This window comes from Triturus cristatus, chromosome 6 (genome assembly GCF_964204655.1).
Source record: "Triturus cristatus chromosome 6, aTriCri1.1, whole genome shotgun sequence".
NCBI lineage: Eukaryota > Metazoa > Chordata > Amphibia > Caudata > Salamandridae > Triturus > Triturus cristatus.
This window is the reverse complement of record NC_140589.1, coordinates 1,178,802,171-1,178,874,259: the sequence shown is the minus strand read 5'-3', so window position 1 is coordinate 1,178,874,259 and position 72,089 is coordinate 1,178,802,171. Positions and strand designations below refer to the sequence as shown.

Sequence of the window (72,089 nt, the reverse complement as noted above, 5' to 3'; positions counted from 1 at the left end):
CACTAGCACACTCCTACCCACACACCCACACTCACAAATGCGGCAACTCCTAAAAGAACTCCACCAGAGAGCCCCTAACCAAGGGCCCGTGAGGGACTGCAGCGCCACCCCTACGAGGAGCAACTGTGCCCAATGATGATGCTAAACATCCGCAAGGGTGTGTGAGGGCACCAAGTACCACAACAAGGAGTATCCTCTCCTCACTCTGCACACTCACTCTGTCCTTGGAGACATCCCCTACTCGTTACAGCTTATCCTTTGGCTAATACTATTTTTTCTTTATGTAGGAACTGTAACCATCCGTTGGAATAAAGGCAAAGTCACTTCACCTGCTCTGGTGGGACGGTCACTTCACCCGCTCTTTTCTGTAGGACTTCTTGGTAGGAGTCCACTCCTCAGTACTTCCACCTTTGGGAAGTACTGCTAAGGTATCTGTTCAAAAAGTGAAGAAATGATAGTTAGAAGTAACCATCAGAAGAACAAGTTACATGCCTTCAGTAATGCCCTTTTGTAGTGAATATTCTATTTAACTACAGATTCCTCCCACCTATATAAAGGTCCCAAGTTGGAAATTCACCATTGTCTGAAACAAGGCGAAAGATACAAGAAATTGGGAGGAGTGTGTAGGGATGGGGTTTCGATGAAATTCCACTTTATCAGTTCCGGAGTGTAACCGAGTCATCGGAGAGCTGTGTGGCGCCACTTAGTGGCATACTGGAGAGTTGCTGGAAGAATTCTCCGGATCCAGTCTGGCACCTGGGAAAATCGTAAAGGTGAGGAATCTGCAGCTAAAAGTATTCATCAGAAGTAAAGATTTTTGATGACCCAGTGCAGCGCTGCACATGATACACTAAGTGTAGTTTGGTAATACATTCATATTTTATCCAGATGACTGGAGATACTGCCTGCCATTGTTTTGTTAGCTCATCGCACCTTTTAAATGCAGTTAGTGAATGGCCACATGCAGAATTGCTTAGCCGAAGTGTAGGTTGTAGTTTAGGGATGTATCCTCCAACATTGTTCAGGTGAGATCCGCATGCATTTGTTGGGTAGCTCCTTGCAGCAGGGTCTAAGGAAAGCAAAGTAAAATTTGTGTATGATCTCTTGCGATAAAGTGTCACTCGAAATGACATACATTTGGCAAAGGAATACCACTCATACGCAGAATGAAACCATGAAATGTCGCACATAAAAGAACTGAACACATGACAGGTATGTGCTGTTCAAAACTAGTAGTTGGGGCTGAAGTAGTGCTGATCTATGGACATAAATGGCTCCCTTTACAACACTTAGCAGTAGCTGTGACTCATGTCTAAGCAGTTGCCTTTTCCACCAGCCCAGTTCACTGATCTATTGTGAGGCCAGCTCTTATAACCTAACCCCACTTCCCTCATAGTCATTGGGCAGCTGGAGTCAGCACTAGTCCTTGGCACATCTCATCCAGACTTCTGGTGTGGACAGAAAAGATGTGCTTTTGGAAACTGGCTGTAAGTATGTAGCTTTGAGTATCTATTGATAACATAAAAACACCATGTAATATGTCAGAGTAACTGTACTTTAAGCTATTTCTTTGCTCCTTCCCAATCGTTTGTCACTTTCATGGTTTCTGAGATCAGCGCATATTTTACAACTTTAGAGCGGTGCTTAGGGTGGTGTGAGGCTGGTAGCATTCGCAGAGCTCCTACCACGAGTGAGCGATTCTCAGGATTTTCTTTTTTCTACAGCCTGGAAGCACCATCAGTGTTTGCTATTTGTGGTTACTATTTTAGTTTGCCATTTGTTCCTGACTGCATTCCCAAGGAATATCATGCTTGTTGCCATTTTATTATTTTGTGAAGCTGTGGTCATATGTACATGGATGATCAATGAGTTCATGCTGCATCCAAGATGCAAAGAAAAGAGCTACTCATATACTGGACCTTGACAAAGGTGCATGATAGAAGGATGTTAACCAGCAAGCTGAGGGGAAAAGAATGACTACTGAAGAGTTACGTTCAGCATAATGAGTGATACAAGTTAAATATAGCATGAAGACCATCTTGCGGTCAATACGGTGACTGAAGAAGGTGTGGCAGTCATAGATTCTGCCCCCTAAGGAGCATTCCCAGGACTTTTGCTTTCTGTGTCCCCCTGTTTACCTGCTTTTCCAATCCATAACCCCATTGCAGTTCACGCATCGCCTGTGAGCACCACGTTCATACTGAGGGGAACATCAGGTAAGGAATGAACATCTAAGCCAGAAACACAGGTTAGATGATCAGAGACTTGCTTTTGAGTCAGAGACGTCAAGGAGCAAAACAATAAAGGAAAGAGAGACAGATTTGGAATTAGTAGAAAATAGGCCGCTGAGGAACCAGAGGAAAAAAACATTGAGCTCCTGCTGCTGGAGTCAGCTAGGTGTCTCGGAGTACTATTCCACGGTGCCCACATATCACAAAGGAATTAACTAGGAGCTATATGGTTGAAGCTGATATGATTTAATGGGCGAATGCATTTGAAATCGTATGTAATGTACAGAAGTGAGGCACAGAAGACTAAGCAGCTCCTTTGCAGGAAATGAAGTTCTAACAAAGAGGAGTCTTAGCGTCAGAAATGTGTCCGTAAGTCAAAGATTTGGACTGATGTACAGGTCCTATTTGTGGAAGCAACATGGGGGAGTCCTTGAAATTCTCCCTAAACCCAGATTCCAAGGCACATATGGAACAAACTGATGAGTTTAAGACACACCTCAGAGGGACGAGTTAGGAAGGTACTGAAGGGAAAAGGACTGCAGAGTTGAGGAAATAGACGGCATATACCTATAATCAACTGTCAGCTGGTCCCACCATATTTACATTACTGTGTAAATAAATAACATCTTTCAAATTGAGAGCTACTGGGATGCCAGGTCTCTGGCATCATCTGTGAGGAGAATCTGCAGACCACCTAATAAGTAAATGATTATAGCAGGCCTAACAACCTAAGCATCACAAACCAGCCATATCATTTTCACAGGACCTAAAGTTGTGGGTCAGGTTTGCAGCTGACATCACTCCACAGTTTCACCATTGCTGTGTACATCCCTAAACCAGGTTTGGAGGCTCATGAGTATCTTTATCTCAATTCATTTATATAGTCATGACGCGTTTCGGCCATATACAACAACCTTGCTCACATACTGAGCCACGATTTTGAGAGCGCTTATGAAGTGCACATGATATTATTGCAATAAACATAAACAGAATACCATGACAGTAATGACCTGGGTAGATCATAACATATATGTAAAATAATTTTTCTAACAAACATTATTACTTATGTACTCCAATTTCCGCTAGCCTGAATATAATTGCATTCAATAATTACGATCTACCATAGTTCACAACATTAATCAAATGAATTACAGTCTTGCCTTAAACAGGCACACACATTTCACAAATACCTAAAAACTCAAAATTCATCGTATGTACTGCAATTCGTCCTTTAGATAGAATTTTAACATTTAATTGAGCATATCGCCCGATTGGGAATAATAGTCACAACACAACGGCGTTCAGATGACTCACCAAGTATCTGCATCATTCTATAGCTGTGTATATCAAATACAGAGGCTCGAGAAAGGAATAATAATAAATAGTGCACCACATTAACGTTTTCAGCACAACACTCCTTGGCTACGAGTGAACTTACTCAGGATCCCATGCAATCAGTCACATAAAAAAAGGTACACAATTATCACATGCAGAAGGACACATAGTCCTCAAAACTGTTGCATTGCTGAATGAAAACAGCGATGCAACAGTTTTCACTGTGCCCTCCTTGCGACAAGATGGATGCACCGTATTTAATGTACGGTGCTCCATGTCGCAAGGAGTTACAGATATGTCAGGAATCCTGATGTATCTGTTGGCGCAAAAGTCACACATTGCTGGAATTGTGTCGCAAGTATGACGCAACTCTAGCAACGCGTGGGAGAGGCCTATCTTCAATGCACTGTGTCACCCTCAAGCCTGCCATGAGGCAGGCATAGAGTTTTGATGCAATGGCGTCCTAGAAGTGGCACACTGAAATCTTTTAGATTTCAGGTGCCACTTTTACGAGGCTTTGATGTGGGGGGAATGCTCACCCTGCATATATTATACCTGATGCAGGTATAATGTGGTGCAGGGCTTTGCAAGGTAACGCATCTTCCTAGATGCGTTATCTTGTAAATATGGCACAACATGGCGCATTGTCTATGCCTCCGCTGCGTCACAAAAAGTGACGAAACAGTGGCGTAAAAGTGCTGCAGGCACCCTGGTTACGAAACTGTACATATATTCAGAACATGTCATCATGCAAATGTGCCAGAAGAAAAGACTTAAGGTATGCCATGGAAAGGTCTCGGCATGACAGTCTCACAACACAACAGGCAAGTTCTCACTACGCCTATAAGAAGATATGGTCAGGATCAAGTGAACACGTCCCCCTTAGCACAAGAAAACCTGTAGTCTCTGGGCAAGATGGCGGCTGAGTGAGGAGTGAGCTGCTTCAGCCGATTGTGCTCTCCCGAAAAAATATGTTAATATTCTTAGCTTGAGGATGTGATACCCCTCTGAGTGCAAAGATAAGAAGACAAAGACAAAAAAAAGAAACTCAAATGTTTAAAGAAGTTAGCGGCGACATAAACAACTTACGCAGCTGGGCTTCAGCGTTGGCCCGATACACGGAGCGGCTGCTTCTTCGGGTGGAGCGCATTGAGAGGCTCTGTGTTTTCCATTTGCCAGCCGCTGCTTCGATTTCTGTTCCTGTCATGGGGCCAAAATCTGTCACGAAGGGTGGAGCTGCGGCGGATCGCCGGGGCCCTCCAGCGTTGCTCTCTGAGGCTGACATCCCAGCGCGCGGACGCAGGCAGAAGCTCAATGCTCTCCCGGAGACCTCTGTGGACCGGAAGGGGAAGGGTGGGAGCACTCAGCCCCAGCCACAGCGGTCCTCAGTGTCCGTAGTCGATTTGCTCAGAGGGCAGGCTGTACAGGCTGCTGGTGCTCCTACCAACAGGAAAGGCAACGGACTGGTCGGCGGAGAAGGCGTCTCCGAGAAGTCGCGCAAGGAGCCGGGTAAGGAGCTGAGTGGGGGGATAGAGGAGCCCATGCTTAATTTGCAGCTGCATACGGAAGCAAGTATGGACTGCCCGGTTAAGGAATTATCTAACCCCCCTGCTGAGGCGCACTCCCGGGAAGAAGAAATGTCACCTATAGACCCTCGGACCTGTGCTGTAATTGATAAACAGAACCTTGGTTTGGATCAGGCGCAGGAAGCCACCCAGGGGTATTCGGTGGAGTCACTGAAGGGGGAAAGCTTACACCTCATTCCTCCTGACCAGAAAGCAGGGACCCGGCCGGGGCAGCTTCAAGCCTCGATGGAGAAAGATCAGAGTACTCCCCCTCAGATGGCAGATCATGGCTCAAAACATAAAGGGAGCTTTAGGGGTCACCGGACCCCAAGGCGGGACTGGGATAAAGATCTAGATTCGGAGGCAAATGATTTTTTTTCCCTTTCTGATGCAACTTGTTCAGACGCTGCCTCTGATTCAGGCGGGGAAACTTTGTCTAGCGATGAGCCGCAATCTCAATACAAGGCTAAGCTACCCTCTGCCTCGGGATCTGGAGCAACGGTACGTTCTGTGAGTCTATGCCCTAAGAGTTCTGAAGGCCAAAATCAGGCGACTTTGAATTGGGATTACGCACTTGGGGATCAATTGATGGGTACTATCAAACCTAATTTAAATACTGGATCGGAAGCAGGGCTTATGCCAGCTCCTCCAACACTAGAGTCAATTATGCAGTGTGTGGTTGCACACCAAGAGGAATCCCGGATGGAAAGCAAGAGGTCGCAGAACGCCTATCGCAAACTTCAAGGGGCAATCAGGAAAGTCGCAAAGACCTGCAAGGATATAAGCGATCGTATGACTGATATTGAGACTCGGACAGAAGTTCTGGAATTAGAAGTAGCCGGCTCTAAAGGTCAAGTAGATGCTCATGAGGCTCGACTTATGGATATTCAGTGGAAGCTTGAGGAGGGGGAAAATTACCAGCGTAGGAATAACCTGAGATTTTTGGGTATTCCGGAGGGAAAGGAAGGGTCAGACCCTCGTATGTATATTGCTCAACTATTGCAGACCTCTCTGCCAGATCTGGTTGGTTGGGACTGGCTCAGGGAGGTGCAAAGGGCACATCGGGTTCCTTTCTCTATTCGTCAACCGGCTCGACCTAATGCTAAACCCAGGGCATTACTGGTTTACTTTGGGAATTTTTTACTAAGGCAGAGCGTTTTTGAGAGAGCTAGGCCAGATGCCCAATTAAAAGCTGAGGGGTTTTCTTTTTTCGTCAGACCCGACTTCTGTCACGTTACCGTGGAGCGCCGGTGGCGCTTACGCCAGATGATCAAGCCCTTTCAAGAGAAGGGAGCTCAGGCCTTTCTCTTAAACCCTGCCCGTTTGAAAATAATCTGGAGGGATACTACAAGCTTCTTTACGTCTGAGATAAAGGCAAAGGAGTTTTTGGATTCTGGTGGGAAGGCTAAATCTTAGGGGTAATTAACCTAATAGTGTATTCTGTTTTTCCCTCCTACTTTCTGTTCCCTCTTTCGGTTGGACGGTTGGGACACAGATATATAGGACTATCTGGTCATGGGAGGTGCTATTGGGATAACTAGGGGGTATTAGTTGGCTAAGTTATGTTACTTTCGGGAGAGCACAATGTTCATCCACTACAGACCTGGTTGGTCTGTTGCCTTCATTTACAGGGTGGGTGGGATGGGTGGGGTGGGTGGGGAGCCGCGGGTTAGGGTGGGGGGTGGGAAGGGAAGGGGCTGGAGCTAAAAGGCCAGGAAATCAGGGAAATCAGGAAAAAGGTATAGCTTGACTGATATTGAGTTATCAAAATGTTTAAAATCACTGCATTGGAATAAAAATTACTATGATGGGTAAGTTGAGAATCTGTTCCTTGAATATAGGGGGGTTGAATGATGCTGGCAAGCGGCATAGATCCGCAGAAGTTATTCGTTCATGGGGGGTGGACGTTATCTGTCAACAGGAAACCCATATTCCTTTTCAGAAGAAAAGCTTAAATAATATCCCCGGATATAAGCAGACGATCTGCTCCTCACAGACTACCACTACAAGAGGGGTGGCTATCCACACCTCCACTCGGATGCCTGAAGTGGAGCGAACCTTATCAGATAAATGGGGGCGATGGGCTATAGCCTATTTACCTTGTAAAGTTACCATATGTCCCATCTATGGCTCCAATTTTGATGATTCTGACTTATGGGCCAAGTTGGAGCTCGAGTTAACAGCCTGGCCCTCTCCACTTATAATCTGCGGGGATTTCAATATTCATCTAGGCTTATCGGATATATCTTTGATAAGCTATGATGGGAGGAAGCCACAGGTATTTAAGGCCCTCAAAGCCTTAGCAGCGAGCCATGGATTAGCTGATGTGTGGACTCGTAAAGTAGTAGGTGATGCTGGTTATACCTACTTTTCCTGTCCCCATCAGAAATATGTTAGGCTAGACTATTTTTTTATATCTACCTCCCTTATAGATCACGCTAATATACGGAAGCTCCCAAAGATCCTATCAGACCATAATCCTTTGATACTTGAGCTAGACCTTCCCGAACATCTGAGCCGCCCTAGCAAATGGTCCTTTGATAGGAAACTCTTGGTAACAGAAGGGTTTCTTGACCATCTTAGGAGATGGACCAAGCAATTTTTTGATGTAAATCGGTATAGCGCATCGAGGGAAATTGTTTGGGATACTTTTAAAGCATGCCTGAGGGGGGAAATTATTAGCTTCGCTGGGCATCTTAGGTCAGAGCATAGGGTGGCTGTGCAAAAACTCATGATTGATCTCTCTATGAATGAGGAATTACATCTTCAAACTATTGAAAGCAAACAGAAGGATGCAGCGAAGCTAATTGAATTAGAAGTAATAAGGGTTAAAGCCAAACTAAATGGAATGTATAACAATAGGAACGCTAAAATATATCAAACCCGTGTTAGGGATAATTATGAATATGGGGAAATGACCGGAAGACACCTGGCATTAAAGCTGAAACAGAGGTCGGCTGCTAATAACATCCCGGAGATTAAACAGCGGAATGGGAATATAGCAACTGATCCTCAGGATATTCTTCAAGTTTTTGCTGAATTCTATGGTGATGTCTATAAATCTCAGATTGATCCTCAATTAGTAGCAGTAGCAGGGCAGCGCTTAACTACCCCCCCCCCCTATAGTTATACAGGAACTAGAAATAGATTTCACACAAGCTGAAGTTAATGAGGCATTACAGTCCATGGCATCGGGCAAGGCTGCAGGTCCAGATGCAATTCCGGTAGAAATTTATAAAGCTTTACAGCCGGAATTAGCACATATGTTACTGGACTTGTTCTTAGCAGTACAATATCATGGCACTACACCTCATTCTTGGAAGGATACTAATTTAATTGTCTTTTTGAAAAAAGGGAAACCACCTTGGGATCCAGCTTCGTACAGACCAATCTCTTTGATAAACACTGACCAGAAAATATATTCTAAAATCATAGCCAATAGACTGTCAAAAATAATAGCTTCCCTGGTTAGTCCATGGCAGCATGGATTTATTCCTGCCCGAGGAACAACCGATCATGTGCGTCGGGTGATCTCTTTATTTGATATCACCGAACAGATGGGGGGTCAAATGTCTCTGATTTTGTTAGATGCTCAGAAGATGTCACTTCACCTGCTCTGGTGGGACGGTCACTTCACCCGCTCTTTTCTGTAGGACTTCTTGGTAGGAGTCCACTCCTCAGTACTTCCACCTTTGGGAAGTACTGCTAAGGTATCTGTTCAAAAAGTGAAGAAATGATAGTTAGAAGTAACCATCAGAAGAACAAGTTACATGCCTTCAGTAATGCCCTTTTGTAGTGAATATTCTATTTAACTACAGATTCCTCCCACCTATATAAAGGTCCCAAGTTGGAAATTCACCATTGTCTGAAACAAGGCGAAAGATACAAGAAATTGGGAGGAGTGTGTAGGGATGGGGTTTCGATGAAATTCCACTTTATCAGTTCCGGAGTGTAACCGAGTCATCGCAGAGCTGTGTGGCGCCACTTAGTGGCATACTGGAGAGTTGCTGGAAGAATTCTCCGGATCCAGTCTGGCACCTGGGAAAATCGTAAAGGTGAGGAATCTGCAGCTAAAAGTATTCATCAGAAGTAAAGATTTTTGATGACCCAGTGCAGCGCTGCACATGATACACTAAGTGCAGTTTGGTAATACATTCATATTTTATCCAGATGACTGGAGATACTGCCTGCCATTGTTTTGTTAGCTCATCGCACCTTTTAAATGCAGTTAGTGAATGGCCACATGCAGAATTGCTTAGCCGAAGTGTAGGTTGTAGTTTAGGGATGTATCCTCCAACATTGTTCAGGTGAGATCCGCATGCATTTGTTGGGTAGCTCCTTGCAGCAGGGTCTAAGGAAAGCAAAGTAAAATTTGTGTATTATCTCTTGCGATAAAGTGTCACTCGAAATGACATACATTTGGCAAAGGAATACCACTCATACGCAGAACGAAACCATGAAATGTCGCACATAAAAGAACTGAACACATGACAGGTATGTGCTGTTCAAAACTAGTAGTTGGGGCTGAAGTAGTGCTGATCTATGGACATAAATGGCTCCCTTTACAACACTTAGCAGTAGCTGTGACTCATGTCTAAGCAGTTGCCTTTTCCACCAGCCCAGTTCACTGATCTATTGTGAGGCCAGCTCTTATAACCTAACCCCACTTCCCTCATAGTCATTGGGCAGCTGGAGTCAGCACTAGTCCTAGGCACATCTCATCCAGACTTCTGGTGTGGACAGAAAAGATGTGCTTTTGGAAACTGGCTGTAAGTATGTAGCTTTGAGTATCTATTGATAACATAAAAACACCATGTAATATGTCAGAGTAACTGTACTTTAAGCTATTTCTTTGCTCCTTCCCAATCGTTTGTCACTTTCATGGTTTCTGAGATCAGCGCATATTTTACAACTTTAGAGCGGTGCTTAGGGTGGTGTGAGGCTGGTAGCATTCGCAGAGCTCCTACCACGAGTGAGCGATTCTCAGGATTTTCTTTTTTCTACAGCCTGGAAGCACCATCAGTGTTTGCTATTTGTGGGTACTATTGTAGTTTGCCATTTGTTCCTGACTGCAATACCAAGGAATATCATGCTTGTTGCCATTTCACTTTTTTTCTGAAGCTGTGGTCATATACACACGGGTGATCAATGAGTTCATGCTGCGTCCACGATGCAATGAAAAGAGCTACTCATATACTGGACCTTGACGAATGTGCATGACAGAAGGATGTTAACCAGCATTTTGAGCAAGAATGACTACTGAAGAGTTAAGGTCAGCATAATGAGTGATACAAGTTAAATATAGCATGGAGACCATCCTGCGGCCAATACGGTGACTGAGGAAGGTGTGGCCGTCATAGATTCTGCCCCCTAAGGAGCATTCCCAGGGCTTTTGCTTTCTCTGTCCCCCTGACACCTGCTTTTCCAATCCATAGTGAGCGCCACGTTCATGCTGAGGGGAACATCAGGTAAGGAATGAACATCTAAGCCAGAAACACAGGTTAGATGATCAGAGACTTGCTTTTGAGTCAGAGACGTCAAGGAGCAAAACAATAAAGGAAAGAGAGGCAGATTTGGAATTAGTAGAAAATAGGCCGCTGAGGAACCAGAGGAAAAAAACATTGAGCTCCTGCTGCTGGAGTCAGCTAGGTGTCTCGGAGTACTATTCCACGGTGCCCGCATATCCCAAAGGAATTAACTAGGAGCTATACGTTGAAGCTGATATGATTTAATGGGCGAATGCATTTGAAATCGTATGTAATGTACAGAAGTGAGGCACAGAAGACTAAGCAGCTCCTTTGCAGGAAATGAGGTTCTAACAAAGAGGAGTCTTAGCGTCAGAAATGTGTCCGTAAGTCAAAGATTTGGACTGATGTACAGGTCCTATTTGTGGAAGCAACATGGGGGAGTCCTTGAAATTCTCCCTAAACCCAGATTCCAAGGCACATATGGAACAAACTGATGAGTTTAAGACACACCTCAGAGGGACGAGTTAGGAAGGTACTGAAGGGAAAAGGACTGCAGAGTTGAGGAAATAGACGGCATATACCTATAATCAACTGTCAGCTGGTCCCACCGTATTTACCTTACTGTGTAAATAAATAACATCTTTCAAATTGAGAGCTACTGGGATGCCAGGTCTCTGGCATCATCTGTGAGGAGAATCTGCAGACCACCTAATAAGTAAATGATTATAGCAGGCCTAACAACCTAAGCATCACAAACCACCCATATCATTTCACAGGACCTAAAGTTGTGGGTCAGGTTTGCAGCTGACATCACTCCACAGTTTCACCATTGCTGTGTACATCCCTAAACCAGGTTTGGAGGCTCATGAGTATCTTTATCTCAATTCATTTATATAGGCATGACGCGTTTCGGCCATATACAACAACCTTGCTCACATACTGAGCCACGATTTTGAGAGCGCTTATGAAGTGCACATGATATTATTGCAATAAACATAAACAGAATACCATGACAGTAATGACCTGGGTAAATCATAACATATATGTAAAATAATTTTTCTAACAAACATTATTACTTATGTACTCCAATTTCCGCTAGCCTGAATATAATTGCATTCAATAATTACGATCTACCATAGTTCACAACATTAATCAAATGAATTACAGTCTTGCCTTAAACAGGCACACACATTTCACAAATACCTAAAAACTCAAAATTCATCGTATGTACTGCAATTCGTCCTTTAGATAGAATTTTAACATTTAATTGAGCATATCGCCCGATTGGGAATAATAGTCACAACACAACGGCGTTCAGATGACTCACCAAGTATCTGCATCATTCTATAGCTGTGTATATCAAATACAGAGGCTCGAGAAAGGAATAATAATAAATAGTGCACCACATTAACATTTTCAGCACAACACTCCTTGGCTACGAGTGAACTTACTCAGGATCCCATGCAATCAGTCACATAAAAAAAGGTACACAATTATCACATGCAGAAGGACACATAGTACTCACTTATCAAAACTGTTGCATTGCTGAATGAAAACAGCGATGCAACAGTTTTCACTGTGCCCTCCTTGTGACAAGATGGATGCACCGTATTTAATGTACGGTGCTACATGTCGCAAGGAGTTACAGATATGTCAGGAATCCTGATGTATCTGTTGGCGCAAAAGTCACACATTGCTGGAATTGTGTCGCAAGTATGACGCAACTCTAGCAACGTGTGGGAGAGGCCTATCTTCAATGCACTGTGTCACCCTCAAGCCTGCCATGAGGCAGGCATAGAGTTTTGATGCAATGGCGTCCTAGAAGTGGCACACTCAAATCTTTTAGATTTCAGGTGCCACTTTTACGAGGCTTTGATGTGGGGGGAATGCTCACCCTGCATATATTATACCTGATGCAGGTATAATGTGGTGCAGGGCTTTGCAAGGTAACGCATCTTCCTAGATGCGTTATCTTGTAAATATGGCACAACATGGCGCATTGTCTATGCCTCCGCTGCGTCACAAAAAGTGACGAAACAGTGGCGTAAAAGTGCTGCAGGCACCCTGGTTACGAAACTGTACATATATTCAGATCATGTCATCATGCAAATGTGCCAGAAGAAAAGACTTAAGGTATGCCATGGAAAGGTCTCGGCATGACAGTCTCACAACACAACAGGCAAGTTCTCACTACGCCTATAAGAAGATATGGTCAGGATCAAGTGAACACGTCCCCCTTAGCACTAGAAAACCTGTAGTCTTCCAGCACTTGGAATGGCCATTGGGGTGGTGTGTCGTTACCAACTACATCATCTCACAGTTTGGTGAAAGCATTCGCAAGAACACAGGGGCTTAGCTTCAGGGTATTTTTGGGGGTGTTACACCCCCTTATAAATGTATTTTCGAATGAATAGTTGGGTACAGGTGCCTTCAGTCGGGTATGGTGAGGTGTCTGTCGGAGTTCACCTGGGATTTTTGCATACAACACTGACAAAAACACACACTCTCTCACTCATCTCTATTTTGAAAGCCCTAAAAAACTGAAAAAAAAATATTTTACAAAATATTGTGTTTCTTTCATTTAGTACTCCTATTAAGCTGTATTCCTATCCCTTTCCACTGCCTCTTAAGCCCCTCTCATGCACTCTGCTTGTCATATTATGTATTTTGACATTATATGCCACCGTGATGGTCTGTAAATCTGTTGCTCACACCCCCTCAATCTTACTGACCAAGCTACACCCCTGCAAGCACCGTATAGGAGAAAAGGGGGCTTTTTGAAGTAAGATGTCCACTGTGCTCAATTGAAATCACCAGGTTGCATTTAAGAAGGTAAGGTCAAAGGGGCACGCCACAGTTTGACAAAACTCCACCATGTGTTTTGCGTAGACCTTGTCTCTAATGGCCCTCAGCCCATCCCTGTATCCCTCAGTGTCTGCTCATACATGAGGTCTATAGTGGCATGAAACCAACAAGCATTGGTGTGCAGATGCAGAATGGACAGCCAGGAAATTCCTGACACCTAGTGCAAAAAAATAAAAAATCAGGGTACAGTGATGATGCACAATGCGAGCAGAGAAGCACTTATGTATCTCATTCATACATGTTTAAGGGGGGATACGAATGGAAAGAATGTGACAACCTTTGAGATGCTAATCTTTTCCTAAAAGAGTAACGTTTGCATGTTTGACCAGATCTGCATAAATATTTGGCTGACATTCTGGATCTAAGGAACTTGAACAAAGATTGATAACTTAGTAGGAAAACGGATAGGCCAGAAGGACTATGCAGTCAACAGGTAAAAGATCATGGGACAATAGTACCAGGCAATAGTCACATTATTCAAACAAGGAGACTGCCTGGCTTAGGTCCCCAGCACTCTGTCTCTGTGACAGTGCAGGGAGCGCCCCCTAGCTCAGAAGTGGCATCACCAGGGTCAGTCTTGGGGGTGCTCTGTTCTCGGATATTGCAACCCCTGATTGACTGTCCTCCAACTGTGGACCGGTTTTCACCATCTGGGCCTCTGTGCCTACGACTTTTGAGCTGTACCCCCAGAAACCAGCACTTTCAAGGAACCCATAGCGGCTGCCCCACCCAGCGCTCCTGACACCGAGGAGCTCTCTCCAGGGGATGGTCTCATGGCACAGACCAGGTTCCCTTGCTTGTCCCTCAACTGGGAAAAATCCAAGCACTAGGGTTAGAAATTGGGCACTCTGGACCTAAGCCCACAATAACCTACCGTCCTATCTTTAGATGAGACATAGGAACCCCTACCTCCACACACTATACTGGGACCTGTCTGGGTCACTGTGTACTTCCTCCTCACTCTGTCAGAGGGAACCTGGACCCCTCCTTAAGATCACTCCCCAGTGCCTTCCCAAACACTCTGGTAATAAGCCAGAATTCTGCCTCCTTTACAAGTTCCCTGGGGTCAGTAAGCTTGCAGTCAACCAGGTGTTGGTGTAGCTCTATAAAACATGGACTGAATATTTTCTCCCTGGCAATCAAATTGTAAAGCCCCTCATAGGTGTTTACCTCACTACCATTCACCCAACCATCAGTTTCTTACACAAGAAATCCACAAAATCTCCCCAGGATGGGCAAGATCATATTTCTTGACAAGGGTTTCCATTATGGGGGATACCCATGTCCATCCCCCTTCTCTAGAGCAAGTAGGGAATCCCTCACATCCTTAGGTATATGCCTCCAGAGGCTAGCTCCTCAAATCTCCTCAGGGATCCTATGCATCTCTAGAGCAATATAATATGCCTCAAACCACTTGTCATCCCCCACACAAAGTCAGGTACCATGTCCATGTGTAGGTGGATCCTTCCTTCACCACTGGACAGTATATTTTCGTTGCCACCATTCCTGCTGGACTCTGACAGCTGTGTCGCCTTCAAGTCAGGCTCCTTAAGACTCAGTTCATGAGCCAACATTTTTCTCTCCTCCAAGGCTCTCTCTGCCTCAGCCTTTCTGTCCTCCACTAAGGCGTTTTCAGCCTCAGCTCTTCTCACCTCTGAAGTCAGTCTGACTAGCTGCAGCTTTAGGTCCCTCTCAGCTTGTCTGTCCTTCAATTCTTCAGGAGAGAGGATGTGGGAGGATACCCTGCTTCCTCTATTGGATCCAGCAGGGAATGATATCTCTGTGGATCCTCCTCTCTCCTCTGGAGCCAATGCCAAGTCACTTCCCGTCTCTTACTCATCGTCTCAGGGTCATCACCCTCTTGGTCCTCTGTGTGTGTCCCATATCAGCGTTTCACCTAAAAAATATACAGGGCTTCCTGCAGGTCCTACTTAGTGGGCTCTTTCTTCACAGCCACGGTTCTTGCATAACTTCTTCAGCTCCCTCATATTGCAGTCTAATAGGCATCCCGGACTAATTTCCATTCTGGCACGGTATCACAGGTGCAACAGCAAAAGAGTTCCAAATTTATGAAGGTGAGGTAGGAATCAGATTTGGAAAAATGACCAATTGAGTGAAAAAGAATACAATTTTAAAAAAAATTAAAAATGATCTCAAACTATTTATATAGAATGGTAGCGCAACACAAAATCACTGCACAGCACAAGTCCTAATCCCTCTGCTGATCACTAATGTAAGATAGGGGGTTGTTGGTTAACTGGGGTGGGAACCCTGGGGAAGCAGCAACCACAATCCTTATCAGGGTGAGGCACAAGCCAACCCCAAATTAACCTGTGCTCAACCCTTTCATGGCTTGGCAGAAAGCAGTTAGGCTCAACTTAGAGGCAATGTATAAAGTATTTGTGCAAAAAACTGTATATAATAAAGTGAAAAACCACACAAAAAGGATGCCATCCCAGATTAGAAAAATAGAGTAATTTTTAATAAATAAAACAAGACCAAAACAACAAAAATCCAATCAGTAGAACCTGAGATATGCAATATAAAATATTTCAGTGGAAAATAGTACCAAAAAGCACAAAGTGTCAATTGTGGATATTTGGTTGCGCCGGACCGGGAAAATTAGTATGTTCGGGCCAATCGTGATGAAGCGCGGGCTTGCTACAGGGACTCATTTAGTCCCGCTGAACAAAAGTACCTTAAATGATATTTTGAGGAGTGATGAAAGGAGGCGCTGCACAGTTGAGGCGATGCGTCAGTTCCAAGGAGTGAGATGCTTTGCCATTGAGGATCCTGGCGACGAGGGCTTGCGATGCGAAGTGGCATTGAGGAAGCGTCAGATAGTCGAGAAGATGAATCAGTTGAGAGGAACTCCAAGGCTATGATGCAAAAACCTGCAGCTTCTTCGAGTCTGCTGCTGACAAGATGTGCAAAGGCCTGCGTCGGTAAAGCTTCGCATAGGTGGCAGTTCCGAAGCGGTTGCGGGGGTCAATACAGAGGCCTTTGCATCAGGAGAACCCTTGCAGCAGAGGCAATGTGTCAGTTCTGCTCTGGTTTGTGCCGTGGAGCAGGGGAGATGCGCCGGTTCTGCTGGATCCACAGATGGACTGTCAGAATACCTTCCGGCCCACTTCCATGGGTCAAATACTAGTGTGGCAGGGTTGGACTCACAGATGGCACAGTTCAGGAATTGGGGTCAAGGTTGTTGAAGCCTTCTGTCCCCGAGGCTCTAGTCAGGAGGCCAGCTAACTAGCACTTGGAGTCACTTTGGAGTCCTTGGTTAAACAGATGCAGGTGCAGTCATTCTCACCGAGGCAAGAGGTCAGCACAGCAAACCAACAATCCAGCAAGGCGGTAGTCCAGCATGGCACCAGTCCAGCAGAGTGGCAGTCCTTTTTCCTGGCTGAGTATCCACAGGTCCAGAGGTGTACTGAATAGGTGGTGTTTGAGGTCCAATATTTATACCTGGTGCCCTCCCTCTGGAAGGTGGGAGAAGTTTCTAGAAATTCCCTTTGAAGTCCCCAGGCATCCTGCCTTACCTATCCTGGCTACAGACTTACTGCAGGGGGTATGCAGCCCTTTTATTGGAGCCAGGACTCAGCCTATTCAAGTGTGAGTAGGGCTTCGCCCTCCGATCCTCCCAGTGATGGTCCATTTAGGCACACCTAACAACTCTATTGTGTGTGGCTGTCTAGGAGGAATACACAAAACCCAGATACACTCAGTATTGTGAACCAGGGACAGGCTGCAGGCACCAAATGGCTAAGGCAGGAAAAGTTACATTTTCAAAATTGCAATTTAAAAATAGACTTCATCATATGAGAGAAATTTTCATTAAAATTCCAAAGACACCAAACATGAACTGGGGACCTGTTTCCATTTGGAAATTACAGCCAGATGTACGTCCAAATTTAGCACACGCAATGGGTTAGTGACCCGTTTGCAAATGCTAAGATTGGAATGGCCATGTACCAACACAATTTTGTGAGTCGCAAATGAATTGCGACTTGCAAAATAATGTGTTTAGAGATTCGCTATTTGCAAGGGGTGTTTCCTTCTAACTAGTGACTCTCTAACCCATGTACAAATGTTTTGCAACCGCAATTGCGGTTGCAAAACACTCGCGAATTACCACCCTCTTCAACAGTCAAATAGGAAGGGAATCCCCTTTTCTTTTTTTTAAATGCCTCCCATTTTCCTTTAAAGAAAAAAAAAACTGCTTCATTTGAAAGCAGTTCCAGACATGGTGGTCTGCTAAGCCCAGCAGGCCACCATCCCTGGGAGGGCCTGTCATTCCCAATGGGCTCGCGAATTTCGTGAGACTCATTAATATTCATGAGCCTCGCAATTTGCGACCCCATTGGGAATCGCAAACAGTGTTAAACACACTGTTGTACATTGGATTTAGCGCCTTGCAATTTGCGAGGCTCTAAATCCAATGGTCGTACATCTGGCCCTAAATGTAATAATGGAACTCCAATGTTATCCTATGGGGGAGGCATGCTTTGCAGAAGTGAAAAACGAATTTGAGTTGTTCATTATCTGGACATGTAAAACATAAAAGTACATTTCCAACATTTTAAATTCACTGCACCCTGCCCTCATGAGCTTTCCAAAGCCTAAAGGGTGACGTATTTGTATTAAACAGGAAGGTCTGGGCCTGGCAAAAGGTTTATTTTGCCAGGTGGAAATGTCAGGGAGATGTAGGCCTTGTAATAGTGAAAAACAAAATTGAGAGTTTTTCACTATCATGACATGTAAAACTTAAAATTATATATCCAGCTTTTTAATTACTACACAACCTGCCCAATGGGCTATTTAGGGCGCACCCAACATATTTATTAAAAAGGAAGGTTTGGGCCTGGCAAAAGGTATATTTTGATAGGTCGAAATGAATGCTTGAACTTGCACACAGAGGCTGCAAAGGCAGGCCTGAGACATGTTTACAGGACTACCTAAGTGGGTGGCACAATCTGTGCTTCAGGCCCAGCAGTAGCATTTAATTTACATAACCCAGGGACACATAGCACCACTTTACTAGGGACTTGCATGTAACTTAAACATGCTAATTGGGTATAAGCCAATTTTACCATGTTTTAAAAAAAAAAGAGCACAAGTACTTTAGGACTGGTGAACAGTGCTAAAGTGCACAGAGTCCCAAAAGCCAACAAACACAGTTTCAGAAAACCAGAGGGTGAAAGCAAAAGGTTGGGATGACCCTGCAGAAAAAAAGCCAAGTCCAAAACATATTCAACAAATGTAGTTCCTAAGATTTGATATTTCTGCATGGTTTGTAACACAGAAGTGTATAGCACTAATGTGAAACTTATTTTTGTTCTTACCTTTCCATTCGGGCAGTGCGTGCTTGCCCTTACTATGTGAAATGATAGTGAAAAAAGCTGATGAACATTTACCCCACTATTCCTGTGTGCAGAGTGCTCCACCAGTGAGCACAGTTTGAAGTGACAGTAAGTAAGAGTTGTAACCGACATCTTTTGATGTATCTTTTCAGATACAATACTGAGGGAAGTCCCCTTGGTATAGTTTGTATTGGCATGCATTAAATAGACATGTGGAATTGCCATGGCCAAAAAGGTTCACAAATAGTGTTGGGTAGATAGAAGTATTTAGGGATCTTTTTCATCTCGGTCCTGAAGAAAGCCATACCACCTTATCAGGCAATTGTTATTGGCTGAAACATGTCTACCTTGGATGTTGGAATAAATTGAATACTCTGAGGACATCTTTTTATGCTTTTAATCAGGCCAAAAGTACCCTGAATAAAGTAAATCATCAAATAAATAGGGGAACCTGTAGGCTATTTTAAACATAGATGCCAGTGCATCCCATAAAAATAGTTCTGCTAAACCAACGGCGCCGAGCCCACGCATACACACTGGGGGTATTGGGTGAGGACATGAGAATGAATCATGACACCAGTGCTACTGGTGAGTGAGGGACTTTTTATAAAACCAATTAGCCCACCCCTTTCCATTTTTTCAAAAGGAGGTACTAGAGAGGTTCAGTCACTTGAGTTATTTCTCCTACAATATAGGTTGTGAAAACATTGGAAGTGGAGGGTACTAAGCACTGTTGCTTCTGACTCCCCATTTCATTTAATTTGAGATTCAAATGCAGTGCAGCACCTAAGGGGGTATCTTATTATATTATGGTAAAGTTTTCTTCAGAACAGGGAGGTGGCAGGATCGGTGAGAAAGATAAGAGTATGTACCATAAAGATCATTACCAAAGGTAAGTACATTTTTCTTCGGGTATATACTTCTATTTGCTTAGTCCTCTTCTTCAAATAGAATCTCAAGCAATGCTCTCTTAGTAGAAGGGTCTGAAGAAAACTCGTATAAGGAAATCCTGCAGGATGGAAAGGCCAAAATTTCCATCCCTCCTCCACTCCGAATTCAAACAGTTATGTTTGGCAAAGATGTGGAGGGAAGACCATGTTGCTGCTTTACAATGTCTGCAACTGGCATTCCCCTGGATAACACAGCTGTAGATAACTTCACTATAGTGGAGTGTGCTCCAATATCCTCAGGCTGCTCTGTCTTTGCCAGTGCATAACAGATGTAGGTACACAGGATAATCCATTAAGTAAGAGTTTATGAACCACATTTCCCTTTTTATTGCCTACATAGTCAATGAATAGCTAGTCATTAGATCTAATCCAATGAAGTGTAGCCAGGCATGACTATGGAGGAGCTCATTAGTGTGTAGCCATGGAACCAGCCTTCATAATATGACACAAAGCATCTTGCCCATCTTGGACAACCTTTGCAAAATGAGCTCGAAAATGATCGGGAAGGTTCAGAAATACTGGGGCTGCCATGTCAAAGTTTGTGGGTATGATGTCCTAGTAAACAAGCAGCATTTAAAGATAGCAAGACTAAGCTTCCCACTGAGACTGCTTTCTTTCTTACCACTTCAACTTTTTTTAAATTTCCTGCCCGGTGGGTGAGTAGGAAAAGCACGAGGATTAAGTTGTGACGTGGATGACGACTTGACCACCAGATGTTCCAACGAGGGTGTACAGATTGAAAAGAATGATCTCTCAGATCTGGTTTCTAGCGACATGCTATTGTCCTACAAATAGCTGGACAAGAAGCCAGTTTGGACCATGGGTCCTTTACAGCCTCAATGAGGACTTCATAAAGTCATAAGAGAGGCTCAATTGAGGCTGGTGTTGGCTGCAATATGTTCATAAGAATATTATATGTATACTGCACTGTTGGAAGTGGGAGCTGAAATAAGTCAGCAGCTTTCTTTGGCAATGAATGAAAGGAAGTAATCTGAAGTGGGTCCAGTCCAGAGACCGGGTCAATATCTATTCCAGGGGAGGTGGCCAGTCCACGTGCTTCTTGTAGCAACATCAGGTCTAAATCACAGTCAGTGCCATTACCATCCCCTTGATACTCTGGAGACTGCTGATCTGATTCTAATCCGAAAAAAATAAGAATAGCCTCCTGGTATTGTCTATCCTCTAGAAGATGTTGAAATTCACTTCGAGGTATGGATTTTTTTTAACAGCCAGCATTAGGTCAATAGTAGATATCGGGGGTTCTGCCAATGGCGACGGAGCTAGAGATGCCACCAAAGGAGTTGATAGTAGTGCCAGGATCCACTTCGATAGCGGTACTAAGATTGGCATTGGAGGCGCGACAGGGTCAGCGGCAACAAGGGAGCCAGACTTGGTAGCTGGGTCGACGTTTTTGGCAGTCTCAAGCCAGGAAGACGCCGAATGGCACCAGAGGGACATGTGGATTCAGCGGAAAGTACCAAATTGAGTCCTATGGAGGCTGGGGTGCTCCAGAGGTGACTGCTGCCCTGCTAAAAACATCTGTCATGGCTTCCAAGGAGAGGATGGATCTGTACCCTTGATCGTGAACTCTGTGTATGTTGGAGTCAGAGCTAGAACGAATGGTGGAGGTAGAGCTGGAGATGGCATCAGAGGCTGGAGCAGCCTGCAACTGAAATAAAACCTCCACTAGTTCAGGTACTGGAGGCGATGAAACTGGGGATGGCTTACCTTTTGATTTTGATCTTCTTGAAGAAGCAGAGTGTTTCTTTATCTTATGCCCCCTCTTCTACATAGAAGACTTTGAAGATGGTGAGGAGAGAGAAAGTGACCTCGACCTCACCCGTGACCAGAACCTTGACTTTCTACTCCAACAACTACTACTGTCTTCCTCAGCACAAGCCGTGAACAGTTTCGCTTTGCGCTCCTGGATTGCCTTAGGGTGCATTTGGAGGCAAAAGGCACACGACAAGATGTTGCGCCTAGAACCTACGACCAGTTGTCGTGTAGGTTATAGATGAACATATGACCATAACACCAACAACATGGCATCAAACATAATCTTTTAATTGGAGACATATCACATATCATCATCAATGCAACACCTTTTTGAAGTACCCCATCAAAAGGTGTTGGGAAATTGGAACGGACATCAGGGAGCAGGGCAAAGCACTTTAAAGCTCTGATGACGCAACTACAGCTCCAAGCGCATCGCTGACCTGGTGTCCGTGCTTCCTAATGGCATCGGAGAGCTATCCCAGTTTCCATTACTCCTAAATCCCCATGAAACATGGAGGGCAATGTATTCTCTTTTCCACAGACCGTGTTAAACAGTTGTGAAAATCTATAAACCTACCAGTTTGTTAAATTGCAATGTACTTTTCTTGCTTTCTGCATTACTTTCCATCTTGTAACATTTTTGTTCCCCCATCACAGGAGGTAAACCAAGAAATTCAGGCAACCTAGCAAACTTCTAGTGCATATGTTCACAACACCCTACTCACACTTAAATAAGATAAACAAAATATTTGAGAAATGGGTATCTTACTTTTAACATTAAACCAGTTGCATATTTTCAGCATGCAGCAGGAGGACTACACCTAGCCGACTTGGAAAAAAGTGCAAACGTTGTCTCCCTAGAGGAACAGCTTGTAGCAGAAGTACATCAGCCAGGTCTTCCCTTGTCATCGTGATGCAAAATCAGTCCTATATTGATCTAAGCAATATACTGAAAGCAATATGTAGGGTGGCAGTGGAATCAGTGTGTTTGGTTGGTGTCTGTGGTAGTTGGATTGCAGAGAGGTGGTGATCTGCATGCTTGCTTCTGTTCATGTTCTTTTAGTGTTGTTCTAAAGACTAACATCAAATTGTAACTCTGCTTTTCAGTTGTACAATACAAAAAAGCACTTAACACTTTGGCATCAATTCATCTGATCAAATATGTACTCAAATCTCATTGCGGTCATCAACATTATTAATTGGTCATTACAAACGATGTTTGATCCACTACTTCACTTAAACAACTTTACGTGCGACATAGATTATATGAAAAAAAGGTGTGAAACCAGTAACGTGGTGATACACCAAAATGAGAATTAACTTCAATTTTGCCAACAATGTGTGCATGTTATTGGAGCTTAATTTTCTTCCCTACTTAAATTAGGATATCAGGGAGGTCAAGCACAGAAGGAATGATGAAGTCCGGTGCAGGGAGGGGGTTATCTTTTCTTCCCATTTGTGCTGCATTATTGATCCAGACAGTTGCTTTTAAGCCAGCATTGAGTCCTCCCTGAATGTCCGTGTCTAGGCTGTCACCAACCATGACACATTCTTCAGGCTTTACTCCAAGTATGTCACAGCAATGCTGGAATATAGAAGGAGATGGCTTCTCCTCTTTATGCTCCCCACCCACAACAATGGCATCAAAGTATGACTTGCAGGCACATGCATCAATCTTTTCCCACTGCACATGTTTTTCCCCATTAGTCAACAGAAGCAATAGGCACATTTTCCGAAGTTCAGTGAGCATGTGCCTTGTATCCTCAGCTAATGTTACATGTTGCAGTCGTGTCGACTTCCAAAGATCATAGCATTCTGCTGCCATATGTTTGGACACTTCTGAAGGCCGAGTTGCTTGAATCACTTCTTCCCAGTACATGGCCCGCTGCTTGTCAATATTCACGGTAGACGGATCGAAAGACTCATAGATGAGTTTGGTTTGGTACTTTTCACAAAGGATGCTTGCTTCGTCCTCACTGTACTGATACTTACTCTTCAACAAATGTATAACCTGTAAGAAAACAACATAGTTATTGAGAGTGAATCATTGCTATGTAGCTCTATTGCCCCACCACCACTGGTATGTGCAGTTGATCACCTGTTACACGCAAACTCAGAGTACCGCAGACTTCCGATAAGTGATTGTGAGTCTATGAAACAAGGCAGTAATATGCGCAGGGCTTGAGAAAGCAGGCTTTTTTAATGTATTCAAAGTACTACACCTTGCCTCAGATATCTAAACTCTTCTTTTTGGAAGAAAACATTGAAAAGAGATCATACACTTCTCAGTGGTAGAACTCTTCACAAGTGCAGTTTGCTACAGTCTTACCAGACAAGTCAGACAGATCTCTGCAATAAATTAAATTAAGTAATTGAAAAAAGGAAGGTCTGCCTCTCAAATCAAATTCAAAACTGTATGTGTTCCAATACAACAAGAAGGTAGGGGCTAGAAATGTCTGAGCTAGTGCTTGTTAAACACTGGTCGTTTCTCTAGGTATCATCCTGTGCTATCAATTGTAGCATTTGTCTTTTACGAGCATTTATAAGATCATTGTATGGCCACAGCATATTGCAGATAGTTATGCTGTGCCATGTCACAACATATATCGCAGGTGATGAAGATGTTTAATGCAGTTAATGGAGTCATTTTCTACTTCACAATTTCACATGCATGGAATAAAGGTTTCACCCCGTGTCTACTGTATCACAGGTATACCTTCCTTTTCAGCTCACATGACATCAAAACAAGGCAAACCTGGCTTGTTGGGTTTGCCAGTGCTTATTTTCCGTATATATGAGAAATCATGGAATGGGAATCATCATTTTCATATTAGTCCTTGATACTGCCACATTGGTGGCGCATAGCACAAATTGTCAGACCATGTAGCTTCTGCATGAACACGTTTAACAAATTTCTGTCTTAACATTGTTTGCAACAAAAGAGGACATTAGTCTTAAGTATACATGGAAGAGTGATCTCTGGACACACATTTGGCACCTCTGCTAAACTTACCAAGTAAGAAAAGCCAACTAGGAGCAAAGGAGATAACAGCAAGGGCCTGGCCGAGCCCACCCGAACATGTATTTTGTGTCTGGGAATAGATGGGAGGGGCTGTACATCTCCAGCATTCTGCCCCTTATATTAAATGTACGTATGTCATATCAGGGGCACCCGGATGCGAGATGGGGTGGAAGCAGCAGTGACTACTCCTCCAAGCTTACCCCCACCAACCATCAAATTGTTACTGTGGCAGGAGATGGAGGGATCAATATTGAGAGAGACATTTCACTTAGGATAGTCAAGAGGTGTCTGGGGGATAGATGAACACAGGTCTTTAAATATATAATAGGTGAACAGACAGTGGTTCTAGTATTACTTCTATCAACGCATCAACTATTGGGAAGTGATCATTTTCTATCGGGTTTTAGACTCTATTGTGGAAAAGTCAAGAATGCAGATAGGAATAGGGGGTAAATTAGCTGTCACAACCTCAAATTTAAATCAAGCTATTTATTTTATGCATAGCTAATAAAAACCATGACATAGGTTCATATACATCAGTTAAAAACAGCGTTAAACACTATTTAAAAAAATTAGCTGAACATCAAACAAATTAATCCATATCCAGCTGAAAGCATTATATAGGGGGCAGGGAATATTACAATCTGCATAGTGACTTTCTAAATTCTTTTCTGCTTGAGACAGGAATTTAATTAATGGTAGATTTAAGTTCATGTTGTCACCATTTAGACATTCGATCAAGGCTTGTCTCCACCAATGTATGCCATTTGAATCAGCAGTAGTCTCATCAGAGCTTTCCTCTCATTTACTAATGCTGGACGCACGCACAAAACATGCACATTAGTCTCAGGGCCTTGATTGAACAGTCTGCAGCTAATAATGGACCACTGATTAGTCCACTGTGGAATCATGTCTGGTGTGAAAAGGCTACCGGGTTGGTAAACCATATGTTTGTGTTTCAAATTGAGTACGTTGTGCCCATATAAGGTTGCCTCTGGGTGGCATGATTGTTCATCAGGATAATAAAGGCATGTGAGCGAACTAAAGGTTATTAGGTCACAGCCTACCAGGTAGCGAGGCTGTCTGGTTTGAAAAAGACATCTTGGGGGCATTCAGATAGTTAACCTAGGAATGCATTGGCTTGGTGGTTTGTAACTCATAACTCCGCTTTCTTCAAGCCAGAGCTGTCAATCTGCTCCGGCTTGGAGACAGCAAAAGTGGAGGTTTCATCTGCATATCTGCGTGCAGGGAAACAGATGAAAACATTGCTTATGCAAGCAAGGGGCTGCTATTTAAAGCATCTCCCTGCCCGCGGCAGAAGTGCTGGCTCCTGCATGAGGTGAACATCTGGCTAGGAACGCAGAGGCCTTGAGGCTCTCCCCTCAATCCCAACTGCACACAGGGGGCACCCAGATGATATGGCTGGGCCGCAGCGTATGTGGTCCCTGGAGCCGAAATCGCCCCGGGGAAAGAGCTCCCCACAGTATAATAGGTAGGCCTTGGGGATGGGGTCCCAGGGGCGAAATCGGCCTCTGAGGAGAGCCATGCAGCCCGCCTCCCCTATACAAATAGAAATATAGGAGCCGAAAGAGGCAAAATAAAGCGAGCAATGAGCAGAAGGAGATAAAATAAAGGTAAGAATCGAGCAGAAAGAGTCAAAATAGAGATCAAAAACCAGCAGAAAGAGGCAAAATAAAGGCCAGCATTGAGCAGAAAGAGGCAAAACAGAGACCAGAAATGAGCAGAAACAGGCAAAATAAAGGTCTGCAATGGAAGAAAGAGGCAAGATAAAGGTGAGAAATGAGTGAAAAGAGGCAGACTAAAGATCAGAAAAGAGCAGAAATAAAGTTCAGAAGTGAGCAGAAAAGGCAGAAAATGAGCAGAGCCCACTCAGGCACTCCTGTACCCACTCACAAAACAACTCAGACAGGTACACCCACTCACAGACACAGTTAGACACTCATGCACCCACTCACAGAGTAGCTCATAGTCTCTCTCATCCATTCACAGAACTACTCAGAGACTCACACACAGACTCACAGACCCTCTCAGAGACTCACACACCCACTCAGACACTCATATACACACTTACAGCCCCACTCTTACTCTCTCACACCCACTTAAAAACCTACTCCGACACTCATACACCTACTGAGACATTCATGCACTCACACACACACACTAAGGGGCCGATTACGATATCCGCTGAAAAGCATTCCAACCAAATCAGTCCCGGCATGCTTTCCGGATGTCTCGGATTGGGTGAGTCCGACCGAGTGATTTCGATGTATCTGGATGCTTCCGGATACAATTCGGTCGGAATTCAATGGGAGCCTGTGTTCCGAACGAGAACACAGGCTCCCACTGAAGAAAGGGGTGGCTGGGGAAAACCTTGCACCCTGTGGTAGGCACCCCAAGGTGCCTGCCACACTGTGCATGGTTGGAAAGGGGGGGTCCCTTGGGTACCGCCATGGGCCTGATTCGGAGAGCCCCGGGTGAAGGGGGGACTGCTACGGGCTCCCAAAGACAGATTCCGGCAGCTGATTCGTTCAGGAGAAACCGAATCGGAACGGCTGTCCGAATCGGTCATCGTAATCGCTCACTCGGAAACAGAGTCCATAGAGCTGTACGATTTGGCTTTGAAAGACGTGACCTGTCCAAAAGCCTTTCAGAAACGATTCGGACAGCCCTACCGGTTTACGTGCATCGTAATCGGTCGTTGGGAATTTTATACGATTCGGTCAGGACCAAGGGTTTCGAATCGGATATGGTAAACCCGAATTAGATTCGGAGCCCTTCCGAATGGCATCACAATCACCCCCTGGTGTCAAAGGTTAGTAGTTACAGTTAGGAAATAAAATTTTTTTTAAACCTTACAAATTCACTTGAGAAACCAAAGGTTACAGAGGCGCTATAGTTAAGAAATAGAATTTTTTTAAACTTGGAAATTCACTAAAAAAGCCTAAAGTTACCGGGACGTTCTAGTTAGGGTCAGACTATAACTTACGCCCTGCAATGCACAGCTTATGACTTCACATATTACATCACCCATGACATGGTCAGTGACATCACTGATGACAACTCAAATGACATCACTCAACATCATCCACAGAACCACTCATACACCCACACACACACACCCATAAATTTCTCTCTTTATCAACCCACTCATAGAGCCCTATCATATGACCAGTCACTCACCTATACAGCCACTCACACACCCACACAGCCTCTCAACAGAGCCACTCACTCACCCATACAACCACTCACACACCCACAAACCACTTACATATCCATTCACACATCCATACAACTACTCACGCAGCCACTCACTCACACATACAGCCAATCCTACAGCACTCACTCTTCCGTAGTCACTCTCATACCAACTCACTTAACTAAACACTCACTCAAACAGCCACTCACTCACATATACAGCAACTTCCACACCCAGTCATTCACTCAAACAGCCATTAAGGCACCCACTTCCTCACGGTCCCCAGTAGACAGTTATAGTTAGGAGCTAGTTTCCATAGGAAAAGTATTTTTTGCTTTGCTAATAACTTTGGCGCCGTTTGATTAATCATCACAACATTTTCAAAGGTTGTGTGCCAATCACTTCAGCTGCCGTCTGGAAATTGGTGGAGTGATTCGTCAAGCGGAGGTCTATAAAAAGGGGGGGGTCCCAAAACACGTTTCCCCCATTCAATTTCCTATAGGGATTTTAGACATGACTACAGCACGAACCTCTGAACGGAATTACACCCAATTTGGCAGAAAGTTAGATCTTGGTACAGAAAGAGTGCTATTTGTAATTGGATGTAAAACTGACCAGTATTTTTGGAGTTATTAAAGATAAAAAGATGAATTTACATTTTGGGACATGGATTCACCAAGGTGGATCCGCGGATCCACGCACCAACTGCAATGCTGTGATTGGCTGGCTGCACTTGAGAGAAAAGTTCAGGCCGCCATTTTGTGAATCACGACATGGTTCCCAGGTGGAATCAACTAGCATTGGAATATAAGAAGTGGCATAACAATAGCCCCCAAAGCCCCAACAGTAGGGGCCCCCTAGCTCCAGGGGGGCGCCTTTGGCAGTGTGTACAGGTAGTGAGAAACTGGCCTGAGAGCTCCTGACCGGGTCTGGAGAGAGCGGAAGCCCCTTTAAGTACTTCGAAGGGGGTCCCCTGAAGTTTTGTTAAGCCACTGGAAATAAGCAGACCATGCGACTGTTGAGAGGTAGCTATGAGGGACCCCTCATGGGCAAGAAATTGTTGAAAAGCAGTGCCCAGCGCAGACCCTATGTGAATCCACGATGGATCCACGGATCCAGATCCCAGTTATAAAAAATACATACACTCACAGACCCACTCACACACCCATACAGTCAATCACACACTCATACAGAAACTGATACATCCACTCACTGACCCAGAGAACCACTCACACACCCACACACACAGCCAGGTGCACACCCATACAGCCACTTACACACCCACTCACAGATGCAGACAGCCACTTACACACCCACTCAGACCCAGAAAACTGCTCACACACCCATACAGTCAATCACACACTCATACAGTCATTGATACACCCACTCACTGACCCAGCATACCACTCACAGACCCACACAGATACTCACATACCCACTGAGAGACCCAGAAAGCCACTCAGACACCCATACAGCCACTCACACACCCAGGCAGAGACCCAGAAACCACTTACACACTCATTTACACTCATACAGCCTCTCACACACACACTTACAGGTCCAGAAAACCCCTCATACCCCCACCACACACACAACCACTCATATACCTATTCAGCTACACACAGACCCATTTGAGACACAGAAAAACACTTGCACAACCATACAGCCACTCACACATCCACTTAGAGACCCAGAGAACCAGTTACACATCCACTCACAGACCCACAACATTACATAAATTGCAATAGGATATGTTTGTATTAAATGTGTTGTTGTTTTTCATTGAATGTGTGCTTTTGGCTGGGAATGGATCTGCACTCACACACCCACATACACACATATACAGCCAGGAACACATCCATCTAGTCACAGACCCATACAGCCAGACACCCACACCCACTTACACACACACATAACACACCCACACAGCCACTTCTTATAGTCACTTACAGAACCACGTAGCCAGTCAAAGACTCACAGAACCACTTATATGCCCACACGACCACTCACACACTCATACAGCCATTTAGCCATTCACAGATCCAGAAAACCACTCATACACCCACACAGGCACACACACCCAGTTACACATCCACACCACCACTAACACACCCACTGACACACCCATATAGCCCCTCACACAGCTACTTACACAGCCACTCACACACAGAGGCAGTGATACAGTTATATAAATTGTAATAGGTTATGTTTGTATTAAATGTGCTGTTTTGTATTGAATGTGTGCTTTTGGTTGGGATCAGACCTAAAAAAGGTTATGTTGTTTGAGATATGCTTGGTATTGCAAACAGTCACTCACACCTGCTACAGTTAATGTGAAGCTAATATGCTGGTGAGGGAAGGTCTTATGAACTTTTGACCTACTGGTAGCAGAGACTATTGGAAATATGGCTACTATGGAAATGGAGCCAAAAGAGTGTGGGCAGAAGGGAACAAAAGAGACTGAAGTGTGAAACTGAAACACAGACTGATGCACATAAATTGTTCATTAGGGAGTGCACGTCGTGTAATAGAAACTATTAAAAAAATATATATATTAATGAAAAAAATTAACAGCAGATTGTGAATGATCTTAAGGGCTGTTGTGTGAATCCGCGGCTCTACCTTGGATTCACACGTGGGGGGGGGGGGCACACTGAGTGCTGCCAAGGATCTGCGGATCCACAAAAAAAAATCTAGCAAAGTGTGCTTCTTTACAGGAATCATGGAAATGGTTAAAAAAACAATGATCATTTGCAAGTGGTATAAAAAGAAAAAAAAATTAAAGGAACTCTTAGATTTACTTAGTACAAGAGTATGGGTGAGAGCACAGTGGGAAAGGTAGCCATTATTGGTACTTTTGTACTGAGTGGAAGAGAATTGAGAGATTTCTGACTTGAGATTTGTAGCGGAAAACAGATATAAAAAAAGTTGGACAACAGCAAAGAGATTTTACAGGTAATTAGGTTGTACTATAAAAAGTATATAAAAAACAATTAGTGCACATAAGCTGAAAGAAAATATGTAGCTTCTAAGTACTGCAGTAGAATTGCAAAATAGAAGGGAAGTTAGATGAGAACATTAACTAGAGATGTAGTGAGCAGAGAAGGTGGAAGAGGAATCACAAATCTGAAAATAGTTATTTTATTTAGCCAGTATGAAAGAATGTGTTTGATATTAGATGTGGATGCTTGCCTTTAGTATGTCATGTAATAGTATGTAATTTGCACCCACTCACACAGTCAGGCAGGCACTTACACACACAGTTACACTCCCACAAAAGCACGTATGTACCCACTACTCATATCAGTCAATCACACATCCATAAAACCATTCACATACCCATTTACTCACCTATACATCCACTTAAATAGTCATTCACACACCACACCCATACAGGCACTGTCACACCCACTCACATCTATACAGCTATTCATGTACCCAGTACTCAGTCAGTTACAGATGCACTTACACAACCATACAAGCCAGTTATACACCCAGTCACCCACCCATACAGCCACTCAGATACCTATTCACAGACTCTCGCACATGCAGTCAGACAGCGGCCGAGGTACTTACACACCCAAACACAGCTTATGTATCCACCACGAACAGTCACTTGCACACACAGTTACACACCCAAACACCCACTAACACAGTTACCAGTCCATACAGCCACTTACATACCCATTTAGACACCCATACAGTCACTAACACACCTAGGAACACAAGCACACAGATACTTACACATCTAGTAACACACCCACAGAGGCACTGATATACTCACTCACACATACACTCAACCACCCAGTCACCCACCCCTACAGCCACCCATATACCCATTTATACACCCCTACTCAGACACTTACACATGCTCTTACACACTGACATAACCACTTATCTAGCTCCTCACTTGCTTATAGTATGTAATCTAATAGTATCTGATATAAAGTTAAATGTATTCTATATTTGCTTTTCAGATATCTGCTTGTGTTTACAGTGGAGGATTTACAATGCTGAGAAAAACACAAAGGAGAAAAAAACTGAAGAAAGAGTACTATGTGCCTAAAAGTGAGAATAAAAAAGTATATGATGGGGAGAATATGCTGGAAAAAAGAGCTGCTGGTAAGCTAAGGAGTTTGTTAAAGCAGTACATGGAAAGAAATGCAAAATGTGGAAAGCGTTTGGAATAAAAAGAGATGGTTCACAATCCACTCACAAAGGAGAGGGTGTAAGATAAAACATATTATAAAAACACCTAATATGACAAGGATCCATAAAGAATTTAAAGAAAAACAATTGAGAATGTTTAGAATTAGGGTAAGACAGAATTTAGTATGAAACATGAAGGCGCATAATTTTCAAAGGGGAATGGAAGCATACGTCAAGTACCGAGAAAGCTACATACAACAGAATGAATAAGTGCATGCAGTTAAACAACTGGCCTATGCTATAAGGTAAAAGAAGTTACTCCCATTGCAAAAGAGGAGATTGTTCCTAGAAATGTAGAGGAAGAGATAGGTGAAGCAGTACAAGGAAGGAGTAGACATATGCCTGTGTGTAAATGGGAGTGCAGTAGTATTCGTAGTATTCACCAGGAATCAAGTGATATATTAAGAAACTTTCTACATCAATTTAGATAGAAGTGTGAAGCAGACAAATGCATGTTTGCAGGCATTAGATCCATGCAAAGTGAGGAAATGCATCAATTTAAAAGGACACTCATTGGCGTGTCTATACAGAAAAGTGTGCACAATAACCTTTCATCATTTTCAAATGTTGGCTGCTCATCATTAAAAAAATCAAAATGTAGTTAGAAGATTTTACTTTGTAAAAAGTTAGGAGAAATTAATAAAGCACTTCCGTATGGTACAGTATAAGAAGTTGAAAATTTTAGTGAAGATATTCATTCACATTTCTTTGGTCCTGAAGTACAGTCTGGGCAAAATGAGGAGTTGGTATATTTAGGTGTAAAGGAACACAACACAGATATTAGCATTGATAACTTTTGACGAAAAGTAGCCTAAGTTTAATGCTGTTTCTACAGAGAAACCAAACTATGTTTGTATATTTTGTCAGCGAATCCATTACAAGGCCCTAATTCGAAATGCTGATGTGTGTTTAAAGAAGAAAAAACCACAGAAAATTGGCTAGAATTTGCAGTGTGTTCAATTGTGAAGGAACGTTTTGATTTGTTGACTCGCCAGATCACGTGCAAGTATTGCTATGACAAAATAAAAGGACAACCGAATGCCTGCCAGAGTAATTCACAATAAGTTCAAACATAAGCACAGGTGCACCACACCACATCATTTAATCAAAAAGAATAAATATAAAGTTCTTTTCAAGAGCAAACAGTAATAGTAAAATCTCACTTTGCTATTTATTACTTAAGTTGTAAGTCATATTGTTTGTGATTACTTATAGTATACATCGTACTAAAAAGGAGAAATAGCGAGCAGAGAACTCGATGCCTTTACAGTTCAAGGAAACACTTGACCTCATCTCCATTGAATGGTGGGTAAAAGATTTTATCGGTATCATCTTAGTGTGCTGCTGACTCCTGGTATTTCCCACTGTATTTTTGATTGATTTGCGCAATTGATGGATGGACACCTTAAACTATTTTGTGATAATCTAGTGCCTTATTTAGAATACCTATATGACAGTGGCCTGTATATAAGGGGTGGCTCTCCTTTTTTTAGTGCTGCTTGACTTGCCTTGTCGCTAAGTCCCGATGAGGAGTCTAATACATACTCCTCTATACATACTTCCTTAGACTCAATTTCTTATACAAATTTCTTATACATATTTTTTTGTACACATTTCTCCCTTCCTTGGTCCTCTGTAAATTTTAAATTTTGGATTTGTAATCATTATGAATGAATGCAAGTAATTGATGAAATATGAGAAATATGATGTTTCCTGAGGTTATCAACAATAATGACAAATACTTTTGATAAGTGTGTCCCGGCTGGGACCTTTTGTCCTTAAATGTACTAATTAACATTAAGGAATAATGTATTGTACCTTGACTGGAGGTAGAAGAAAAAAATGAGAAAAAAATATATATCATTGTTCAATAGTTTGTTGATCTGTCTTTGATATGTACAATAGAAAAATTATGTCTAATCTTTCACAATGTGATCATGGGTGAGATTTTGGCCCCATGTTCATTTGTATATAGAATGTCTTTTATGTATGTTATATGTTGTTTTTATATATGTAATTTTATTTGTTTGTATTTCACAGCCCTGAAGAAGTCCTATATTAGGACAAAACGCGTCGGCTGTACTGTGTGTGGAGTCATTAGAACTGGACTCTTTCCTTTTATCTATACAACATGAAATTGGAATAAAAAAGAAAAAGAAAAAAATCAAATAATTGTTTGCTCTTGAAAAAAACTTTATATTTATTCTTTTTGATTAAATGATGTGGTGTGGTGCACCTGTGCTTATGTTTGAAATTGTTAGGTTCCTGTTGGAACAAGCACTGTAACAGTGGGTGCTATTCAGTGTGCACACAGACCCCTACAAGTAAAATTAGGGACAATACTACTGGAGTGATATTGGGTTAGGTGCTGGCAGTTAGAAGGTTCCACTGTTAGGTTCTATTACATCTGAATGTTTATAAAGGAATATTCAAACAATCTATACATCTTTTTTCAAGCAATAGTTCATATTAACCTAGGACTGGGAAACTACCACCCACTGAGCTTCAGAAAGGGCTTAAAGGTAGATGTGTGTATTTACCATCAGGTATTAAACGCAATATTGAAACTGTGGGTATAGAGAGAGATTTGAAAGAAACTCTTGTTATTCTAGTGAATCTGGCAGGAACTAGTGGGTGTAAATATGGTGAAGAAAGCTTCATTGTATCTTAAAGAGAATAATTTGTGATATAAAGATGTAGATGTTGTTGAACATGGGAGTTGAATGGAGGAAGACATGTTGCCTTCATGTGGACAGTTTTTAAAAAGTGGATAGAAATAGATCTCAAGTAATATATGAGGCACTACATTATCTATCAACTCCATTCAAAATAGGTTATAGGGGATACCACTTATCTGTATCAGATGAAAGAAGCTAAAGGAGCTCCAATGAGTGTGTACGAGAAATGTTTAGAGGCTCGATATTTTCCTCAACTGTTTCCAACTTGAGTAGGCAGTCGGTATAATGATCATCCTGTGCAAATACCTGCACCAGAACATAGGTCAACAGGATTATATTCGGAGGACACTAGAATTCGACAAAGTATGTATTCCGCCTCCTGTTTGAAAGTGATTTGTCTGGACTTCCATATGCTGTTAAACATATTCAGCACTCGAAAAATGATAAAAATTGCACTAGACCTGCAGTCTAGTAATGTGAAACATCTACACGACCTAACTGAAATGCACTAGACCGCTGACTCTGAAAGCTGAGCAAATGTGACAAGTAAACAGGATTTAAAAGCATTTTTATTGCTCATTCGCTTTGGGAGCAATAAATGTGTTTTTAAGTCTTGCTTTCTTGTCACATTTGCTCTGTTTTCTGAGGCAGAGGTCAAGTGTCAATTTGTCTATCCTACTGCAAAAGACGGTTAAAAAATTCATGGAAAAGATGAGAAGCTTGAGTACAATTTTATTAATTTGATGGCATGCTAACGTGAGAACAATGAGTACTGTTATCATCCTCATGGGGAACTCAAGTGTATCTTGCCGAAATTTAGGTGCACCAACTTGTTTGCAAAACTGCATGTGATGATTTGCTTGCATTTTTGAGAGAAGCAAACTCTAACATTAAAGGTTTAGAATTGAAGACACCAGGAGAACTCTTCTCTTTGCATTCTGCAAATGTTTGCAGGTACTTTAATCAGATTTCAAGCTATTTTGTCCTTCATCTGCAACAAAACAAATGTACCTCTTAGAGAAATGACTGATTTCCTCTGACAGTTAGGAGGACTAAACCAAAATAAGGGTTGGGGGGAGTTGCAGACAACACATTCACACAGAAACCAATGAATTCATAGCTAACCAGCATGAGAATCCCAGATCAAAAGCTGAATTTAAGGGACAGTTTCCTGGCTGGCAGCCAATACAATGGGTGAGCATCAGCTACATAAGTTATCTTACCTTGATTTGTTAATTGTTACTTTTAAAATGTATAATAAAAATAAATGTGTGAATAGAATGTATGTATAAACTTGTAAAAATGCATTTTACTAAATTGAACATAACAATGAAATTGTAGTACAATTTATGTAAATAAAGAAACTGTGAAATTAACTAAAAAAAGCGAAGGTTGCAGGGACATTATAGTTAGACTCAGATTTTACACACATGAAACCACAGACGGTCAGCAGTTATATTACCTGAGCAAACTATAACTTACGCCCCCGTAATGCACTGCTTATGACCTCACATATTACATCACTCATGACATGGTCAGTTATAGGTTATTCTCAATAGTGTCAATCGTTCACCAAAACAGATCACTATGCCGATAGCTGGAAACGTTCAATCACACCAATTCTTAAGTCAAGCACTGCAAAGCTAGTAGGTTTTGCCTATGTGAAATCTATTAGGCTTGTCAATGTTTTTTATTTTTTATTTTTATTTTTTTAATGCAAGAGATTTCGCAAGCACTGTGCAGGCAAAACCTAAAAAGCACAGCATTTTTTTTTTTAAACTTGTTTTTATTTTATTCATTAGCAGCAGCACAATACAGCAATCAGACACATAATTTTCCACAATGAAGAGCAATGCAGTAGCCCCTGAATGCGGCAAGTTGGCAGAAAACAGTTCAACAGCGGTACATTTCTCCAACATCCACCATCCCGCTCCCCCACCCCCAGGCTCCCCCATCCTAGTCTGAGTCTGAGGCATCGTCTTCAGGGTCCGAGGGCGGGTCACATATGTCACCCCTATAGGAGTTCCACGCTCCCCATACTTTACTCCATTTGCCAGGACAGCCCAGTCTAATAAAGGCCGACTTCTCTGCAAACATGGCCTCGTCCATGTCTGTGCCCCAAGCAGTGAGGCGCGGCAGTTCCCCTGTCCCCCATTTTTGAGCTATGTTGCGTTTAGCTATCATTAATCCTAATGTAGCCCAGCCCTGCGCCAGGCGCGAGAGGTCGTTAGGCTCACATATATTCAGCAGGCAGCGTTTGGGCTCCGGCACCAGCGTGACTCCCCCCGACTGTGACAGCATGTTCATCACCCCCCGCCAGTACTCCTGAAGCACGGGGCATTCCCATATGGTATGGAAGAAGCCTCCCACCTCCCCGCAACCACGCAGGCAGACAGGATGTGTCGCGCTGCCGATATTATGCAGTGTGTGCCTGGTGTAATAGGAGCGGTGGAAGATGCGAAGCTGCACCAGCCTGAGCCTCGATGGTATACCCGCCTCCCGTGGCGAGGCCAGCACCTCTCGCCACTCCGGTTCGTCGAATTCCCCCAGATCACGGGACCATTTCTCGCGGAGAGGGCCCATTGGGTCTGGCAGGTTGTTAATCAGCTTACGGTATGTAAACGATGTGGCCCTTTTCGGCATATAATCCGTTAATAACCGGTCCTCCAAGGGCGATGCCTCTGGTACCGCCACACCCGGTGTTAGCCGTGCCAGCAAGGCGTGTTTAATTTGCGTGTAGCGGAACCATTCGGAAGGCGCCAGTTCATATTGCTGTTGGAGACGGTCGAATGTGATAACGTAATTCCCATGCCACATGTCGCCAATCGTAGAGATCCCTATAGCGTCCCACTTGTCAAATCCCCTGCTGTGCCGGAGCCACCCAAGCTGCCTGGTGTCCCACAGCGGTGTGAGCTTGGTCAGCACCCCGCGCCACCCTAACCTGGCCTGTGCTGCATGCCATATGGCCACCGTTTGTCTGAGAGGGCCGACGAGAGCAGGAGTCAGCCCACCATCATACAGGGTTGCCAACACACCTCGCTCCCCCATTATGTCCCTATCTGCTCTGAATGCCGGGTCCGTATGCGGGACATGAAGCCACTGGTTTATTACTTTGAGCTGCGCTGCCCAATAATAGAGCTGAATGTCGGGAAGCGCTATCCCCCCGTCGTACCAGCCGCGAGTCAATTTTGACTGCGCTATGCGCGGCGGTCTGCCACCCCACAGAAGGGTAGTCACCTGCGCTGCTATCGCGCGAAAGTAGTCTGGCGGGACACGATACGGTGTGTTTTCCAGCACATAGACGAACCGGGGCAGGGCCATCATTTTAAAGAGGGCCGCCTTCCCCAGCAACGTGAGCGGTAGCGTACCCCAGTGACGCACATCGCGCCTGAGACGGTCTAATGGGGGCTGCAGATTTAGTTGTAGGAAGTCCGCGGGGTTGGCCGTGATGTGGATACCCAGATACTTAAACGACTCCGTCACCGTCTGCAACGGGCAGTCCACGGGGAGCGGGGGAGCGGGGCCGCACAGCACATACAGCACCGATTTCGACCAGTTGATAGTATAACCGGACGCTCTCCCGAAAATATCACAAATGTTTAGTAGTGCGAGGATAGAGCGTCTCGGGGAGGAGAGATAGAGTAGCACGTCATCCGCGTAGAGGGAGATACGATCCTCCCAGTCATTTGTCCATTTAAGTCCCCGTATCTGGGGTTCCCAGCGGATCCAAGCCGCCAAGGGTTCTAGCACCAGAGCGAAGAGCAGGGGCGACAGGGGGCATCCCTGTCGGGTGCCACGCGTCAGGGGAAAGTCTCTCGATATGTGTCCGTTCACGGCCACATGGGCCAGTGGTTGAGCATATAAGAGCCGGACCCAGGCCCTAAATTTGGGCCCAAAGCCCAAGTGCGACAGTACGGCAAAGAGGAAGGGCCATTCGACCATGTCAAATGCCATTCGCGCATCCAATGAGAGCAGCACCGCCGGTTCCCGCACCTGTCCCACACGGGCCAACACTCCGTGTAATCGCCGCAGATTAAGGGCCGTGCTCCTGCCGGGCATAAAACCCGATTGGTCTGGGTGCACAATGTCCGGCAAATGCGGCGTTAGCCTGGATGCCAAGAGTTTTGCGAGGATCTTCGCCTCTGCGTTCAGCAGAGAGATAGGGCGATAGGAAGTGCATTCTGACGCCGGCTTGCCAGGTTTTGGTATAGCCACGATAGTAGCTGTCCATTGGTCCTGCAGGAGTACACTCGCTCGGAGACTATCCGTAAACATGTTGAGCAAATGAGGGGCGACCGTTCCGGCCATTCGCTTGTATAGCTCGACCGGTATACCGTTAGGTCCCGTCGCCTTACCCGACTGCAGCGCAAGGACTGCCATTTGCACCTCCTCCACTGTAATGTCAGCCTCCAAGACATCCGCCGCCTCAGGGGCGAGCCGGGGCATCGCCAGATCCTGCACATACGTCCCTGCCTCCTCTTCTGTCATGGAGGAGCTGGAGGAGTAGACCCGCCGAAAGTGACACGCGAGAGTGTCCGCTATCTCGCTAGGTTTTGTTAGCACCTGACCTACCACAGCTTTGAGCTGCGCTATCCACCTGGTTCCACCCTCCCTCCTGTCAAGCCACGCCAGGAGCTTCCCTGTCTTATCCCCCAGGTCGTATATCCTGTGCCGTGTGGCCAGCAGCTGCCGCCTCGTATGCTCCGTAAGGTGCGCCCGATACTTGGTCTGCGCAGCCCTCAGGGCTGCGGCTGACTCCAGAGTTGGGTCCCGAGCCTGCCGAGCCTCCGCCAAGTGCAGTTCTCGTTCAAGCAACTGTAGCTCCGCCAGCGTCGCACGCCTGTGCGCCGCCATGGTAGTGAGCGCCTGATCTCGGAGGACTGTTTTGTATGCCTCCCATAATATCGTCGGTGAAGCAGCAGAAGGGGCATTTTCCTTAAAGAAGAGAACCGTCGCCTTTGACAGCGCTTTATGTATCGCTGGGACCTGGAGACAACCGGGACGTATCACCGGAATACGGCGACGTGCGAGGCAGCAACAGTCATATTTCAGAAGTATAGGGGAGTGATCGGAGATACCCCTAGGTCTAATCTCAACACTATCTATATTGCGAGGACAGTTAGTGGAACCCAGGAAGTAGTCAATCCTAGTAAGACTGTTATGCACCCCCGAGTGGTACGTGTATTGCTTTGTCGTTGGATGGTGCAACCGCCATAAGTCCAGGAGGCCCATGGCCTCCAGAAAACCTCCGAACCGGGACAGTCCCGCCCCACCCGCTCGCTGAGGGTGCCTATCAAGTGCGTCGTGCACTACTGCATTAAAATCACCGCCAATGAGCAGTTCCCCCTCCGGTAGGTCGAGGAGGAATTCGCTAAGCGCCGGCAGCGCGGTGGCGTGCATTGCAGGAGGGATATAAACGGAGACTATGTTAAGGGGCCGTCCCTCCCACTGGATGGCTATCGCCGCAAACCGCCCCGCTCTGTCCGTTTTATGTTTGTGTATAATAAGTGGGTAGTGCTTCCGTACTAAAATACCCACCCCTCTAGACCCGGAGGTAAACTCCGAATGTACTACCATTTTGTACCCCCACCTGTCCATCGCTTTACTGGTGGTGTCGATCAGGTGGGTTTCCTGCAGCAGGACAATCGCTGGGGCGCATCTCTTAAGACTGTGTAAAACGAGGCCTCTCTTAATTTTGTCCCCCAGGCCACACACATTCCACGTGAGCAGGGAGAGTGGTGGTATCGGAGCGGAGGGGCCCAGCTCAGGCGCCTCCTCCCAGTCCGTAGCCATCAGAACACTCGTGCACCAGGGGGGCTACCGGCGCGCAGCAAACGGCGCGCAGTGTGTGCTCTGTAGTGGTTGCATGTGCCGCACAACAAACATTACTTCCAATGTATACCTTAACTACTAAAAAAAAAAAAAAATTACCCTCATACCCTCCAACCCCCTCCCTGCCTCCCTGCCATGCGGACTCCAAACTGCCCGCCACCCCAACTCAGCAGCGCGCTTTGACCCCATATCCCAGCACCTAACTCGTGTGCAAGGAGCGGAAGGTCCGAGGAAGACCAGTACCTTCCCCAGTTCGAGTGTCCATATGTCCCGGGCTACTTTAGGAAGCACAGCCACCTCCCCTCTCCAGGGTCATCCCCCTTACCCTGCACCGTCCATTTAAGTAAGCAGTGTCCAACGCCTTCGGGTTAAGCCTCGTGCTGCAGCCGCGCCGCAGCCATCAGAGCTTCATCTCGGCCAGTGGGGTCCGGCGCCTCTCCTGCCGGTCGTTTTCGCCTGTCGGAACGGCCTGACTGTTTCACTTGTTGCCACCCCTCCAGCCAGTCATGTGCTTCCTCTGGTGATTCGAAGAACCAAGTCTTTCCCTCTGCCACCACTCTCAGTCTGGCCGGACATAACATAGAGTAGGAAAGTTCGCGGGCCCTCAGGCTCTTTTTGACTTCCAGGAAGCTCCGCCGCCGCGCCGACACCGCCGCCGTGTAGTCCGGAAAGAAGGATATTTGGGAGTTCTGGATACGCAAGGGTGGGGCCACGCGGGCCGTCTGCAAAATGGCATCGCGATCGCGGAAATTGAAAATGCGGGCCAGGACCGGCCGGGGGGGAGCCCCAACCCTCGGCCTCCCCCCGGGCACCCTGTGCGCCCGCTCCACGGAGAAGAAGGCAGAGAGCCCCCTGGGCTGCAGTTCAGTTTTTATAAGGTTCTCCACATAGAGGTCCATGGCTGGGCTCCCCTCACTCTCCGGAATGCCCGTGATGCGGACATTGTTGCGGCGGGAGCGCCCCTCCTGATCCTCAAGCCTCTCGACCTTGCGTTTATTTTCGGCCTCCAGTCGCGACACCTTTTGAAGCAGCGTGCCAGTGTCTCTCTTCAGAGTGGTACTCACCTGTTCAACCTCTGTGACTCTGGCGGACATTTTTTGGAAGTCCGCCCGGAGGAGCGTCACGTCCGTGGATATCGACCCCACCGTCGCTTGCACAGTGTTCAGGGCGGCCATGATGTCCTCCAGCGTTACTTTAGGCGGGCCGGCCGGGTCAGAGGCCGTGTCCGCGCGCTTGTCGTGGTCCGTCGGCGGGGGTGAGCCTTTAGTAAACGCATATTTGTCCAGTTTCCCTTGGTGGTGCGCCCTACTCCCCTTACCGCTCATGGTGAGGCTGGGGACCAAACTCCGTGAAGGGCCGTCGCCCCCACGACTCCAGGGGGGATAGAAAGCCAGGGGCTGCTTCACTCCACACTGGACCCAAGGCAGTATTGCCACCCCTCAGGCGCCGGTACCTCTAGGGGGCAGGGCGATCAACGGACGGCACTTCAGCGAGCCAACAACAGCGCGCCAGGGCCGCCGCAGTCACATCTGCACAGGGGCCGCACTCCTCCTCTCCCCGGTCACCGCTTCTGCTGCTGTGCGTTGCTGGTAGCACCTTCAGGCCGTCCCAGCACTCCCAGCGTCGCCGACGGTGCTGATCCGGGAGTGTTGTCCCGCAGGGGAATCGCCGCTGGCGCCGAGCCGCCACTGCTCCGCAGCGCCTCCACGCTCCTCACTCGGCGATGCCCCGGATGCACCGGGGGTCTGCGTGGCTAGTGGGTGCCCTCCAGGGCAGTCAGGCTTCAGGCTGCTTCCCTGTGTCGTCCGCCACTCGTTCCGGCCAATTGCGAGGCAGAGGTGGGGTGCCGCTACTCAGCGACCCCGGGGCTCGTGCACTGTACCCGGGCACGCTGTCGCACTCGAGGTCCCGGCTTCCGCCGAAGGTACAGGCCCAGTTGCGCGGCGCGGCCGCGGCTGCCTTCCCGGTCACGGAGAGACCCCCGGGTGGCACAGACAGGCGCCGCTTCGTTGCGGCGCTGCAGGCGTAGTCTGGAAGCTCGCCACAGGACGCGGATCAATGCGCGGATGGCGGGGAGGACGGTCTCACCCCCGGAGCTCCTTCAGGCTGCGGCCATTGCGCTCGGCAGCTAGCCACGCCCCCAATCACAGCATTTTGAGAGAACACTGTTCCTTGATGACAACAGATTTCTGCTGTGGGGCGCTTCAATGCCACGGGTTAAAGTCAAATAACGGCGGCAATTTAAATAGCATTTAGCACAGACGTCCAGTTAGCCATTTTGTAATATAAGCTCGGAATTAACCATGTTTTAATGCATTTGAATGTAACCGCTAAACAAAAATCTTCCTTATTCGAGAAAACTGTTACAAATATTTCAGTATATTCGCATGTATTTAATATCAATTATTGTGAGTATTAAGTCTAAAAAGTCTTGAACAGCACTGACTATCAGTTTACATCCAAGCTGCTCATTATGAACTGTAAGATGATACAGGCTTTTCCTTTATATACTATGCTTAGAAAAAAAAGTCAGCAGAGTACAGCTTGGACAGCCGCGTCAGAGCTAGCGAAGCCTGTGCTCACACACAGCCCCCTTCTTCCAGTCAAGAGCTTTCACTTGGCTCTTGAAGTCTTTCCTTGCCCCCTTCTCCCAGCTGCTCTGCAGCCAGAGGCAAACTGCACGTTCTCACTCAAACAGGCCCCCACCAACACACCCAGCTGCCAGCAGCAGTTTTAGCAAGGACCCAGGCAGCCCAGAATGCCTAGTGTGGACAGGGCCGGCCTCGACAACACAATAAACAAAACGCCTGCCTCAGAAGGCACACCAATACGCTGCACCCACCCACCTCACGAGTCATAAAATACACTCAAACTGCCCCCATCAAAAGGTACAAAACACACTTCAGAGCCTTACTCAAAATGCACATAACACGCAGGAGTCCCCACAAAACGCACAAAGTGATTTTTAACCTGCCCCCTTGCAATGCAAAATATAGCAGCGTACTCCACAACACATCACAAGATATAGTCTGCACGACATTCAAACGTGCTCCACACAATGTAAAATAAACAAGGATGCAGCGCTACGGTCAGAGCTGCTGACTATTGAACTGGGGACCAAGTTCGAGTCTCGGCATCGGCTCAACATCCTGCGATTCTGAGCAAATCACGCAATCTCCCTGTGCCTATAAAAATGAATGTACATTTGTTTAATATAACTGGTGCTCGTGTAAAGTACTAGGGTCAAGTTTGCATTATATAAAATTGCACACACACAAAAAAATAACCTGCAGCTATGTCACCGCTCAATCCACAAATAAGCTACCCCCGCCATGCACAAAATATACTAGTTTTCCCTACTAATTACACAACTGCAGGCTTCTACAAGCTGCAGATGCTATAAGCACACATGACCACACATTACATTTGTATTGCAAACCCTTCTAAAGCATGCTTCCACTCCCACATCGCGAGCAATCAATAAAGTGTGTCCACCCGGAACCATCATCTCAGCTCCTAAAAAATAAGATTTATTCACCAGTGTTCTTGCCAATCGTCTCCAAATTCAGAAAGCTTCAATTAAATTCTGCTGTGTGTGCTGCTAGCACAGAACTGGCTCTGCATCAGAACAGGTTAGGCAGACAGTTGACGCGGGGGGTAACACAGCATTGGTGCCCCGCTGCGGTTGACACCATTAATCACAAAAAACTGCAGGACTCTCTGGAGGCGATAGGTATACAGGGGAGAGCTTTGGCTTTACTAAAGTCGTTCTTGTCGGATCGAAAACAATTTGTTTTGTTATCCGAGTTTAAATCACCCAACTTTACACGTCATTGTGGGGTTCCCCAGGGCTCTCTTCTGAGGCCAACCCTTTTTCACATTTATGTGGATCCTCTGGCACAACTGATATGATCTCTGCAATTTCTTACACTGATGACACCCAAATTATAGTACCAGGGACAAGCAACCCTTCAGACACAGCCTCACGATTTCATAACTGTCTCCTTCAAGTTGGTCAGCGGATGGCCGTGAACTGTCTATAGCTTAACTCTAATAAAACTGAGGTCCTCCTGTTTGGAAATAATGCGACCTTTTCGTCAACCTCCTATTGGCCTCAGGAACTGGGCTCTCTTCCTGTTCCAACAAACAAAGTGATTAATGTGGGAGTCACCTTTGACTCCAAGCTCACATTCGAAGGCCATGTTAACACCGTTATGACAGCTTCCTTTTACACATTAAAGATTCTTAGGAAAGTTCTTCCAATTAGTCCTTAAAATCTTTGAAAACTTGTCATCTCAGCCCTAGTTTTGTCCAGAGCCGACTACTGCAATGGTCTCTTCGTTCATCCAAGAATAAAATGTCTCACTAAAATTGAGATTGTGCAAAATACCGCTGCTCGCATGCTGTTGGATATTCCCAAACACGAATCAGCTGAGACAATTGCACTGGCTCCCAGTAAAGAGATGTATTAAGTTTAAGGCTTTAGGTATCGCCTTTAAAGCACCACATGGGGCAGGAACGAGCTTCTTGAGACAAAATCTCCAATGGTACATTCCAACTTGGTCGCTGACATTTTTCCCTCGCTCACAATCTAGTGAGTCCCAGGTTTAGGTGAGCCGGCTGGGGTGGCAGAAGCTTTCTGGTAGGCACCTCCAGACTCTGGAACTCCCTCCCTTTAGAACTAAACTGCTGGCGTTTAGAAAAACATTAAAACATGGCTGTTCAATCTCTGATCTAGTAGGCCAGTCTTCAGTGTTAATCTGTTCTGTAAGCTAGAGCCTAGACACCCTTGGGTATTTGTTCGCACTTTATAAGTCTATTTTTCATTTCAGTTTTTTGTTGGGGGTGTTTTTTTTATTGTTTTGGGTAGTTAGGCAAAGGAGAGGGGGAAAGACAGCACAAAGAACAGACAGCAGGAGGTGGAGAACAAATTTTGGACAGCTGGTGGAGAGACCACTGGAATGAGTAAAGCAATGTAGAGGGGGCAGGTGGATTAAAAACAACAAGGGTGGGAGTGAGCTAAAAATTATGGCAGAGAGCCCGCAGGGGTGGATCATAAACAGCCTGCTGAGAAAACAGGAACCTAGTAGCTGCAACCATGCTGCATGTAAATACAAAGAAGTGCAGTCCAGGAAGCCTTTTTGTTCCAGTGCATGTGCAGTACATGTAATGGCAAAAGTTCAATTTGTGTGTACTGTCTGCGGTCACAAAAGTGAAGCCTTCTTAAATGTCAGAAACAACACAGCTGCACGCTGAGACTGGGTTCAAGACATTGCTACTCACAGCTGCAGTGGCCAGGTAGGACAAAGGTCAGAAGTTTAATAACAAAAAATAGAAGAAGAGTACCTACATTGCAGGAGCATGCAATGGAAGGTCACCGCCACCAGAAGCAGTACTTAGTCCAGGCTCCACAGACGAAGATGCAAAGACTCGAAGCCAGGAGAAAGATGTAGGCAAGGAAGAGGCACTGACCAATAGGAGGCAAGGAATTAAGAGTCACATGGGAACCAGGCAATGGTAAGTAAAGGGCGGGCTCTAAGCCCTTTTAAGATGTTTTTTTTCTTCCTCATATATACAAGAAATTTCACAAGCACAGTGCAAGTGACACCTAAAAATGATCCCTCCAATCCAAAAAATTACAGTCTAATCTGTTTGATCTATGTCAGAGAAAAACACTTATGAAAAGCCATTCTCCAATACATAAAGGATTTGATGGGGACCAATGATTTGGTCCTGAATAAGCATGGTGGTTTAAGGAAGAGTATTTTACAATCAACCATTGTTTTAGCCTTTGGGCTAAGTGGCAGAAAGCAATAGAAAGAACAGAGAATTTATTCTGCTGTTTTGTCAATTTTCTGTCAGCTTTTGATCCTAGTAAACTGAGTGGCTTTATGTTATAAACTAAAGAGCATGATATTATAGTGAGCAGTTTGCTAGCGGTGCTGAAAGAACTATACAGAGAGAACTGGGCCTAGGCTAGGTGGAATTAGACCTAATGGTTAAAATCCCCATATGGAATGGGCTCTCCTAAGGATGCTTGCTAGCTCCCAAATTGTTTGCATGATACTTTGCTGATCCACCAGGTATGTTTCAGGATATACATGCTTTCGCCCCAATAATGAAAGAGAGACGTGTTCTGTACTTCTGATATGTTGACAATCTAGCTATATTGGATTTGACACAAGTGGGGCTTTAATTTTAACAAATACTGTGATGTAAATTTGTTGATTATTAATATCGAGAAAACAATCATTTTGTGTGTGGAGAAAACGTATAAGCTCTTCACATGGTCGATTGAGGAGATGATAGTGGACAAAACCTACCCATACACATACTTGGGCATGAACGTCAACAAAAATGTAAACTGGAATATGCCCCATGATGCCCTATGAATACGGGCACTGTCTACAATAGGAGACCTAAAGAAATTCAATAGGGATTTTGATGCACTATCCCTGTAGCTAGTGTGCAGAGCATATGAAGTGTTGGTACCTACACATATGTTATATGGTGCAGCAATTATATGCCTGGTTCAAGATTTGATTGGGAGATGATAGAAGGCAACCGCTCTAAAAATGAATTTAGTCTGCAAATGTGCAATGGCTCAGGCTGTTAGAGTTTAAACCAATATGACATTTCTGCACCTAATAGCGATGAAACTTAGTATGCTATTTTGGTATAAACAGCTATCTGCTCCCAAATTGAAAACTGAAACGTTTTGCAACAAAGAAATATGTCAGAGAAATTTAAGGTGGGCAACAATGAAAGAGAACAGCTCTACTGCATAGTCACGTTTTTTTAAATCTACAATTTTAAGACTGAGGATCCCTCACTTCTTAGTAAAAAAAAAGGAAATACATAAAATATGGTATAGGGATTCCAAGCTAAGAGATCTCTTTTTTTTTTTACGGAGTTTTATATATCGCGACCCAAAGGTATCAGGTATCAGGTATCAGAGCTCTTTACATAGCACCAGTTGCATTACATGAGGACACATTCATTTTTGTTAGGCATAGGGAGATTAAGTGATTTGCCCAGAATCACAGGATGTTGAGCGCCATTGCCGAGACTAGAACCCGGTTCCCCAGATTCAAGGGTGACCGCCCTAGACGTTAGGCCAACTCCTCTCCCTCCCCCACAAAAATCTCTTCTTTTTCCCTATGTGTCCTGGAAAGATAATACAGTGTACCCATACTTCTCCCAGTTACCCCGTCCCAAAATAAAAACAGCATTATAAAAATGTCTATGGTCGCCGTGATGCAGTAAAGGATTTGTTAGATGATGATGGGAAGTGTGGATGTGGGTTAAGGGTTGACAATTCGAATGCACATATATTGATTGATAGTTTATATTTTATGACAGCGAGGGATCAAATTTATAAACCTGTGCTAATTAAATATGGGTTAAGTGCAAGAAGTAAAGCAATACAGTTCCTTTATAAAATGCAATTTGTTGATATAATGTGTGTGGTGGGAAGGTTTGTATTGGCAATTATGGCTTAGGAAAATATATTGTGAACTTTTAGGTGCTTCTGTAGGATTTTATGTGATTTTAAAGGTGTCTGTACATGAAATTATAATGTCTGTTGTTTAATAGACAATGGTCTTAATAAACATCTTTTGGAAATTGAAATAATTATAAATAATAAGAAGTAAATATTGTAGATGACTAATGGTGAAGTGTGTGCTTGAAAAAAGGGTATAAATATACCCTTCACAACAATAAACATAAAAATAGGCACAACATGAAAGCAGAAATAAAAGCAGAAACTGGCCACTAGCATTGGCACTAAAGTGGACTACTGTCTATGAAGACACGAGATGTGCACAGACAAAATGGTGTCACTCAAAGCGAAGAGAGGGAAAGGCTAAAATGGGCCAACCAATGGTTGAATAGGCCTGACAGAAAAAAAACTGTATGTATATATGTATGTATATATTTTAGTTATTAATATTTTTAGAAAACATGAGGCTGGCTAGTCAGCTAGAGCTGTATCTGGGCACTCTTAATAAGTAACTAGGGTAAGCAGAGTCAATTGTGGCCTTGTGGTAATTAAGGTCTTAGATTATCAACGTGAAGGGTATGTGTTCAAGCCTTGGTATCTCCATGGTCCTTTGTCTACTCCATTACAAAGAGCTGTATAATCAATGAGTAACAATAAAAGTGATTTTGAAGAGCACATCACTGTGGGACTCCATCTGATGACCAACAGAGCTAGGACCACCACCCAGCCCCATCACCTACACCAAGAACCTTTGGGATCATCATCAACAGCAAACTCAACGTAACCATCCAAGTCACTGCCATCACCACCTCATGCTTCCATAGCCTTTAGATCCTGAGACGGATTTTCAAATGGCTCCCCATCAGCACACAAAAAAACATCATGCATGTCCTGGTCAAAAGCAAGCTGGATTACTGGAACAGGGTCTATGTCTGAATCGACAGAAAACTCACCAGATGATTGCAGACCTTTCAGAACTCAGAGGCCAGAATCACTCTCAACCTCCCATCCCACACTCATTACACACCACACTTGAAGGAGCTCCACTGACTCCCCATTCACAAATTAACACAATTCAAACTCCTCACCCACACTTTCAAGGCACTACATAACACTGGCTCAGCATACCTCAACAATCACATCTGCTTTCACAAATCATCCAGACACCTCAGTTCGTCCAGAATCCGACTTGAACACATCCCACGGATACATAAAACCAGATCCATTGGTCAAGCCTTCTCCTACATTGCTCATTGCTCCTAAAGTGTGGAACAACCTACTGTTTCATAAAAGAGGCTTCTCCTCACTTCTTGAATTCTGGAAGAAGTTAAAGGCCCCACTCGGCCCTAGGTTTGGCTATACTCAGTCCTGATCAGCACCAGAATATCCTTCCAGGTAATAGTGCACTCTACAAGCCAGCATAACACAACTACAAATGATCTAACAAAATCTTGAGAAAATTGGCCCGCTACAGGTGCATACAGATGAAGGTCAATCTCAGAGTTTAGGCTGGATCAACTTCAGGATTTGACCTATACTCGCCGCAGGGGTTGGCCCTGGTCAATGCTGTACGCAGCTCAACGTTGTAGCTCACCCCTTAAACATTATTCAGACATATTCCAATCTCATGTGCATCCATCCCACGTTTTCCTAGTTCAATGACCTGCTTTATTTATTATAACAATAGTTGGTTAATTACCGAACCAAAGCCGATAGTATTGACAGTATTGTTAGTTTACTGATTTTCTTTACTTATTAAATGTATACAACATTGATTTATTGTGCTCAAACGTTTACATCATGTTACCTTCCTCTGCCCATAATAAGCGGATAGCCTTGTGTTCATTGAACTGTTATAATATTGTGCAAGTGTCATGAAGAAACTCCTGTAGGCTTCGATGCGATTACAAAGCGTGCTTTCGGCAGGATTCTAGTTCAAGATCTATCTATACTCCCATCAACAACCTCCCTAAGGAAGATCATGAAAAAACGTCAAATGAAACAAACCATTTTAAGAAGTAATTAGTTACGAATAAATTGTCTTATGCAATTTACCTGGGAGGGCCCCGGGAATATTAAAGTAGAGCAAGAAAGGATACAAACCAATACCAAAGACTGACTTGAATTTTGAAAATGTAAGGAGCTGCTATATACAAAAGATAAGCTTAAATGGGTCTAATATACCCTAGTTTGATAGAGAATACTTGGAGCAGCAATGGTGTAAAGCTGCAAACTTTGAGGTCTGATACAGACAGAGGCCTCCCAAGGATGGGAAAAGAGGAATGGAACAGAGAGTCAACAAGAATAAGGAAGTAGCCAGATGTTTATACTGAAACAAAGAATGGAAGGAATAAACAAGTGATCAATAGAAACGCTGAGTTTGTCCTAAAATATACTATTATACAGAATAGCTTACTGTGGTCATCTGTTGGGGTTCTGATATAAGTGTGAGTCTAGTCAATGTGATCAATTATACATGCAGCATCCCAGGAAGATTAAAATGCAGAGAGTCAATAGCCCATGTGGCTGTTCATTCAAAAGCATCTCTATTTTTATTACCATTTTATCAAAGTTCATTTTGTGGGAGACAGATGAAAGGTAACCAAGTGGTTCTTACTAATCTTACTCTTTTAGTCACACGTTAACACATACACAGGTATGATGAAATGTCCTCACCTTCTGAATGGCTATCTTGCTGGCACCAGCTGTATCAATAAGTGTGTTGTCCAAGTCAAAGAAGACTGCTTTTACACCACTGAGTACCATGGCTAAGCATGTGATGGGGGCACAGATGCTGAGAAGAATTGGGCAGACACCTGGATCTTAAAAAGAATCTGGTCTATTTAACCTCTGAAGATGTTTCCTGGGAAAACAAGACAAACAATATTATAGACGATTATCCCTTTACAGAACAAATTTGCATGTTTATACACTACTTACAAATAATCAGAACAGTTTAATATTTGTGGCACAATATGCCATTGGTGGAGGAATCGTTCTGGCGTTCAAATGTGGCTTATCACGGACACTGTGATCTCGAAACGCTATAATGTGGCATGGGAATACATCACCATTGCAGTCTTACATGAGGATTGCATAATGTTAGGAACTCAATGATTGTTATGCTTACGTTTTAACTAGAGTGGATATTTGTTGTCCTGCATTCAGTGTGACATGAAAAGAATGGAGAAGGGGCGGAGGGAGGCAAGTGTGAGCTTTTCAGTGGTGGCGAAAAAGACTGCGGATGACCTGCACTGACGTTCCTTTATTGGTATGCTGCTATTCAACTTGGTGACCCCACTAATTAAATATGCTGGTTTTGATTGTGTACTTTACCATAGTGAGACTTATATTTTACACTAGGATATTAACCATTATTTTTCTTTTCATATGGAAAACAAATTTCCTGAGTGGGGAAGAATGAACTTGAACTAATCGACAGGAATACATTCTAAAGTTCGCTGTTTGCATTGTATCATTGAAGATATTCAATAAAGGGGTGTGGCCTGACTGGCTAAGATCGTGAACCACCTGTGTTGAGCTCCTGACTACTCCCTTAAACAAACTGACAAGAATCCTGTTTCCTGAAATACCTAGATGTGTTTCCTAACCACGTCTGACTTTCTGGGACATGCTAACTGCCATGCTTTGCTTATTTCCAGCAAGTGGTCTGCCACCGGGCCATTCTTTGTATGTAGCCAATATCTCATGGAAACAATAAGATGGCAGCTGCTGCTGAGCCAAGCTGCGCTTCAGACTCTTGACTCTGAGGCAAAGATGTGGCCCTGAGCAGTAGCAAGTGTCCAGCCTTGATCTGCACTATGGAGATGCCCACGGGAAACTAGGGAAAGAATAGTGGCCGGGAAAACTGAGAACTTGGCAGCTATGAGTGGGGGATGTGTGGAGGCCTCGGAGGAGCTGGACACACCCTTTGAGTGGTGCCTGTAGGCCAATGAATTGAGCTAAAGGAGGAATCAGTGGTTTCCTCTCTGCTGACTGCTGGGGTGAGGGCTTTAATTTAAACAGTGCATTGGTGCACTGGGCAGGAGATGGGGCCCAGCCCCGTACACAGAACTAGGAGCCTGTTGGCTTTGAGATACCTGATTTTCCCTAGATGTCTGAGGCCTATTTTGGAGACAGACTGGGAGTACAGGTGATTGGTGAACACCCCCGGAGATGTTGGATTTGCCACTCCACAGGCCCAAAGATGCAGGGGTCCCCAGGATGATCCACTGCTAATCTTTATAAATACTAGGCACTGCGCTATATCGGGCTGGCCCGGACCTGCTCACCCCAACATGGGACATGGCTGACCCGGAGATGGTGGTGCCTCTAGCCAGGGCACGAGACTTGTTTGATTGCTCAGACTGAGCGTTGGGAGCCTCTTGCATCGACTAAACTATAATGTGGGGGACTCTTGTGACCGACGTCCGGGGTCGCTGGGAGTTTCGAATGCCCTGGAGGCAGGAAAGTGACATACTGAACTGTGACCATGACTCTGCCCTACTCTGGAGACATCCTTCTCCCCATCGTGAATTCCTGAAGCCAGGCTGAACTTGTGCGTGGACTTCTCTTTCTCCCAACCGAGAGACTTGAAAATGCACCCCAACTGCACATGCTGCCCATTGCCGGCCGAGAGCAGAATGAGCCCATACTAATCCTTACATTTTCCTGTTCGCTCTAGAGAGGCAGCTGGGCTGTGGCTATGTGACTGGGTCTCAGGCAGACTGAGGGGTGGGAGCCCACCTCCCTTTCTTTGCTCCCCAAGGCTCCCGAACCCATCTATATCTGTTGTTGAACTGACTAGCTCAGAGCTTGACTATGCTGTGAAATATCTTCCAGTACCTAGGGACGTAGGTGTACTCACACTGCAAGATCAAACACAAGATGTAGACGCAAGCCCTGGAACCGGGACCATGAGACGAAACAAGTCCAGCTCCTAAAAGTTCAAACAAATGTTGATAAATTCATCGCCTGAAGTCAAACACCCAGAACAGAGGTCGCCACCCCCCAGACTTGGCAGAGGATGCGGAGAACAGAGCAAGGACACGTAATTTCTCCATTGCAGGCTTCCCGGAAGGGGGCGGAGGAGTTGATCCCTCAGAAGTTCCCAGTGACATACATACTTAACAGTTGAAAGGCCCCACAAATCCACCCCACCCAAATAGAGGTGCCCCTCCGCACGCTTTGATAGAAAAGCTACAGAACAATAGAGAAGCGATCATTAAGGGCACATGTGCGATAAGCAGCTCACATTTCAGGCAGGTCGAATTATGGGGTTTTTCGGATTACATGAGTTAAGTCCAAAAATGGAAATCATATAATAGTGTTTAACAACAGTTGAGGGCCTCGAAACTTCTATTTGGCAAGGCTTAAAGTGATCATTAACTCTAGATCCATCTTTTTCAAGACCCTTCCCAGGCTGCCTGGTATTGGGCGACTGAGAACAAAGCTTTAAGCTGCAACCCGGTTCCACCATGGGGCAAAGCCTAATAACAAGCTAAACTAAGGACTTGGGGGCATCCTAGCAAACCTCAGAGATGAAGAAAATCATGCAAATGACGTGGTCCGCCTAGGGGAACACCAGTCTCCACAGAAACAGGAGGGGAACACCCTGGGTCTGACTGAAACTCAGAGCCTAGTTTTATGTGGAGATCAGCATTGTCCCCAGTCTCTGGGTTGAAAGTGCGGAACTATCTGAAAACTGGTTATTTGGCCCTCAGAATTCTACTTTGCCAGCTACAATGTATTCCATTATTGCAAGGTCCACAGTAGGGACGGGTGTTATGTATGACTCTCACCTACTTTCTTATTCACTGTTAAGGGTGAGGTGACAGATGCCTCTGGGGTGGAAGTGTGGAGAAAGGGTGGGAACTAGTTGCTACAGTTTCAATACCGATTGTTTCTATAACTTACATTTACACACAGGGCTTGCTCTGGTCCATGAGAATGCTCATCTTATCAGGGATGGCATACATCTCTCATAAGCAAAATACACTACCACCAGCCATACACCACCACCAGCCAAACACGGTTGGGCCTGATACATACAGTCTTGCAAATTGACTGATCCATATTACCCTCCATCATGCATACCTTCACCATCATCATCTCATAGAATATCAATAGCCTAAATGACCATCTAAAAAAGGGTTGGTACTCAGATTTGTGAAACTTCACACACCACCCACCTTGGCACCAAGTGCTCTTTAGTGCCCGGTTTAGCTATGAAAGTGAGCTACAGGCCCTCTCCGTACACTCTAAATAAGACACTACAGAATCTAGAAGGGCTAGCTATCCTCTTGCACAAAAACGTTCCTCTTTCTGTCGCTCAGATCCACTTGGGAGATTTGTGGCAGTTGAGGGTTCCCATGAGGGTCGCCATTTCAGCCTACTGTGTATCTATGTCCCACCATTGCTTACGAAGTTCTTTTCTGAGGAGCTCTAGGGGCTCATTATTGGCTTTGCCTAGGGTTCCACTACTGTAGGAAGAGACATGATAGTGCCCCACATGGATTTTACAAGAACTAGAGGATTGAATCAGAGCAGAGGAGGAAGACTAGCAGTGTAGGTGGTAGGGTTGGGGTTCTGTGTGGCCTGGTGTGCGAGGACTTAATCCTACTAGTTTGCATCTACCCAAGACTAAAGTAGGCATGATGCAAGCTATTGAAAAAACTTTAAGGATAGATGAATTCGTACTTGCAGGCAAGCTATCATCACTTATCTAAATCCTGAATTGCCAATTTGTAAAATTTCTTTGCAAGTTCCAATCACTCATTGATACTGGATGCTGTGGTTGTTAGGACCAAATTTTATATATTTCTAAAGTCTTATTAAAACAGTACTGTTTTTAGGAATCATTTCAAAAAAGTTTTATGGTGTACAAACTGTGCATTAATTGCAATGGACTTAACTAATCGGATGCAATAAACTTGAAAACTTGGTGCGTGGCAGACAAATAGTGTGCACAATTGATATCACAGGAACGGAAGGCTTACCTGAACTAGAACAAGGACACAGTGAAGTTACCTGGCATACTATGGTTGGCAGGGAAATCTACCCTGCGTGGGGTCTCAAGGCCCTTTTTGAAGGGCAGGGCGAGCGAGAAGTAGCAGCAGATATGCTGGAAACTGACATTCTGGCACTGGAGCAGGTGAATCATGGACAACACAGTGAACAAGTGTGGTGCCGAATTTAAGTTGAGACGGCTTCACTCACACAGAATTGTCTTGCAAAAGTATACAAATGCTGGGTAGCTACCGCTAGAAGAGTGTATGACTGGGGGGGATAAATCTAACAATTTACTATACTGGCTGGCGATTAGGGATGTGGCATCTAGAATGATCCCTAATATCATCAACAACATGAAGTCAAGTGGCTTAGGCAATGGATATCGCTTCCCCCTTTGTGGACTACTATCACTCCATCTATGCTGTAAGGGATCTGCCCACTTGGGAGGACACCTCTCTGCTCATCACAGATATTCCCCTGTAGAGATTAAAATCCATTGAACAGCTGAAACTTGACCAACCACACATGCCAGCAGTGATAGAAGCGTACCTGAAGGACATGAACCCTGGTAAGACACCAAGGACAGACGGTTATCCTACGGAGTATTTCTGTATATTTCAATCCCTCATCTTGCTACCCCTACTAGATATGTATGTCGAGTTGGCTGAGAAGAGCTGCTTCCTATCCAGTCAGGATCTTGCGACCAATATTGTTCTTCTTAAACCAAGCACCTGCTGGATCAATGTGACTTCCAGTGCCCAATCTCGGTCATAAAGAGATCAAATTCTACGCTAAGACCCTAGCAAAAAAGTCTCCTTTGAGCGCTAACACAAATGGTCCATCCAGACCAATATAGCTTTATAACCAAGTGCAGCCCTCAACATTGCACAGGCAGAATGCACATGACCCTGGCACACTTGCAACACCTAAACACTCCTGTTCCCTTATGCTCATATTTTGAGAAAGCCTTTGACTCTCTGGACTGGAGTGTCTATAGAGGGCTGTTACTAAACATAGGCTTTGCCAAATATATGTCTTGTGTCTGGGTCGAGTACGCCCACCCACAGACACAGGTCCCGCTGAATGGTGTTTTCTCCCCCTACACCTAATTTGTAGCTGCACCAGACAGGAAAATCCCTGTCACCCTCCTTTTTAGGTCTCGCCTGACCCAGCGCATGCGCTGTCTGGCGAGACTTATTGAGAGGGCTCCAGAAACTGCTACCAGGCCAGCCTAGAGCTACAGTGCGTGTGCGCGGGCGCGCGCTGCGCTTGATCGCGATTACTTTCACTTTTGAGGCCGCGCGACTGCTTTGATGTTTGATCGCGATCACTTTCGCGGCCGCTTGGCATAGCCAATAGGTCTCGCTTTTGGGACCTTGAAAGTATTTAGTTATGCAACTGTTGCATGGCTAAACACTTCTAAGGTCCCAAAGGCGAGACCTATTGGCTATGCCAATGCTTGTTTTCTTAGCTGTATGGCCACTGTTTTGTAGATTACATGTGAGGCTCAGGTCTGGGGGTTTGACAGGAGAATTGAGATAGACAGAATTTTCCTCAATGCAGATGATATCCTTCTGTTCCTATCCTGAACGACCATCAAAGGACCCCTTTTCATTAAAATACTGGACATATACAGGTGGCATCTGGCCTCCAACTTAACTTGTCCAAATTTATTTTGGTGCTATTGAAGGGAGATACCGGGGATGTGTATTGGTAATCACAGGTGCTGATCAGCAGACTCCACTTCCATAATCTGGGAATTCATAATTCCTTAAGAAGCAGCCTTACCTGGAGCCTCAACCTCAGCCCCTTAATGCTTGAAATGAGAAAACGCCTTCACAGATGAGCCAAACTTCTGCTTAACACCCTAGGCTGAATAGCTCCTTTAAAGAGAATGTTCTTGCCAAGGTTCCTGTTTGTGCAACAATATTTCCCACTAACTAGTCCTCAGAGCTGGTTCTAAGAACTGTTTACTCAATAAAATTAGGTTGTAAAAAAATACATTTAATATAAATCACAAAGAAGACACTGTCTCTCTCTGTTTTTATAAAACTTTCTGAAATGACAAATCTAAAAACAAAAACGATTTGCATAAGTGTACAAGGCACACCTTTTGTTTCTGGAAAAAAATGAAACTCTAGGTTTTCAGTGCACATTAGAGATCCTGATTTGAAATTTCGGAATGGGCCATGAAAATGATACAGTATATCATTCCACAAAGATCTAAATGACGCCAAGTGCAAACCATATCTGCATGATTCAAGGAAGTGATGGATGAGCACCAGCAACAGTTAAATCAGAAAATGTACTAAACTAAAGGGACAAACATATTCTCATACAGGTGCTAAGGCCCAAGTCAGTACTGTTCAATCATGATGCTCCTGTTCCCAACTACACAGAGGTCAAACAAAAGATGAGGAAATACTATGACGCAGTCAGCGACAAGTGCACAAGCAAGAACGAAGATGAATGGCGACGGTCCAAACCTGCCTAAAATAATAATTAAAGAGAATCCCGTTAGTGCCAATGATTTAAGCAAGAACTCAAGTAAAAGAAGGCTTAAGACAATACTCAAAACTTTGTACACAAACCAGACACATGAGCCATGACGGCAGACTTGTGACTATAGAACAATGAAGTTAATGTGTACAAGATGACAGTACCAGAGGATGGTACCATGTGGATTAACTCAGTTACTAGACACAGGGAACAAAAGGAGGGAATAAAGAGAAGGAACAAGGAAGTTACTTATCTTCTGTGACGTCTTATCTAGTAGAGACTATCCAACTGCAGATTCCTTACCTAAGAATATTTCCCAGGCGTCAGACTGAATCTGGAAATTCTTGAGTCTGTAGGTGCCGTTGATCAGCTCTGCATCAAAAACGTCATGTACGGTGCCTATATAGTCACCATCCCAGCCCACCAACATCAGTTTCTTTTCGTGACATTATGGCACCAGAAGCACAAAGAAATATCAGAAGGCTGATGGATCCATATGCAGACACTAAGGACCTCAGGGGCCTACTAGTCATAAAACAATGGTTTGCAGAAGCGAAGAGGTTGGGAGGGTCAGTAAGGAATATGCAGCTAGAGGGAGTCTCTACTAGATAAGGCATTATCGAAGGTAAGTAACTTGTTAATTTGATAGAAATTTCTAGCTGCAGATTCCTTACCTCATAAGATATACTAAAGGAATACCTCCCCGGAGGTGGGCCTTTTAACTGCCTCACACCAGTCTTGGAGGACGGAACGGGCAAGATGCATCACAACGGATCTGACTGTCAATTCAGTAGTGTTTGTAAACGTATGCAAAGAAGCCAACATAGCTGCCTGACAGTTGTCCAGGACAGGGACTCTGCGAACTAACACAATGGTCGCAGCCTTGGCTCTGGTGGAATGAGCTTGCAAGCCCTAAGGGAGTAGCTTCTTGGCCAGTGCATAGCAGATCATAATGCAGAGCACAATCCATCTGAAGATGGTTTGTTTCTGAAATGCTTTTACTTTTTTCATTCCTGCTTACCCAACAAACAGTTGATCATCCACCCGGTTTTCTCTGGTGCAAATGATGTAGAACAACATCGCTCTTTTTGGGTACAGGCAATGAAGTTTCTCTTTCTTCTTAGAAGGGTGAGGCGAAGTGAAGAAGGTCGGAAGCTTGATGCCACCTTAGGCAAAAAGAGGCATGAATACAGAAAACCAGTTTGCCTGGGAAGAAGCTGGTGTAAGTAGGTTGTACAAAGAGGGCTTGTAGCTCACAAAACCTACTGACCAAAGTAATGGCCACCAAGAAGACTTTTTTGGTCATTAAGAGATGCAGAGGGCAGCTATTCATGGGTTAGAAGGACAAACAAATCTAAAAGGTTAAAACCAAATTAAGGTCCACGTGGAGCATAATGACGTGTTTTAAGGGAAACGTGTTGTAGTCCTTCCAGGAAATGAGTCACGATAGGTAACTTAAACAGGCAGGGCTGATCCAGCAACCATAAGAAAGCCAAAATGGCTGAAAGATATCCTTTAACTGTGTCCATCGCAAAGCCTTGCAGGGCTAAAGATAGAGATGATCAACATGATTTTCAGCGCACAAAGCCACAAACTTCCGATGGGAGATCAATACTCAACTGCTGCCACTCAACCTGCCCGCATGAAGGTGGAGCGTGCCCAGGATTGGGTGTAGAATCCTGCTCTGTTGCTGTGACAGGAGATTCTCCCGAAAGAGCAGCCTGACCAGAGGACCAATGCTCATGCTCAGGAGTTTGACATACCTCTGTGTGCCCAATTCACAGCCACAAGGATGACTTGGGCCCAGTCCGCCCTGACCTTCTTAAGAACTCGAGGGAGGAGTGGTATTGGCCAGAAGGTGCACAGGAGTCCTGATACCCACTCGAGCCAAAATGCATTTTTCGAGTAAGAGCCGCCTCTGTGCAGAAGTGCTGACATTGCGCATTCTTGGTGATGGCGAACAGATTTAACCAAGGTTCTCCGCATTCACTGAAGAGACTTTGCACCACTTACAGCCGGAGACACCATATATGATCTGCTGTACATTGATGGTGTAGTTTGTCCATCCTGGTGTACAGAGAGCCTGCCAGGTGTTTTAAGACTAGAAAAATGTCCTGATGTTCCCGCCATGTCTTAGACACTTGAGGCCTCTTGACACAGGGTCCACAACTCCAGCCCACCCTGCTTGTTGCAGTTCGACATTGCAGTGGTGTTGTCCATAAACACCTAAGCCAGCGTCCTCTTGATGGAAGGTACGAAGGCTTTCTATGCCAGCTGGATTACTCTCCGCTCCAACATGTTGATGTGAAGCTGAGACTCAGTCAGAGACGAGAGTACTCTGATCTCTACCTCTCTCAAATAGCCACCCCAACCCAGAAGGGAGGCTTCTGTCACTGCTGTGAGGTCTGGGTGGGGAAAGGAGATGTGTCTGCTGCTGACCCAATTGCGGTTAGTCAGCAATTACTGAAGGTCTTTTGCAGTTCCCTTCGACATCGGGAAGAGGTTAGAGGGATTCCCCTCATACTGCGACTCACTGGGATTTCAGGTGCCACTACAAAGCCTACATATGGCAGAGGGCATTCTTTACCAGCAGGATGCCAGAGGCCATGAGACTCAGCAGGGAACTGACTGAGTTAGTCTCACCAAAATCTAGAACAGAAGCTGAAACATTGGAATCATAGCCTGAATATCCTGGGCTTGCCACTCTAAAGGGGAGGCGCTGAACTGCACAGTGTCCAGAATGACTACAATGAAAGGAAGCATCCAGGAGGGAGTCAGGTGTAACTTTGGCATCTTTATGCTAAACCCCAGCGAACGCAGGAGGTCCACTGTAGTTTGGAGGTGGGCAATAACTGTCTGGGACGAGGCCACTTCCAAAAGCCACTCATCAAGATAGGGGAAGACTGGAAACCTCCACAGATGGGCTGCAACTGCCTCCATCACCTTTGTAAACAGCAAGTCCAAAAGAGAGTACAGCAAACTGAAAGTACTCTTTGCCCACCATAAGACGCACGTAACATCTGTGGGCCGACAGAAGAAGTATATAGTAATATGCATCCTGTAAGTCCAGCACTCCCATCCAGTCTCCTGGGTCCATGGCAGATTAACCTGAGCCAATGTGAGCATTTTGAATTTCTCCTGTATCAGGAAGTAATTGAGAGGGTATAGGTCTAATATAGGGCAGAAGACTAGTCTTCTTCGGCAACAGAAAGCAGTTGGAATAGCAACCATGAACTACTTCTGATGTCGGCACCTGCTCAACAATTCCTTTAGCCAGAAGAGCCTGTACTTCTTGACCTAGCAGGGAGTGGTGGTCCTCCATCACCTGACCTGAAGATGGTGGCACGGACGCGGGGTTTCCGTGAACAGAACAATTTGTACCGCCCTCTTGTCAGATGTTACGGACCACCATCGGGGCAGGCAGTGCAGGATCCTGCCACCGACTGGTTGCCCATGATGGAGAGAGAGCATATTAAAAGGGTTTAGCGGTCGTGGATGGGGGGTGTTTGGAGGTGAACTAGGAAGATCTCTGGCCTTGTGTCCCACAAGGCTTGGGTGAGCCGTGTCCATGGCCATCAAAGGACTGGGGAGCCTGCTGGCGATGGTGGCTGTGCAGAATTGGACCTTGCTTGTAGTCCCTACTGCAAACACGGTTGGGGCGAAAGGCAGAATGGGGCTGGTGTGGGGCCGTGGAGAGTCCCAACAACCCTGCAGTGGCCATGCTGCCCTTAAAATGCTCAAGTGCCGGATCTGCCTTATCTCCATAAAGATGAGTGCCATCGAAGGGCATGTCCATAAGGCAGTGGCCTTCAAACATTTTAATGCAACATTCTCCGTTGTAATTTTAAAAAATCTAGCCCCACCCATAATTTTTCTCAATTATGCTATTAAATTGTCAATGTTTAAATATGTCTAGACGTATTTAACATTCCAGTTAGGTTTAGTTACCGCTTTTAAAAATACAATTAAAAAATGATTGCCAAACATACTATTCTGGTCAGCCAGGCCTTACTAATGTGTTAACGTGTAAAAGAAACCACAGTGTGAATATCAGAAATCAAGGGGAAGTTGAGTAATATTCGGAGTCACTTAACTTTTGACACATGCTCCCATTAGGGATATAAATGACAGAAGATGTTATGGATGGCCAATTACAGAGTGGCTTAGTGCTTTTCATTGTTTGTGCTTAAAACCAAGTACTATTATCAGCATAATGCTTCTTTTGGCCAGAGCCGGGAACCCTCCTTGGGATCACTTAAGTCCCCCTGGGGCCCTCGCCCCAGTTTGAAGACCTCTTCGATAAGGGATGCCTGGACATCCCTCAAAAAACCAGTTGACCTTGTCTAGGCATGGTGATGAAGTGCCACCAATGAAGCAATCACTGTACCTAGTGAGTCAGTTGTGTCCAGTCCGCAGCTTATTTTAAGCAGGAACCAGCCATTACAAAGCGACTGTTACCACGCATTACTTTTACAACACAGTCATTAAAACGCAACTACCATTACCACACATAACCTTTACCACGCAGGATGGTTGGTAAAGCCATGTGTGTGGTAAAAGTAAATGTAAGTATTTAAGGTAAGCAATACGTGTTTTTATATATATGTATATTGAGAAAGCTTTTTTTGAGGGTTTAGGGTGGTTATAGGTTTTTGGGTGGCACGGTAATTTTTAGGGTTTAGGGTGAGTATGGGTTTTTGGATAGCACAGGAATTTTTAGGGTTTAGGGTGGATATGGATTTTTGGGTGACAAGGGCATTTTTACAGTTTAGGGTGGGTATGGGTTTTTGGGTGGCAAGGGAAATATATAAATATATATGTTTTTCATATGTATATATACACACACGCACATTCATATATAATTATTTATAGTTTGTACCAGCCTGTAAAAATGTTACCAAGCACGTGCATTTACCATGCATACCTGTACCACGAAAATGTCATTATACAGATTATAAACCCTTTTATTTATACATAAAAAGGGTTTATACTTCACTGTAAAATACTTGCATTTAAAATTAAAACCTTAACCACGCATATGCCTTTACCATTCAAGGCCTTACAATGAAATTTGTTGTAAAGGCATGCATGATAAAGGCATATGCGTGGTAAAATCCTGTGTGGGAACGTGTGGTAATGGTAGCTGCATTGTAACGGCCGCGTTGCAAAGAAAGGCATGGGTTGTTCCATTATACATCAATTTTAAACAGTGCTCTGTCTCTGCCTTCAGCAATACCCGAGACAGGATGTCTTCAAGTCCATGGGCACCACTTGAGCACCCAAGCCCCAAACTGAATGGCAAAAGAGCCATTCTGCATTCATTGACTGCAGTGCAGGTCTGGTGGAAGAGAAAATCCTGCTGCCAAAGGTGTCCAGCCTCTTGGATTCCCTATTCAGTACTGTGATAGTGAACACGCCAGGGTTAACTTTGGACGTGGAGGCCTGAACGTCCAGGCTTCCAGAGTGGGATGTTGGGTGATGAAAGCTGCATTCGCAGCAGTGGGGAGGTGGCAGCGGGCAATGGTCCATGAACAGGAACGCCTGGGTAGGGCTTGTCCCAGTCCCAAAATAGGACATCAACGAGGACTTCATTGATGGAGAGACGAGGTCCCATGGAGGCTACCCCAGGCTTAAGCACCACTGTCAAGATGTAAAAGTCTTGACCGTCATCGAGGGCAGCGAAAGGTTGAGAACCTCAGCCGCCCTGCTTATCACAGTGGCAAATGGAGCCCATTCCTCCATAGCCATACTAGGAGGAGAAACTATGCCACTGTAAGGAGAGGTGTCCAGAACACTAGCGTCCACCAGTTCCTCATTCCAGTTATTCTCGGCCAACGGTTTTTCCAGAGGAGTCGGGAGAACCATAAGCATCCTCAGATCCACTCCAATCGTATTCCCCACAGGGCCTGTCCAGTAAAGGGAGGCACTGTCTCTGACCTGGAGGTTCTTGGTGTGTATCAGAGTGGAGAATAACAATGGGGCTGGCGCCACCGGGAAGAGTGCCACTAGAACAGACTCCAGGAAAGGTTGCAAAGTCATGACTAGAGTGGATATGGATCCAGGAACAGATACAAAGGGCCCAACTGGCACGGAGAGTGAGCATGCTTGTGGAAATCCGGTTGGGGTACCTGCCGAGCCCAAGGGTTCTGTTAGCACTCTAAGGGGGTCAGCCAACCCAAGTATGGAGGGGCACGGCCTCATAAAATTCTTTTTGCTGGGTGGGGGTCACTCCAGCTCCGGGAAATTCCTGGAGGCACGGAGCTGACACAGACTCAGGCTCCGCAGTAGATGTGTGAAGCCTGGTCTAGATTTATGGCATCATTCCCATGCTTCGCCAAATGATTTGGACCAGCGCACCAAAATCGAAGAGCGCTTTGACTTCTTGGACCAGTGTGGAGCGGAGTTGTCCGGTGTCTGGAAACCAGGAGCTTCAGGGCATGCTCCTGGACTGCCTTGGGGTTCCTCACTCAACAGTCTGGGCAGGCCTTGGAGTTGTGGCCCGGCTTCAGGAACCACAAGCAAAACAGGAAGGGGTCTGTTAAAGACATCTGCCTGTGACAGGGTCTACAGGGTTTAAACTTAAAAGGTCTTTTAGAGGATCTCTCTAATGCACAGTGGGATCATAGCTCAAAAAGAATTTTGACAAAAAGGTAGTCCTAAAAGAACAGAGGCCAGTTCACTGATGTGGCACTTATATTGGCCCCACGCCCATCACTTCCGATGCAGAGCTGAATGATGCCACCTACCGGCAGGAGGTGGTACTGCTTAAGATTTCCCAGGTATAGATTGGCACCTGGGGAATATTGTAAGGTAAGCAACCTGCGGCTAGTAGTCTCTATCAGATATGTAATAATCTGAATTTGATATGGCACTGCCCAAGTTTATAAATATTTTTTTTTTTTAAACATGATTAGCACAGTGGTTCAAATCTCTATGGTACAGATTTGACTTGCTAAGGGACAGATCAGTAGTCAAGATATAACCAACAGGCTTGGTAAGCTGTGTTACTGCTCATCACCAGTGTCCCCAACAACATGTGGGCCAATGTAGCACGGGATTCTAACTATCCCTTAAGTGTCTGGTAGAAGATATGAACTCTCCTCAGGCCTGTTGTGGGATGGATTGTGCACGAGATAGAATCAGCACTCCGAGGCAACTTTGTTTAGTTTGGAGTCATTTTTTAGCAAAGGTGACGGCAGAGGGTAGGACTGAACTATCTACTTACAGAGGCAACCTTGGTTATTATTTTGAGTGGGGATGTGTTGGTTTGACTGTTCAGCAGATTAAAAGGGAGTTATTTCCAAACTTACAAAACAATCTCGGGTAAGCTAGTTCCTGAGAGTAGTCCGTTCTGATCAGTTGAAACACAGGGAGTTCAGATTCACCCCATTGGAAAAGCCTTTAACAATATATATCCACACACCAGAAGTTTTCTGGTACATGGAGCTGGTTCAAGACATCTGTCAGGTGAGTTCTCCAGGTTCTGGTGACCTCTAGGGCAACCACACAACCCATGGAATTGCAGAAACCAGACTACTGCAAGCTCAATGAAGTACCTCATGTTTAGGTCTTTGACTTGCATGGGGTATCAAGGTCAACCAGTAAAGGCTAATTCCTGAATATTGGTTTAGGCATAAAATGATTAGGCTAAGCTAACAATGTAGTACTTTCAATAATTTGAATGCTTATTTAGTATTAGGTCATTCATAAAGAGACCTTACATATATGCAGGTCGCTGTCCTTGGGATTTGGTCAGCAGCAACACAATCGTGGTATGGCACATGAATGCAGGAGAAGAGGGAAGGGGAGAGGCACGTCTTTAGATGTCAACTCCTAGGTTGATCCTCCAGGATTTTGTGATTTCAAGATATGAAAGAAAAAAAAACACAACATCCCTCCAATGGCAGTCATTCTGCTGACTACCCTCCCTCTGTGATACCTGTTTCCTTGCCCTCCCACTCTTTACTCCACCATTACTTGTTTTCCACACCCCAACCTCCAGCAGTCATTCTCTTTCCTACCTTCCCTGTGGCACCTATTTTTCCGCCTCCATCCTCTACTGCACCTGTTTTCCTGGGCCTTTTCTCCATCAAGCTGCCCGTTTCCAATGATCACCCAAGACCTTTGACGCAGCCGCTGCCCATGTAATTTTGTAGGAATACACCAACAAAATGCAGGAGGTGTAATTTTTTCTGTTCAGTTGCAGATCCAAGCTGGATTTGTAACGAAATAGAAAACAAATGTATAAAAGCGTTTTTTTAGGTCTTCCCTAGGCAGCGCTTACGCCAGCTCTTCGAGACATGCTGTGCTCAAAATATAGGCTTCAAGCCCCTCCCATCTTTTCTGTTGGCTCCTCTTACCACACAATACCGGCTGAATGCCGGCTTTTCATTGGTGAAATAGCTTACTAGGCCCTCCTTTTCAAATGTTGTACCTCCCATATGGACTGCCCCTGTTGCATGGATTCTTATGCTGCATGTTATTTATTACACTTTTAAGCAATAGGTTTTTAGCTGCCCTCGAACAGCACTCACGCTCAGCTGATGGCTGCCTTACCTTTCTCTTTCCAATGCCTGGGCCCCGGAGCTTGAAATGTTGTTTCTTCAGACCCCTTCAACATCCCAACATGGCATGGCCACACACCTTTATTTATTACCTGCACCGCAATCATTTTGGGCTTGTGTGCTTCAAAAACTTTAGTTGGCTTTCCTCCAACGCAGAACCCTTCCACCTCCCGACACAGCATGGCCACATGCCTTTATTTATTTATTAACAGCTTCGCTTTGACTTTGGGCCCATGTGCTTGCAATGTTGTTTGTTCAGACCCCTCCCACATCCTGACTCAGCACGACCACTCAACTTTATCTACGGCGTTGCAATCACTGTGGGCTCATGTGCTTCGAATTTTTTGTTGGCTTTCCTCCAAAGCAGACCCCTCCTACCTCCTGACACAGCATGTCCGCACGCCTTTATTTATTTACTTAACAGCGCCACTTTCACTTTGGGCTCGTCTGCTTGGATGTTGTTTGTGGGATTATCTCCAAAGCAGACCCCTCCCACCTCCTGACACAGAATGGCCAAGCACCTTTATTTATTTATCAAATGCAGCGCTTTCACTTTCAATTTAAGGGACAGAGCTGAGCGCTGCGTTTCAACACACTCAGGTCTATTTCTCCACAGTGCCATGCAAATCCTCCTCTTTTCTTAGTTGCTTAACCTGTAGCTCTCACTGCAGAGGGGCTGTGGCTGCTGCCCTACATCTGCTCCTTTATTGTTGTTGAAACATTAACTTTCCTGCCAGCATCCTGTGCAAAGAACAGAACATGACCGGGAGGACGATGGTCCCCTTGTCTTCAGTTAGCTAACTGGCTCTTACAGACAGCCTTCCCTAATGGCAGTAGGTGTGTCTTGTTTGCTTCCTTGGTAAAAAGCTCTCAAATTAAATGACTAGTTTTGTTTTTTAAAACTTCTGAAACATCTGTTATTAATTCTTCAGGAGGCGCTTCACTCTGTCTGTTTTATTTAGCCTATCCCTCTGTATGGCAAGCCAGGCATGCTGAATGCATTACTGTCCAAAATTGCTGACACCCTGTGCCGCTTTCCAACACGTTTGACTTTGCCAACAAGTTTTTGTTGTTAAGGTCTTTTTGCATTTAGAGGCTGCCACCTTTCTCAGTGCTCCTTTGGTCCACTTATACCTTCTGATAGCAATAGTTTCTCCCTTTAAGTGTTACTTGTATTGTTTCTAGGCGATTAGCCGGGGTTTTTGCTTTCTCATCCGAGAGCTTGCACTCATGTATTTGCGTTTTCAGGTTCAAGCTGGATGTTTATCTTCACAACTAGAGACTGACTGCCAATGAACATAAAAGGTAACCTGAGACTAAGCACGTTGTCATGAAACATCAACGGCCAGTATGAATTAACAAGATGGGGTAATAGAGCTCTCAATTCATCATGTCATTTGTTAGCTCTTCAGCCAGTACCCATATCAATGTGTTTCTGTGCTCATGTTACTCCATGCATCAGTAAACAGTACGTCTACAAATAGCAAACAACATACATCCACTCTACTACAAGCAAAAAACATAAGTCAAAAACTATATCATTTACAACGCAAATAGCTCGAACTTTCATAAATGCAAGACAGATTGCATTGCAAATGCTTGTTTTTAAGTAGTTGGGGGAAGCAACACAGGAGAGCGGAAGCAACATGGGAGGGCTGGAGCAACACAGGGGCACAAGTGAGTGAAGGAGAAGAAATGGGCAAGAGACCAATGTAGAGCAGGCGGGAGAGAAGCATACCGGCAAGAAGCCAACGGGGAGTACAGGGATGAGGAGGAAATGCAAAGGGCAAGAGAGGAGGACACGGGGAAGCAACACGGGGGCAAAGTTGGGATAGAGGAGCAACAAGCAAGACAGCAACATGGCGTGGGGGGGGGGGAGAAGCACAGAGGTGAGAAAGCAACAGAGGGAAGTATAGGAGGGCAACCAGAATGGGGTAGGAGGAGGCACACGAACAACAGAGCAACACAGAGTGCAAGAGGAAAGAACACAAGGGAGACAGCTGGGGGAAAACACTCTTGTGGCATGGTTAACAAAAAAGAAAAAAGTAAAGGTTGAAAAGCAAGCAGTGGAAGAATAGAAGCCAGAAAATCAGGCTACAGTCACGAGCATTATTGCTTATGGCCCAGGGTAAAGTTGCCATACAAACTGCTTCATAGTGTGGTGCTTACTGATCCCAGTTTTTGTTATGATCAATAGCCCCGTTTATGAATTTGTGAGGCACAGTATTCTATTTCACAGGTATTTGGCCTGCCTTTTATAAAGGGTCATTAACTCTCGCCACGTCCCCCTTAGAGACCACTCACCATTGCCATCCCACTCAAAGCAGTGAATATAACAAATATATTTAAAACGTTGACACTTAACAGCTGCGATATGGTGGGCTGCTAAATTCCTATTTTACGACACTTTGTCCTGCTTTAAAAACAGGAAAAATGTATATGCGTACCACTAGGCTGCCTTTAACCAAGAAGCCACGAAGGGACACACATCTTACACTACATTGGACAGACTGAGATTTCGGTTTCGGTTTTAGAGGAGAGGATGTGGTCCGTAAGCTAGACTGCCGACTTTGGTGCTGTAAACCAGGATTCGAGCCTCGGGGTCGCGTCCACATCCTGTGATTCTGGGCAAATCGCTTAATCTCCCCGTGCCTGAATGTGTAATGTAAATACGGTGCTCATGTAAAGCGCTCCACTACCTTCGGGTCGAGTTCGCGATATATAAATATGCAACAAAAAAGCTGCCAAGCGACTTTCTTGACCAAAATTACAGAGTAAGGGGAGAAGCAATTGAAAGTCCATTTGATATGCACTATTTGTGAAGATAAAACGTAATCACCAAAATGCATATGTCAACGTATACGATATAAATACTAGCCGCTGTTTGATGATTTCAACTATACTAAAAATACCGAAAATCTCAATGAACAGCACTATAATCACCAGAAAACCTGCTACAACGGTGAGAACAATAATTGTTTCTCAAGAATATATTTTAAGCTTAATGCTTCGAAGCTGAGAACAATTGCCTTTTTGTATTATAAAAGTATAACCCTGCTACTATCGTGTTTTACAAATAACCGAATCTGCCGGGTCTCCCAGAAATAGATGCATAAACGAGATGTCTGTTTGCTAGTACCTCACCTGAATCTGACTTCTCTGGAACGTCCTGCCACACAGCCGGAAGCCGGTAACTTCCAACCTGGCACAAACAATGTAGCATCATAAACATGACCGCTGACTGTCAGCAGACGTTACGTTGTTTCCACTACTGTACTCCTCCTTTGGATTCGTTTATTTTGGTTGAGAAAATAACACAACAATGCTAAAAAAAAAACACCCACGGTAGTTTTTGGCTGAGAAGGCTGCAAAACACTCACAGCAGAGATAAATTGACTACCAACTAAACAAATGTTCGGAACTCTTTCCAGCACCCCGGGGGGACTCATAAACGCTGAGGACCTGGGGGTACTTACAAATGGTGGAAGGGGTACCAGTCGAAAATGAGACGGAAAGCTTCTCTTTAATGTTCAAGAAGACTTCCCTTTCCGTCTGTCTAAACCACGCCCACTCTCGTACACTTGTGTTAATATGGAGTTCGAGTGTGTAGAGTATAACTGCCTAAATCGGGTACTGTGCCGAATTTTGTCCCAGTACGGGGGATAAACAATTGTATGAAGAATCCAACCAGATCCGAGACGGCCCCAGTAAAACGTGTTGAGTCTGTCCCGGACTCGTTTAAGACTCGCGTATTCTTAGCGTGCTTTGGTTATTGAGCAGCAGCCTACGGGCACCGTAACATCTGCGGCGCAGAGGGGCCCCTTTGACTCGTGAGCATATGAATGTCTGTGAGATATTGGAATTTTCAGTTTACACCTCTGCCTACAACATGGCTCACTAGTTAATCGTCAATCAGTAAACCATATTTTCTATTCATCTAGGAGCTAGTTTGAATTTAACACCTTGATGCTAGACACAATGGCACTAAGCTTGTCATTTATTGGTTGCTTAAGTAATGATCTAAGAAACGAAGGCAGTTTTTTGACTTTTTACAAACACCAAAAATGCCAGATATATCACCCTTTATTGATCATTTATATTGCATTTACTTATATAAGTGTTTATTCCTAGGGACTCAGTTTAGCAAATGTAAAAAACAAAAAAACTGCTTGCAGTTTGCAAGCAGCTGCTTGGCCAATTCCTAATTTAGGAAGCAAAATAATGCTATCATGTTGCTTGCAGGTAACACTAGGGTCATACTATCAAAAGCAGTAATCCCCTGCGCTATCTACAAAAAAAATACAAATCTGTGATATGCATGTTATACGCTGTGATTTTGCAACAAGCACATAAACCTTGTGTGCTATTTTATGATAAATGAAACGTGTGGCAGGACTACACATATATATCTAAAGCCAGTGCATTAACTACTACAGTTATATTGCTGCTATTGTACCCGGGAACTTGCAGGGTGCACAGAGATCTGTGCCGCTGGTCAGAATCCCGCTCAGTGGGCCACTGGGGACGCAGGGGCTTCTGGGCTCAACCGTGGGGGTTGAGACCTTTTACTCCTGACATCTCGCCTACTATGGATTCTGAGCCACTGGGCCAAGTACCCGTTCTACACTGGACTCTCAGTAGTAAGTGTGATCCAGCAGTGTTTGGCTCCCTCGGGATTAAGGGGCGTTGCGGTTACAGTTTAGTGAACATGGGCTCAGAACTCAAAATACATGCAGCAACAGCAATAATAAATCTTTCTCCAGGCAAGTACTCACTTTAATAAAAAATTGTAAATATTTTATTTCTACCACAAACCACACAAAGAAAGAATACGACTGACAATACAATTAAACAGTCCTCCCCTGAGGTCGGGGGTCATTTGTCTCTTTGGCGCTCCCTGTCCCATTCAATCCTCACATTAGCGATCGTGATTATTCCCCATTCACTATTGGTAACATCCGGGATGTGTTCCATTAGTAGTTCGAGTCTCAAGAGTCCACTATGACTTTAACTTAAAGTCAATAGTGGTCCAGCACTGTTGTGCTTCAACTAGCAGCAAGTTCCCCCAGGGCCGATCAGCCTGAATTAGTCTTACCTGCAACCCTAATAGTTATGGAGTGCGCTCTGTATGTGGGCGCTCGTAGCAGCTACGGTCCAGTTCATGTAAGTCAGCTGCATGCGGACTAAGCGGCTGCACTCAGCAGGTGCAGGAGCTCTACATCACACTTCAGCTGCTTCTCCTGAGGGGTAAGTGTTAGTTCAAACCCGATGGTGGGTGGCTACTAAGATTCCTGCACACAGGCAATGACCCAATCGGTGCAGTAGCCATTTCCTCACACCTCGCTCCAAGACTCCACTCAACAGGGCTCCCCACTGGGCCTTGCTCCCTCCAACGCTCTCCTCTTCCTCACAGTCCACACTTGTCTTGCCAAGCAGGCTGGAGCTCCAGACTGCAAGGCAGGTGGTCTTGGATTTCCTGGGTATTGTTCCCCTCGCCCGGCATGGTGACTAGCAGGCTTTGGCTTCCAGTCCTGGTCATAGCAGAAGCCTTGCAGATCTCCACCGTCTCACAAAGCCTGTATGGCTGCTTGGCAGATGACAATTTCTGGGGTCTTAAACTCCCCTTTTTGTACTTCACTTCCAGACACTAAATATGATTTAGGGTCTAAATATTTGAAGTTTTATGTTGGAGTTATGCTTCTTTTGAAGTCCCTTCTCCTCTGCTCCCTCTTCCTCTTGAAAAGCAGTCTGTCACAACAGAGATATCCCCGAAGCAGATAGTCCCACAAAACAGGCTATGGGAGGGACTAGACTTCACACTTGGATGTCAGTCACAGTGATATGTGCCTCAGAAGGCTAGGCCCCCAGCCCATCTCTTTATGATTATCTTAACAGCCCAGTCTCCTTCCTGAGATGTGTCCAGGGCCTTTCCTTGTGACTTCTTATTGAACCAAAGAGCACCCTTTGAAGTGTACAGGGGAGGCCTGGTCCTCACCTCCACAG

General features: G+C 44.9%; 1 protein-coding gene across 2 annotated transcripts; it reads right to left on the bottom strand.

Moving 5' to 3' along the window:
* Positions 1-21,817: 21,817 nt before the first annotated feature.
* LOC146821146 (N-acylneuraminate-9-phosphatase-like) lies at positions 21,818-69,618 on the bottom strand. 2 transcript variants are annotated; one of them, XM_085612106.1, is made up of 3 exons: positions 69,563-69,618; positions 50,689-50,875; positions 21,818-23,561 (listed from the first exon to the last, which is right to left on the bottom strand). In XM_085612106.1, the coding sequence occupies exons 2-3, from the start codon at positions 50,776-50,778 to the stop codon at positions 22,926-22,928; spliced, it is 726 nt and encodes a 241-aa protein (XP_085468232.1). In that variant the 5' UTR covers positions 50,779-50,875; positions 69,563-69,618; the 3' UTR covers positions 21,818-22,925. The 2 variants fall into 2 exon arrangements, with proteins under 2 accessions (XP_085468232.1, XP_085468231.1); XM_085612105.1 differs by lacking the exon at positions 69,563-69,618 and adding an exon at positions 69,231-69,513.
* Between the last annotated feature and the right edge of the window lie 2,471 nt (positions 69,619-72,089).

Bases quoted from the DNA above. Each gene is read 5' to 3' on its own strand.
- LOC146821146 (XM_085612106.1), bottom strand. From the start codon at position 50,778: ATGGTACTCAGTGGTGTAAAAGCAGTCTTCTTTGACTTGGACAACACA. The intron at 23,562-50,688 runs GTGAGGACATTT...GTTTTCTTACAG, and splicing joins GCAAGATAGCCATTCAGAAG to GTTATACATTTGTTGAAGAG.